Source organism: Chelmon rostratus, chromosome 1, assembly GCF_017976325.1.
Source record: "Chelmon rostratus isolate fCheRos1 chromosome 1, fCheRos1.pri, whole genome shotgun sequence".
Lineage (NCBI taxonomy): Eukaryota > Metazoa > Chordata > Actinopteri > Chaetodontiformes > Chaetodontidae > Chelmon > Chelmon rostratus.
The window spans coordinates 3,535,306-3,607,394 of NC_055658.1; the positions used below are offsets into that span (position 1 = coordinate 3,535,306).

The window sequence follows — 72,089 nt, forward strand, 5'->3', positions numbered from 1 at the left end:
CAGTTTAAAGCAGCATTAATTGAACTGTTCGGCCACTCAATGGGGGAGGGAACAAGCTGCAGCACAACACTATCTGTGGGCGGTGATGGATTACAGCCTTGTGAGTGTAGAGAGTAACAACAACATGTGACCAGTAAGCTGGTGGACGTGAGCGGACTACAAAAATGGAGACATGAGATAGAGTTTAGGCGAAAAAGAAAAGGGAACCACATCTAAAACAATTGTACAGAGCAACAATGATGTTATTCTCTCTGGTCTACATCAACTCTGTGCAGCTTATTGTGCTTGATGATCTGAAATGTGACAGGATGAGAATGATGAAAAAGTTCATCACAATAACCATCAGCAGCATAACAGAGCTCTTTTCACCTTGTAGAAATCCTATATTCACTCATTCTGTTTCAGGGGTGGGTGGTCTATATGTCAAAGACCCTCTCTCCAGTTTTTCCCAGTGCAGGTCCAGGCCTTTCATTCCCCAGCCAGGCTGAGCACCACCCTTCCTCCCTCTGCTTAGTAATAATAATAATAATAAACTCTATTTATAGAGCACTTTTCAAAATCCATGTTACAAAGTGCTTCACAAAGGCAGCAAAATCAAACAGATAAATCATGAAACCATCAGGTTTTAAAAGAAAACAGATAACACAACAATGTGGTGTATAGTCATCAGAGAAACTCCAGGTTTGTAGGTGACGCCGTTCTCCCCCACACGTACTTCCTGAGAAATCCCCTCATTTGCTCTGAGTCCTCTACACCCGCCATCCTGTCCTCCATGCTGTTCACCCATCACTGTCTGTCCTACTGACCTTCCACATTTCAGACATTATTGTGAGGCTTCAGCTTTTAATCAAATCTTGTTTGACAAGATTGATTATATAGGACAGAGTAGGAATATATGATTTTTTTCTTAAATAACACATTATTTTCTCCAAACTTTGATCTTAACCCACTGCACTTACAGTTTATTTTTCAAGGTCACAGTTTTACCGCAATTGTGAGCATAGGATACTTTTTTTGCCAGGCTAACTGCCCTGTTTTAGTTCATTTGTGTTATACTGTATCTGTGCACAGTTTCATGAGGTTACTAACCCCTGAGATCCTTGATTTATTTTGGACTCCATGTTAACCACAGCTCTCCCCTGAGATGCTGTTCAGATGCTAATGGTGACCTCTCATATGGTCTTCTCAGTGTTTCTTCTTTTGTCAAACTGAAAGTGAAATGATTTAATTCCTGTGCATTAATGAATTTCCACTCCCAGGACAGGTACAAGTGAAAATAAGCATATAAACAAATACAATTATTTCAAATGAACATCTGAAAGAAAAACACTGACTTTGTAAGAGAACAGCATATGAAGAGCCACACAAGCAGCTCTTTGAGGCTGTACTTAATGTGGTGCTTTGAGTTAAAAACATGTAAACATGCTCACAATGACAATGCTAACATGCTGATTTTTAGCAGATAAAGTTTACCACATTTATCATCTGAATTTAGCATGTTAGCATACAGCTGAGACTGATGGTGAATGTCATTGGTTTTGCAGGTATTGGAAAAATTAAGGGCCAGACTGGGATTATAATTCAGGCCAGGACTCTAATGTCAGCCTAGGCTAGTCTCTACACACTCACAACAGACCATGTACACTGTAACTGTGAATACCACTAACATATCTTTTACTTTTATTACTACACATGAAACAGCTTCAAAAAACAAACAGTAACAAGTGTCCTTAGTTTCAAGAGTTAGTCAATTGCACTTCCATAATTAAGGCTACAGGCACAGAAGTATTGATATATAGAATTTTTGGGGGTGTTGGGGCACCTGCATTTCTCCACAACTGTCACTGGACTTGCGTCAATCATCATGAAGCACTCATGAAAAGAGTATTCAGCTATTTATTTTCTACATTATTTCCAAGCATACACGTCTGCGGCTTTCCTGCACAGCATGAGTAAGTGTTAATGCAATTTATTCGTTTTTTGTCACGCTGCTTGCACTCCACGCACTGATTGGTGCATGTGCATGTGACCAATCACAGGTGATAACAGATAGAGCTCATACCCTCAGGTTAAAAGCAAGTGGGGGATTGGAGCTGACAGTCCACAGCTCTGAGTGGCTGTAGCTGCCCTGTTTTGTGTTCAGTTTGATATATCCTGTCACTGCACTGATACTTGAGGCCTACTGTCTACTTAACAATCTGATGTGGGCATCATATATCAATTATTAGCACACCAGTCTGAAATAACTGGAATCAGTATCAGTGTCAAAAAATCAGTCAGACCCTAATACACACACAGAGCATATGGTAGGTTTGGGGGTGAAGTCTCTTGTTTGTGGATACCATTAAGTTCCTGTCATCACAGCTTATCTGCTGCAAGCTAAGCCAAATTAAACACACAACCACTTGAAAGAGGACAAACTTTCAGTCCACAGTTCGATTGGCTCCAGTTCATTTTTCCCTTCCTGTAGGTCCATCACATTGAGATAATCTGCACAAACTCCTTCTGTCGTTCCTCTGCTTTTCCTCACAGCGACGTTGGTCTTCACGTCAAAAGCTCAGACCGAATCATTGTACATGCCGCAGCCTAGATGGTGACATCTGTGAAGTCTCGTCTAGCAAATCCTTTCTGAAAAAACATAAAGACACAATATAAATACTGACAAACAATGAAAAAACAGTGAACATGTTCCCAACATGATACAGAGATTGGACTTAACATTTACACTCAGATTATGCTGCCGCTAATCATTTGCTGCATGTTCTGTCTGTCTCTGTACAGTTCAGTATGTAGCAAAGGAGTTACCTGTCTAACTTCCCAGTTAGATCACCTTCAATCACCTCCAGCTTGTTCAAAACTCTGCTGCCACATTACTCTGATCTTCACTTCATTACACAAGCTTCCAGTTTGTTTTAGGATCTGTTATAAACTGATGTGAATCACCTTAAGGAATAACACAGCAACCAGAGTAGACTGCTGACCTTTTAGATGACACCAATAATTTCCAATTGTCCCATGAGCTTATCATGCACTATGAGTGATTCTTGTTTAACGCATTTCCCTTTTTATAGCGTTTCCCAGTTTGTTTCCTATATCGTTGCTTCCTGAGGTTATTTGTTTGTTTGGTTTGTTCTTTTGATAGGGGTGTAATATGTAGGAGTTGGCCACCTGTTGAAGGTCACTGTAAACAAATAGGGGGCAGCATATCATCATAACCGCTGTTAGCTATATTCCTTGCCATAGCTATGGCTGTAGATACTAGCTGCCATTAGCTAGTTAGCTCAGTTAGCTAGTGGCCCAGCTGACTGAGTTTGCCTGACCAGCAGACAGAGCAACATTCATTTGGAGATGATGTTTTTGGACACCTGATGAGCCCCATTCCCATACTGACTCTTCTTTTAGCTCTGGTTTTGTCTCCACCAGCTCCTGAGGGAAATACCAGGCTCTTTTGCAGCTAAATGCTCCATTACCACCACATCAGCTAACAGCTAACTGTGTCTGTGCTGTTTGGTGCTCCACAGGTGGTGTACGGTGGGTTTATCAGAGCCTCCTCACTGCCGCTGCTGGAAACAGGGCTGAGTTTTTCAGATGTTTTTCTTTAGACCAGTTAGTTTGTACTGTGACTCGTGAAGACAGCTCAGAGTTTTGTGTGAACTGCATGAGCTCTGGTCGAGGACAGATACACAACAGGATATCTATCAAATGCTAGAACTTCACCATGGCCACCCAGCAGTCACATAAACACATGGCTTTTGTTTGCTGTGTCAGGTTCAGTTTGGCTGGGGCCTGATGTGTGTGGGTGTGTGAGTGTGTGTGTGTGTGTGTGTGGGGGGGGGTTCAACAGGAGGAACATAACAGTGTTCAGGAGCTGCCAAGTCCACCTAACCAAACTCTTCTTTTATTCATCCCAGAAGGCACAAAAGAGACAAACCCAAAAATGTCTCAGCCAGATTCTCTGCATTCCTGCTGAGAGCGGTCACTCAGAAACTAAAACGCAACAAAACCCAGACCAAACACCGGCCAGGACGGACACAAGCAGACTACTCAGTAGATAACACAGGGATCCTCATGAGAATGAAGAGAGAAGGAGTCTCATCACTATCTTAGACAAAAATAAAGGAATTTAGGATTGTTACATCTCAAAATTGACTCAGTTTTAGTTTTGATATAGTGTAATATGGTGTAATTTCCACTTAGAATTACAAACTCTTACCAGCAGGCGTGAGAGCAATAACATGTTGGCTACAGTAATCAGCTTGGCATTCCACAGCAGACTGGTAAAACATCCCTCTATAAAAGGAGCTGCTTCTTTTTGTTCGTGCCCAGGCTGCTGTAATCCTGTTAGCCCCTCATTTTGGATCTTTATCAACTTCACAAACTGGGGAAAACCAACTCGTTCTTAGTTGTATTTTAACAGATTTTCAGATTTTGGAGTACACAGCCAATTTCAATAATTCCCACTGTGCTGTGGAAAGAAATCATTCAGCATTGCCTGTAGTTTACTTATTTTACTTCATTAAAAGCTGTTATAATAAACTCTGAACTGTTCCATATCCAGCAAAGGTATTGCAAAAGAAACACTTTATATTACCAGTGCATACATAAAGGGGGTCGCTGGTGGTGATGAGCCCACAGAGAAATATCAGCCAACAGTTCCCCTCAGCTCTACCGAGTGTTAAAGCATTGTTTTGGTTTTACAGTTTACTCTCACAGCTCATGTCCGTGTTGTTTCCAGCAGCAGTGAGCAGCTGCTTTCAGCAAACTCTTTAAAGACCCACTGAAATAAAATAAACATTTCTGCCAGGAAATCTCCAGTTCTAATCCTGTGCACTTGTGTTGACTGTTCTCTCTTGGTGTATGCCAACTATTAGTCAAATAAAGATCTTTTCTAAAACCGAAGTCCAACACTTATCCTTCAGATCAATCTGAACAATATGATTAAATCCCTCTTGTAATTATAGCCCACTTACATATTCTGTTTACTCTAAGCATGTTACATTAGAGAAGCTAAAGATGCTCTAACTGCTCTCTAACTGTGAAACCCACTGTACACTACCTACCCACCACCAAACAAGACACACAGTGTAAGCATCTAGTTGGTGAACATCGTGGAGCATTAAGCCTCTAAGGAGCCAGACATGTTTCTCAGAAGCTGGTGGAGACCAAAACAGAGCTAAAAGGAGAATGAATATTTAACTTATATTCATCAGGTGGACACAAACAAATGAAATGTTCTGTATTTGCTGGATGTGTAAATGAGCTATTGATTGCCAGCACATTTGTCATATTTGATAAGATGATAATATGTCAGTGTTGTTTATTATCTTTTGGCGAAAAATCTGGGATGTACTTAACATTGGCAGATACACACCAAACATGAAAAACCTCCTGAGGACAATCTGACCAATTAGACGACATCTTATTTCCTTCAAGTAACCTGAAGCCATTAGTGTGAGCTACAACAACAGATGTTGTGTCAAACTAATTTCATTGGATACTTTAGATCTGCTGTTAATGCAGCGTGGTTATCTCTGGTGACTCTGAATACTGCTGACAGTTCACTAATGTGTATTTTTAGCAGAAATGATAGCCATGAATTAAAGGACTGAACAGAATATTTTCAGTGAACCACTGATTTCCCAACGTGTGACATGACAGATTGAGAGCCACCTCAACACAGTGAAGAACTTTAGTAACTCTGCAATCTAACTGCTATCAGCTACAGAGAAAATATTTGCATTTGCAGAGCCAAGTATCCCCAGATACAGCATGGCCAGAGGCTAACAAGATACAGGCTTTCAGAACAGAGCGAAGGAGGGGGGGGGGGGCGGCCAATAGGAAGGGAGGAGTGAAGGTCAAGTGGGACAAAAAACAGATGTGTGCAGATGTAAACTACAAAACCATCTGGTGGAGACAAAGGTTTAAAGCACAATGCCATTCCACACCCACACATTATGTTCTCCATTTTCACTTCAGACTCATGTATTCATTCACACATGCGGGGGTTTGATTATTACAATTATGTATACTCTACAGTATTTGTACTAAAATCAAAATAATGGATGTATTTACAATTTAATACACTTAAATATGAGATTTAAAGATGGATTAACCTTAGCCTGTTTTGTCTGATGGTTTGTTACACAGAACAATCTGGGAAGTTATTCATGGAAACTGTTTGGAAAAGGGCAGGCACTTTCAAAATACTTGGCAGGTGATTGGATGAACCAACCACCGTCTATCACGGGCTCACTCGAACCAATCAGACCACCGAACCATATGACAAACATCTTTTCCAATGAGATGATGAAATACCCTTCAGTTCTGATATAACACATGAAGCCGCCATTTTTGTTTTTGTTTGTTTTATGTCTGCAAGCATGTAACTGGAAGCCTGGCAAGACGGCTTCTCATGTTGTGTGACCTCAAATGTTTAAGATTAACCACATACACTGTCAATTCCACTCGAGTCAAAAGCTGAGAATATGCTGCTGAGCTTGTTAGCAGGCATTTTTTTACATTATGTGGAATAACACTGAATTACCAAGTTGTCAGATCAGTAAGGAAGGAACCACGATTACAACTTCAGCTTAGGTCTCCACTAACTCCTGTGAAGTATTTCACTTCACAGGAGTTAGTGGAGACTTAAAAGGAGAGCTAGTGTAACTGTCAGGGCAATTTCTGGTTCTGCTGGCTTTATCGGCCGTTTTGATTTTATTGGCCTTATCGACTTCACTGGTTTTTACTGTGGGATGTATGATATCTTGCTTTTTAAATTTTATTTTAATCTATAAATGATTATAAGCATGTTGCTAAATATGTCTGGAGATGTATGTTCTGTGATGCAATGATGCTGAACCCCAGAAAAGTTTCCCCAAAGGGACTTTAAGGTGTATAGTATCTTATCTGATTAATGGAGTTACATTTGTTAGGTAGACACAAATACACTTCCAAATGAAATCCAATGGTGCTGTGTCTGCTGGATGCACCAAAAATTTCTAATACATTTGCCACAGCAACGTCACAAGACAACAGTACTGTCTATCTGTGTCATGTTGTGGCTGAACCCCAGCCCCCTAATGGCCCCCCAAAAAATCAACTAATGCACAATTAAAAAGAACACTTTTTTTGTTTAAAGCAAACCGCCTACTTTCCAGACCACCTTCACGAGGAATAGGAGCTTATACCCGGTGTCTCCAGAAATACATATCTCTGTATGTTGGTGGAGTAAATGAGAGTTTTGGCCAGAGCTATACAGAGGCCTGCAAACTCAGGAGGGATGAGAAAGATGGGATTTTATAATTTTCTCAGTTTTATATCATAATAAAATTCAGTATTGTTTGGTTCTGGACTGAGAAAAAATATAATTTGAAGTTGTCACGCTGGGCTGTCAGAAATTCTAGATGTTAAATTACGTAGCAATATTATTATAATAATACATGAATCAACAGTAAAATATAAGATAACTGCAGCCCTAATCATTTCCCCTGTCTTATGGCCTAATTGCTTGCTATTTCCTCTCTCTTAACAAAGCTGACACGTTTACCTCTATGTACTGTCTACAATATTGGAATAAGTTTGTATAACGTCTCTTGCTATCAGCAGCTGTGGGTCTCACCAGTTTGTAGTCTTTGTGCAGTTTGTTGTACTGGAACATGTTGCAGAGGACAGTTGAGGCCGCTCTGGCAGCTTTTAAACTCCCACAGCTAAAGCAAGACACAGCGACAGACAGTTAGAGACAAGTAGGACTAACAAATAGGAAATACCACAGCATAAACAGAGGAAAGACACCCAATGATAAACTCTCTACAATGACCTGCAAATTAACAAAATGTTAGTGTTTTCTTTTGTATAGTCAATGGGCAAGCAGTAACAGCTCCAAAATATCTAAAGTCATAAACAGGAAACAGAGGACACAGAGAGGTCACGGCTCTCGCATAACTAAAAGATTGTAGAATCTAAAAAAATTCAACCAATTATAAGGAGCATGAAGAAAAGCTTGTTGCTGTAATGAAACAGTTTTGAACCTTGTATCCCCTGTATGAACCTTGATGCCTCAATTTAACATTATTAGTGAGCAGCTCTGTTTTTCACTGTGCTAGACTGATATTTAAGGAATACAGCACATGTCAGCTCTACCTGTTATCATGGGATGTTTTGATGCCCACTAGTTTCGGCAGGCCGTTGAAGTACGAGATGTCACGGGCTGCCAAGGAACTGCAGGCGACCAGGTGATTGAGGGCTCCACAGATGTTGACCACCACCTCGCTGGATGGTGTTTTCTGAAGGCCATCACTGGGCAGCTTTGACACCAAAACTTTCACCATGTTCATGGCTGCAAGGACAAAGAGCAAAGGTGGTTATCTGATGAGACTGTTCTTAGATAAATGCTTTGCGGACATGCCATACTGTTAGAAGGGCAATCCACAACTTTTCCGCATCAAAATCAGTTAACTCATCATGAGGAGTATTATGGCTTTTGTGGTTCTTGCTCAACAGCTCCCACACACTCAGTGCTCTGTTTGTTCCACATTATACAAAGGAGCATTGGCTGTCTCTTTTCCATGGGTCCAGTTGTGAAACCTCACAGAAACGTATGCATCTGTAACTCCATGGCTCTGTGCAATACTTCATATTTCAACATAGGAACATATGGAGTGCTCAAATCACAGTACCAACAGTACCACAGTACCAACTGTCATTCACAACCAAAACCTGACGCCCCTTGGACAACACTAATGTAAGGAGTTCTATCACTATCAGTGCTCCACTTCAGTTTGACTTAAAATATATTAGACACAGACAGCCACTAGTTTGCATCTTACCTGTGTGGTCTTTGTTGGAGGAGTGTCTGGCCAGATTTCTCAGCAGACCGGTCAGAGGTCTCAGCTCCATGTCACTGTTGGTGTCTAACAGATCCATCAGGATGGGCAGCATCCTCTCATGCTCCATTACTACACCACTGAGCACTGATGACCACTGGCAGAGAGAGGCAGAGATCACATGAGTTCAGTTCTGTTCTGGGCGCTATTGTTGGTTTTCTTGCTGAAGAATCCAATTCAAATGCAACCAAAAAAAAAACAAATACAAATCAGACAGTTCATTTTGGATTATACATATACACGCATAGTTCATATTTCTATGGTGTGTGAGATCCTACCCTGGTCTCTCCTGCAGTGATATTTTGCAGGGCTCCTATGGCAGCCTCACGACTGGTGGAGTTGCCGTCACTGTTTTGTAGAACAAGCTTGTATAGTGTCACCACCTTAGGGTGCCACAGCCACTCAGCCCCCTTAGGCTGCCGTGACACCTCAGACAGTGTGGACAGATTCTGGTTACGCTGTCGAAGAGGAGGTAAAAGAGAGAGAACATTTTCATTTATTGTACACTAACATATAGCACATTCTGTTGTGGTTGCACAACTGTGAGTTAAGCTTATTTTCCTCTTATCAGTTTTATATCACATTTGACATTTCAAACAAGGTTTTCTCTTGTATCAGTACAATGTTTTAGGGACTGTGCATCTGTGCGTCCCAAACAGAGGCTTTCAGGTTGTGGGGAGAAAAGGCAAAATATTGAACACACACAGAAACAGGATGGACACAGCTAGCTTGGAGGCATGGACAAGCACGAACAGCTAGGAAATACAACCCACATAGAGTTGTGATGCTGTACAAAACATAAATAAAACAGAATGTGATACATTGTTTTCACATTGTTTTTTATGGTTATGGCCAAATAAGTAAAATAACAAAACTTGTTATTCCATGTGTACCTGCAATGTAATACTACCATTGAGCATGCTCAATAAGGGTCCACATTAAAAGACAGCAAAGAAGTAATGTAAGGGAGTAATAAAAAACAGTCAGAGACTTTTAAATAAATTAAAGCCAGTGTCTATCATAGCTTTCAGTTAGAGTGCCACCCAAGCTTAGTATACAACTCACAATGATGAATAATATAATTATCACCAGCAATAAATCTGAGTGACAAAGTGACAAAGCAGCGTCTAAGAGTTTCAGATTTGAAGCTGAAGCATGCATGTATAAAATGCCATCATCATCCCACACTAACAGGAAAGTTGCCTCAATAAGCGTTTTTCCACAATGCTGAGGAAAACATGTTTTATTACTATAGATAAAACCTATTTTTACCTTAATATGCTCACCTGTTTAGTCACATGATTTTTAAAAGTTACCCTCTCATCAATTCAAACTACAAGATACTGGTACTATGTTTACACGATTCTTAGTGGAGACGGGTTTATCTAAATCTACATTTTTAGCTTTGGTGAAAAACATGAATCTTGTTCAATCTGTGTGTAGTCATGGTTATTGAGTGCAACTTGCAAATTAGCAAAGCAATGCTGAAGGGATTTAACAACAGAATGTACAACATCCACACTACAAAATAGTATCGTCAGCATAAAGATGTATGTTACACCCAGTTACAGAAGAAGCAATATGATCTCTGTAAAAAGAGCAGAACAGGCAAAAGATGTGACACCTTGTATAAAATGCAAAAAATGTCAGATTTAACATTTCCAGTAGTGGCACACTGATTTTGGTCCATGAGGTAACCCTGAAAATGTTATTAAAATCTGATATTATGAGGCCTTTTTAAAAGCAAAGTATCGAATACCTTTGAAATGTCAATAAAAAGAGCTGCACAGAGTTTCCCTCTATCTCTAAAGCTGAAATAATGTCATTTAAAGCAAGTGCTATGCTGTGCTTTTAGCTAAACCTGACTGGTGTATGCTTAGAATAGAATATGCTGAGAGGATTATTTACTAAAATTTTACTATTTTTGCTGGGCACGATAATGTAGAAATAAGCCTAGAATTGTTGAGTTTGGCTGTTCCACTGCCTTTATGTACAGGAGTTAATAAACAGTCAGACCTCAGGAAGTGTGCCAGTTAAAACTGAAAAGCTAAAAATATGTTACTATGTACAGTGGGGATCAAGTTTATTCTCAAATCCTCCCGAGTCAGTCATTTTGCCTTTTCTGTCTGTTGTCAGAGATGACTCAGAGCGGTCTTTTTAAGTTTGGCCTGGGTGTCAGTAATTGTCTGTGAAAGAGTAATATTGCTACAGACTTCCATTGAATAATCAGAGGCTGAGCTCAGTCACTTCAAGTTAAAATCCCCCAGTAAAACAATCTCTGAATCTTTCCATGGAGCTAATAGATGAGCGGTCTCATCAACAGCTGAGGAGGAAGCAGTGGGAGGTCTGTACACTCCAACCACAAAAACAGAATTGTTTTGTGCAACACACACTTTGAGAGCCAAACACTCCAAGCAGTTTCTTACGGTGACTGCATTAAGACCAGCACAAGTAAAACAAGCTCTTGTAGAAATGGCCACATCTCCTCCTCCTGAATAACTGTGCATTCTTAAAAGGTTGTTAGCATTCAAGGCCACATCACAATCACTCTCAGTGCATCTCAACCAAGTTTCAGATAATAGCACAATGCCAGGATCCAGTGGTGTTATTAAGATTTTCAGCTGATCCAAATTTCCATGCTGAATAATGTTCCTGATGTTACAGTTAATGAAACGTAAACCTTTCCTTTTCTAAATATTTAAAGATTAAGGATAAGGTGTAGAGTAGATTTTGAAGAAGCAGTGAGGCTGAAGAAGGCTTAGATGTAGATGATGGAGACAGCATGGAGAATGTTTGCAGTGGGAGCACGGGTAGTGAATACCACCTCTGTTAAAAGTGACTTACACTCCCAGAAAAGACGAGACTGCCCTTGGGAGCATGGTTTGGAGGCCTAAACCAGAGAGCTGGTTCCAAGACAAGGGGTGAACTGTACGTGGGTGGGTCGTTAAGTGTGTTGCTCAGAGCAACAGTCAACAGAGGGACAATAGCTTTGACTCATTCATGATGAGGTGGTGTGGGGACCAGTGAGGGGTGAGAAGTCTTTCTCATTCAGAATGGAGGATCATTCTTAGATCACGCTTTAGATCACTCTTAGTACAGCACCACGAACATTGCTTCAGTATGTGCACAAATACAAAGCTTAGCAGGCGTGCAGTGCCTACTTACCATTGTTAAGCTATGATTGAACAATCAATGTTTGGGGGAGGGATTTAGTGCCCTGCCACTTTGGTCATTGGGTTCAAGATACTTTAATCACCAAAGGTAGGGAAAGGGAAAAATTTCCCTAAAACCAGAACCATTATCATCCTTTGTAGACCCTGAAATGCCATTCCAGGCTCGACAGCGGCTTAGCCAGGAGTTGTCAAGATATCTTTCCGTTCACAGCTTAAAGTCTTTGGTGTGTGACAGACAGAGGGTCAGATCACTATCCTAAGGCCACACTGAAGCAGGAAAAAAGTCTGTTCACTCTCCATGTAGCCTGGCTAATGATCTACTCTGGGAAAGGGTCCATCACATGGAAAACCAGGTCAAACAGTATACAGTTAAACAGGTCCCTTTCTCCCCACTCTAGGGGTGACGATGAGAACATACATGTAACAGTGGGCCTGATGTTGACTCTCTGTTAGCCTCCACGCTATTGATATGAGTAATGCGATCTGCTGGTTGTGTGTGTTGTATTGGAAACTGAGCCTCCCTGTGGACCTGTGGCCACCTCTAAGGTTTCTGTCTGCAAGGCCACTTATTATGAGGCTATTACTGAGACTCCTGAAAGAATCCTGACCTGCTCAGTGTCGATGGCTTGACCTAAAGCTTGACTTTTTGAGGCTTTATGAGTGAAAATTTTTTTTTAAATCACTCATAAAAAATGACTTAAGCACATTACAGTGCAATCTTGAAAAATTCTATATATCTGATCATGATCATGCAGCTAACAAACAGCACTTGAAGTGAGGTAGGATGCATGTGCATGAATAGTGTGGTCTGAGGTTGATCACTGATCTATATAATTTATACATGACAGGTGGTTATATGACCTGGATACAGGCAGCCTGTATTCACTACCTGCCCTGACATGTAAGCTATTGAGCCTGCGACTCAGAACAGGACAATAAAAGGATGGATAGTGTTGATGCTGTCTGTAGAGCAAAATGTAAAGCAAATGTAGCTGCACTCTTTCTTACTTTTTCAAAAACATCTTTTAAAATATATCTACATTTCAAGTCCTCATTAAGATGTATAAGTGGATTTTGATGCCCTAAGAAGGATTCAGATGAAAAGCTCTGGACAATGATGGGGCTAAAAACAGACATGAGCACAAAGAACAGTGACACTGACATACAGCAAAGATAATCACGAGCAGACACCAGCATACAGCCCTTTGCTAAGCAGCAGAAATAGCAACAAGCACACGTCAGTGCACAGAGTGAATGAGGGCATGGCTGCTTTCTATGTCTCTTGGAGGGATGTGATGGGTGTGGCTGTAGCACTCGAGCTAGAAGGCTGACATAATATCCAACGGGTTTCTGATTATATAAACTTCGGATCTAAAAGTAAACAGGCATTTGGAACAAACTTCCAATCACACTGATGGGTAATGTAAATACAAATACAATAAAATGTTATAATTTATTTCTTCTTCCACCAGCCAGTCTTAATTTGTGTTTGTCTGCTCTTGGTGCTGGGCAGGTAGTGTGTGAATATCCTGGAATTCAGCAGTTTGCTTGATGTACAGCATCGGGGCAGATGATTAAATCATTTGTGACAGGTGTGTAATTTTATGTGCAATGAATCTTACCTCAGTGTCCTTTTTGCTATACAGAGTAAAGCAGCCGATGGCCTCGTTGTCCCTGAGGGCAGAGGCTCTCTTTGGGCCCTCCAGACGGAGACGGACTGAGGGAGGAAGCTCAGTGTACAGCTGGTAGGACAGATTCCTCATCACACACAATGAATTCTCCAAACCCTAAACATAAAGAAAGACACAGAGAGGAGCGATAAGAGGAGGGTGAAAGTGGACAATTTGTATTGAAAGCAGTAATAAATAACTGACTAACCAGAGAGGACACTTTAATATTTAACAGGTTTTTGAGGAAACTTCTTTCACAACTCAAAGTCAAACAACTGAGCAGTTTACATTTCAACATTGACAAAAACATGGCAGTAAGCAACACACTTTGGGATTTAATCTCTTTTTACCATGGGTTAGTCACTATTGCTCTGTCATCAGCGGGGAGGGATGTTAACTGTTTGATCAATGGTAATATAGGGATCTGATCACAGGTAATAGCTCATGTAAACAGCTTGAGAAAATAACCCCTGAAAGCAGCACCTGAAGCAAACCTGAAGTATTTGTCACAGAAACATAGCTGATGATGATTATTGTCCTGACTTCAATTCAGCTGAACCACCACTGCACAAAATATCTGAATGCCTGGATGAAGCAAAATAAATAACTGAGTGTAAGGGAAGTACAGATATTTCTAAATGTGTTAAATTTCCACTATGTAGTCAAGCAAAGGCATTTTGAGAACAATGACTGTCTGTTAAAAATTGTGGACCAATCCATGGTTACATGACGACTTTGGCCAGATTCTGGCACCAGATGAAAAGTCAGAGGATTAGGAAGCATTGCCAGGGCACCATGAGTGTCTGTACAAAATGTCATGGCAATTAATCCAATAGTTGTTGAGATATTTCAGTGTGGACCAAAGTAGTGTACTGACTGACACTGACATTCATCCATAGAGCTTCAGAGGTAGCATGCCTAAAAAGCACACAGAGTCTGATGACTTCCAGTCTCAGAGTAAAACACCTTTGGCAGTGACCATGTCCTAAACTAATGTTTGTTGGTGCCTATACAAAAGTGGATCTGATTGGATCCATTTATTGAGAACTTGAGAACAATAAATGATTAATCATCGAGAAGAACATAACATGAATGAGATGATGATGGTAGAGTTTGACCAGTTGTGAGAATTGCTGACAACAATGATCAGCGATACTGTTAAACTGAAGCACAGATTCACCTCACTCAGCTCCTAAACCTTAAATAAAACACAATTCAGTTTGACCCTTTTCCTCTACTAGATGGGTGAGTTTATTTTGTTCATCTATTAGACTAAAAAAGCTAAGAGGGCTTGTGAAATGTAGACCCCCCCTGCTCTTGAGGTTAAAGTGGTATTATGAGACAGAACAGGCCGGGGTTAGCTTGTCAGCATGCTAACTTCAGTGGATAGCTCTACAACATAATACATAGTCTTCTTTGACGTACTGTCAGAACCGTTACTTCTTCACGTTGATCTGATAACGTTAGGTCATTTATTGAACGTTTTGGCTATATCTTACACATTGCACCTTTGAAAGTGAGGACACCCCACATGGCATGCTCATCCAGGTGCAGGAAGGGTTCATGTGGATGTTTAACAAAAGCAGCGCATGAATCAATCATCTTGGTTAAAGGTTTATCCAAGTGTCTGCAAAGTCATTTTGGTCTGTTGCTTGTGTTCTGAACCCAAGTCAGCTCCTGCTGCAGTGTGCCAAACCACAGTGAGCGAAGAAGAATGTAAGGGGAACAGTTTCCTCACATATCTAACATAGAAGAGCAAGTATTCACCTACGTGACAAGTCATGCAGGACCCTGTGCCTCATAACGAAGCAGTGAAAGTAGGGTACACTGAGAGAGAAGCTACTGAACTGGGTAACAAGCTGACATTCCTTAGGGATTAATCCACATGTGCTAATCCTGTGCAGCTGCCATCTGAAGTAACACTACTGAATAATTAATTATTATTGACAACAAATCTCATGAAAATACCTAAACAAACAAAATATTGATCTTACTAAGTGGTCACAGTCTGATATATGTTATTCGTCTGTGCTACAGAGCTCTATTGTTCTCTGAGTTCAGACATACACGGATTCTCTGAGCTCAAATCTTTTATTTCTATCTCATTCTTATTACATAGAGAAATGTCCAGAATATTCCAATAACGCTGTCCAACGTTGCTGCTAATGAACACAAAATAAACCTCGTCAGTTTTCAGGTTTGTGTGCTCTCTGCAGCCGGTGTCTGTAACTCTGTAACACTGCTGTACAAAGTGGACTGAATATTTCTTTTTGAGAGCAGGACTAAGAACACATTGTTGAGTAACCTTGACTTTTCAGTTTGTCAGTACTCATAGCTATGGATGTTGTAAAGGGCCTGCAGTGTGGTGTGTTGTAGCAATAATGACCATTGTGATTTTCAAATCATTGTTATTTACAGTGTATAAAAGGCTATTACAGAGTCCCAACTACCTTGTCATCCACTCTCTCCTCTTGTTGAATGTAGGACACCAGAGAGTCCACCAGGCCTCGCATATCTCTCATCTTCTGTCTCGTCCTCTCATTCACTGAGCTCAGGTTCCTATGGACACATTACACACACACACACACACACACACACACACACACACACACACACACACACACATTTAAAGCCAGGTTAAGCTGTAGCAGAACATCATGGAGTAAAGCTGTCTCACTAAAATTACTGTTTGATCTTTGTGTGACTTGAGCGCAAGATAAATGATGCTCTCTTCAGTCCCTTCAGTAGCAGCCCCACTCTGAAAAAAACTGTATTTTCTGGAGCTTAGGGCACTTACGTGTAATTCTATCTCTGTCAAGAAACTCTGCAGAGACTCAGACATGCTTAAGGTGTAACCTGAATGTTACTTTTTTATGTGATGACAATGAAGAATTTATTCAAGGTTTATTCATGATCAAAACTCTACAATGAGATAGCGAAGCAGCAGTGTCATGCTACAAGTGCATGAAAGATGCATTATTTAAAGTCAGCACAAAGAGATCACATATCTAAATACACCTGGATAAAGAACTGGTTCAGTAAATCAAGCTGGTGTTTTGCTTCCAGTAGAAGCAACCAAGCGCTGCCTCTATTCTTAGGGTCATGGATACTGATGTATTTAGTCTCATTCAACTGAACAAACTGAGAGAAACAATGTGGATCTGCATCTGTGTCTGTCCCCTACTGTATAAAGGACACATCACCTGGCAAAGCACCAGCCAAGAGCATGGCCAGTCCAGTCCCCTGTGTTTACTGGAGTATGGTTGTTACTCTGTAAATTGATTTTTTAGCTATGCTAGCAGCAGGTCTGCAGACGTGGCAATGTCAGCTGGTCAATCAGTCGCCACATTGGTCATTGCATTATGTCAACAGCTAATGGTTGGATGGCCATGAAGTGTTGTACCAACACTGGTGTCCTGAGAGAGTGAGCCTGTTGCACCAACACCAACGCTCAGCACAGGGTGACGGCTAGAGCATGGTTCTCTGTGCAGTCACCTGAGGCAGCCGGTGGTGTTGTAGAAGATGTCTCTCTCAGATGGGCTCAGAGGGATGCTGCTGCACAGAGGGATCAGTACTTTCTCTGTCAGCTCTGGTAAAGCTTCTTTGGACAGCTTCTCCTTCAGGTTGTCTCTGGAGGACAGATTCCACAGGACCCCTGTAGCCACAACAGGATTTTTAGTCTGTCATCTGAATAATCATCTGAATACTTCAAACCACTAAAATGTGATAAATCATCAACATCCCCTGGGTTATGTGACAACCATGACTACCTGTGATGGTCTTTCGAAGCTCCTCATCAGGCTCGCCCAGGATGCTGACGAGCCGCATCACTCCGCCGGCATCTACGAGCGCTGCCTTGTTGTCGGTGTTTTCGTAGATGAGGTTTCGTGTGGCGCCAGTGGCATAACGCTGCACTGCTTGGTTGTCACTGGAGAAAAGCTGAACCAGAGCTGGGATGCCATGCAGAGTACGGACCTGGGAGACAGGATCAGGAAGAACACACACCAGACTGTAAATACAAACACGTAGAGACAAAGTGCTGGTGATGAACAAATGAAACACTAAGTGAAAAAACAAATGGCCAATCAAATACATACAAATATAAATACAGAGAAAGAGGCATATATAACCAAACACAGCCAAGTGCAAGCTGCTGTTACCTGGTTTTTGGCATTGTTGCTATGGTAACACTGGTGTTGTATGTATGCGGCTCCCAGGACTTGCAAGGCAGTATCTGACTCAGACAGATATCTCACAGCTGTAGCCATGTCCAGACCCTGCATCCTACACACACACACACACACACACATACAAGCTTTACATCAACAGTGGCTATGACCAGCAATGTATGCTGAAGCTGTAATCCCATTATGACTGCGACGAATAGTTATTTTCATCATTAATCAATCTGTCGATTATTTCTGTCACAATGACGTCACATTCGTCCTGTTCTTCTGCAGGACACTTCTGTCTGATAACACTACAACACACTGGACAAGCAATTCATCCAGCTGACGAAGCTACAAATAAAGCCGATCCAAGCCAGTGGTGGCCCAGATGTTACAGCCAGGGAAATTAGATGATGATATGTCTCACTCTTCCAGTGGATCATTGCTGTGTATCGACGCTCCATCCAAGATATCCACTCCCTTGCCGACACTCCTCACACTGCGGAGCGAGGCAGCCCGGTGGACGGGGGCTTGGTACTGCCCTGTTCCCACGACATGGTTGGCCCTGGACACATGCTGCTGCCACTGTGTCCTCCAGCCGTCCCCTGCCATGGGGACGCCCCTGCCGGTCCCCACCCAGCCCTCCTGACCAAAGCCAGAGCCCTGCTGCTGGTAGTGCTGCTGTCGGTTGGTAATGCGGCTGATGGTGCGGTGGGAGGGGCCTTTGTAGGTGTATTGAAGAGGCAGCTCCTCCTGCCAGTAGCCTCTTTCCTGAGCCAGTGTCCCGCTGAGGCTGCGCCTTAGGGTTCCGGGAGGAGGAACAGTGGCTGGGAAGGAGGCTTTCTCTGGAGGGACCAACACAGTCAGAGGAAACGCCTCCTGGTCTGCCTGGCACAGTGACTTAGAGCGTCTGCTTCTGCTGTGTGACTGGGAGGTCTGGAAGCTGCTGTGGATCATGCTGGTTCCTTGATTCCTCACCCGAGAAGTGGTTTCCACAGCAGAGCGAGAGGAGAAACCAGAGGGGTGAAGGGGTCTTGTGGGCACCTGCAGGGTGGGTGGTTAATAAAAGGTTAGCAGACACACTGCAGCAGACAAAGATAAATACCCTTTTTTTTCAACAACTTCTGATATAAAAAAGCACATTCTCATGTCTCCCTGCTGGAAAAAGTTGTTATAAAGAAGCTCTTACAGGGCAGGCAAGGACAGAGAAGTACCAAAAAATCTTTTTCATGTGACATTTTTCAAGAAACAGCACTTCATGCTAGTAAAACTGTCCTGGACAGGAAAAAGGTGGTGTAAGAGGTTCCACATACAGTAGCTCTGCAGGAAGCTCACTGCTGCCTTTGCATTGTTACACTGGCCACATAAAAGCAACAGGCAAACGTCCTGTTTATATTTTTCTTCTGTCTTTACATTGTTCTGAGTTTGCTCAGCGGCGTTTTCCCTCTCATAGACACAGAGACCATTAGACCAGAGAGGAAACATTATTCAGAAACAGTACTGCCTCATTGCTTTCAAGTGTGTGTATGTGGGTGTCTGTGGATGTGTATTACATTTTGGGGGAACACGACTGTGTGTGTGTGTGTGTGTGTGTGTGTGTGTGTGTGTGTGTGCGTGTGTGTGTGTGCATGCTTGACACACTGGTTTCCAGCAATGAAGGGCTACCCTACTCTTTCAAATATTATATATATATATGTGTGTGTGCAGTTTAAGTAACTTTGCTGGGTTTAACATGTTGGAACACAATGAAATCTGTACAACAAAGGGACAAGAAACATGAACAGTGAGTCATGACAGTCTACCTAGATTATCTAAACCACTTTTTTAGGAGGTAAAACTGAAATGATTACAGGTCAGAACAGGAGGTCAAACTTTAAGCCAGTCTGTCTGGAGAAACATTGCTTTGTAAAATTCGTTTTATTTTTATTTTTTTGGGTTTGTCTGATTCACCCAACTCTTTAAAGGTCTTAGAATTTCTTCAGCAGAATTTTTCCGTGGCAGTCTGAAGGCTCTGAAACAGACTTTAGACCTTCCTGATTGACAATTACATTTGCAGAATCTATTATTTAACTTTTAACTGAATAAATAAAATGTAAAACTCCAGACAGAACTGCTGGCCAAAACAACAAAACTAACACAGAAGTTCTAATAAATCTGAATAATCTTTTAACAATCAATGACTGATTTACAATACAATGTCCATTGTATTCAAACTCCACCATCAGTCAAACTTACAGTTTTCTGGCTGGAAGTCTGCACTGAATGCTCGCAGAGTTCACACGGGATAAAATAACAAAACAATTTTTGTTGTAATATCAGAGAACTAGATATTCAGGCCACTGTAAATGTCCAAGCTTCAAGCTGTTGTGTTTCCTGTCTTTGACCTAAGCTACACTAAACCACCAAACCTACAGTATCTCTGCACAGGTCTGTCCTGGACTTGTTGTGAATGTTTTGTTGCATGTATTACAGTGCAAAGCAGTAGTGGCAGGTGATACTCACGGCCATGGCGCGGCTGGGTGTGTGTATCATGGACCTGGAACTGAAACCATGGGTGTGGGTAAAGCTCTTTGCCTCAGGAAGGCTGTAGTCTAGACAAAGAGAAGGAGGATAAAAGATTAGTGTTTTTGATGGATAAGAAAGTGAGCAAAAATGATACATTGAGAGATGTTTTGGCTTATCCAGTGCTTTGAGTTGGCGATCCTCTGGGTCCAAATTGAGTCGGGGTGCTTGGGCTCTCTTATACTGGCTTGTAATTATAGTTATTATTATCATCATTATTATGATGTTTGTAAGATATGTGTTACAACATAGGAAAAGGCCTTTGTCATGACTCAAAAACTGACATCAAAAGAAAGGTTTAGTCTCATCTTGAACTGCAGTATCTCCAGATTAATTCCATACCAGATATGCTGCGATCCACTAAAGTTAGGCACAACACGAGATGAATAAATCCCTGTTTTGCTATCTTCACTGCAATCTTGACTCCAAAGGCGCTGGGAGGATGAGTGAGATTCAACTGTAGGTGCTCTACCAAGTAAAACAAATTCTGCTTCAAAAATAACACCTTTTTATGTTGGGCAAAACCACTAAATATGACCAGTTTTCACGACATCCACTCCGATATGTTTGATGTCACTGATAAATTATATCTAGGTTGTTGAATCACTGTGATAAAAAAGCACTAGATCCCATTTCCATTCCTATCTTTTAAAGCAGATGGTACTATGTTAGCTAAAGTTAAGCCTTCATACTTCTACAAGTTTATGTTATATCCTGAGACACATCTATGTACATGTATGTATGACTCCCATAAAAGCTTGTCATAATGTGGATAATTTCTGTATATCACTATGTGATATGTGATATATGTGTCACTGGTGAAAATGAACGTCATTTTAATGCATTGTCCTGCTTTTTTAAAAATTCCTGTTTTCTCTGTTTGATTTCTTATAGTGAGAAAGAGAGCATGAATACACAGAGCAAAAAGAAGAGGTGACATAACCATGTCAAATCCCTCCTTGCTTCTCCAATCTATCGTATAGGGTGCAGTTCACTTTAACCTGGGATGTTGGTCAGTGGTTAATGATGGCGGCGTTTGCAGAAGCAGCTCCCGTGTTTACTGCATTTTAGTACACACATTTTAGTATATTCAGCTGCATCCCAGTATATTGTTGTTGCATTTATGCATATTTTTATTGCATGTTCGTTTATTTTATTCTATTATCTTTATTTTATTTTATTATTTTTCTTATCTTTTTTTCTAACCTGAAATGCAAATTTCATTGACGTCCATGCCAATGACAATAAAGGCAATCTTGATACCTTACACATACAGTAGCTTTCACCCACTTAATAAATCTATCTATTGTATATTTGTATACATATATTTTTATTGTATATAAATCTATTGTTTAAACCAAACCCTCTTTTTCAAGATAAATTACCTGGATACTCTATCAAAGGTTTTTTTCTGTGTGTAATCTGGCAGTAAAACTTGTGTGGTCTGTATTAATATTATAAGGAACAGTTTTTTGCAAGTGGATCCACTTAAAAGCCAGATGCTTTCTTGATCATTGTTTAATAAAGATGCTAAAATACTTCTGTTTAGAGAGGTAATATATTGCCATCTTAGTTTTGAGTTAGCATGCTAACATTTGGTAATTAGCACTAAACAGAAAGTACAGCTGAGGATGAGTGAAGAGTCAGGGGATCACTTCAGTCATTATGACTCATTCTGAGGGCCACATGAATGTCTGTACCCAATTTTATGGCAATCCTTAATTGTCAAAGCATTCAGGGGATAATTAGGATACACTGTCTGGCAGCCACAGACGTCTGTACAAGATTTCGTGCCAATCGTTGAGTAGATGTCAAGATGTTTGAGTCTGGACCAAAGTGGTCGACCGTTTGTCATAGAGCCCACTGAGGGTCTTTGTATGAACAGTGATTGGGCAGAACGAAAGTATAACACAGGTGGATTCACTTCACCTCACTAATGTACACAGACATGAGCGACCTCACACAGATCACACACCGCCACCACATGAATGAGCACACTCAGGCACAGGAGCATGTTGTACTGTAACTCATTGTATAAGTGAGCTGCTATGAGTTGAACAGAGAGAGGAAGGGGGAGCGGTGCCTGTAGTAAATGGCTTGGTGAAAACAACACACACCATCCAGTTCAGCAGGACGGAAGGAAGAAGGGAGGCGATGGAGCTGGGAGGGGAGCTGGGCTGCATGCCTGAGGATAAGCATCACCAGTTCAAGGGTCAGGGAAGGTACACTCATACAAGACCAGCACGGTAAGGAGAACACACACAGCATACGACCTATAATATATTAAACATTTGCCATTTTATCAGATTTCATTCTTCAATATCTAAACCGATGCTTCACTGTTTGTAAACCTTATCTGATGATCACAAATAGAACTACTGGGTTAAACTCAGATTTGAAGGGAGCCCTCTGGTAGGCGGATGGTTACAGCACATCCTGCAGGACCGCACAGTCACAACCGTCACCTGGATGATTCCAGTCCTTGTTGCATGACAGACCCCTCTCTCCCTTGTTTCCCGTCTGCCACTCCACTTTCCCTATCAAATAACTGCAAAGAATTATCCAAAAAAAATCAATTTAAAGCTAGTTATCTTTGTGATATTCATGTGTACAGGCATGAGCATTTAACAAACAATTTAACGGGTTCTTAACATCACACCAGTCATGACTTTAAGTTCAAGAACCCCGGATATCATCCAGGGTTGTCTGAGTGAAAGTCTAATCATTTCTGCAAGCATGTGATGGTGCATGGCTTGCTGCTGGAACACTGCTATGGTCCTGATTAGCATTAGCAACTTTCCTTGTTGAATAATCAGTTTGGAAAAAAAAAAAGATAAACTATGTTTAAAAACATGGTTCCTTGGTACAAATGGAACAGCACTGTGTGAAGAGCAGCTGCGGTACAGAAGTCAACGACCCCTCCCAAGAAACTCTGCAAGAAATGTTTATCATTAAGTTTAAAACTGTGCGGCCTGCCTAGAGATTACACTTCAGTTCTGGAGAAATTCTGCAGTTTTGGTGCACAGATTTGTTCCTGACTGGAAGTGTAAGTATTAACTTGCTCCAGCTCTGATTTGCACTTCTGGTTGTGTCATCTACAGCAACAGCAATGACTGATGGGTCCTAAAGGCTCATGATCTTATACTATTCAGAACGAAGAAAGATAAAAGAATTTCTAACCAGTCATCATAAATTCACCTGTTGTGTAACTGTTCCAGGTGAACATACCGTGCCTCTATGTCACCTTATTCCTGCCTTCAAATGTGTCTATTCAGAATAAACTAGAACCGCTTCTGATTTCCACCGAGGCTGGACAGCACGTCATACAAACTACTTCATACTGTACATGTTTCAGATCTTGGTGATGGTCCAGGGGAGTGGGAGTCTCTACAGCAGTGGATCTGTTGCAACTCCCCTTTTCTTGATCCCAAGGCCCTGCAGATATCCAGACCTTTGTATCAGGGTGCCTGGTATAGCGTTAGATATGTCTTGTAGCTATTCACTGATTAAATACAGAATCTGCTGTATGTCTCAACCTTTGAACAGTGACAACAAAGACATGGTCAGATGGTTGGAAGCAGGATAGTACTGACTGTATGTGAACAAAAACACACTCGCATGAGGAATCCAGAATATGGGAGTGTTGCTATCTGAAGTTTGAACATGTTTTTTTGATAAACTCCTCTCTCACAGTTTTATGGCTGTGATTAAGTCCATCACCCGAGATGAGGCTGTTTTCTCTTTGGCTTCTGCAAAACAAGAAGCCTCTCAGTGATTTATGTGTGCAGCTCCTCTGCTTCACCGCGAGCCATTACTGGCTCATGACACCCAGCCAAGCCTTTCTCAACACCGTCTCAATACTTTCACTCTTTGTCACAAACTCATCTTCTCCTAAAGCTCCAATGCTTGTCCCATGATGTCCAAAAACAACCTTATTCTCCAGCACCGTGGTATCCAACACAAGTCTTAACTCCATACCCAACAGCCAGAGCCCTATGCAATGCTAATTACACCCCACACCACATATTTTAATCATTTTCAGAACACCAGTTAAGTGAGCAGCAGAAATACGAGGGTGTGCTCCCATCTCCTCTCATCAAAACTCATACATACCATGAGGAAAACAACAGGGGCGGGATGGTGTACAGAACGGACTCCTTCTATTACATGGACTGAAAGTCTGACCCTAAACTTGGTGGCAGGATGATCACACTGCTTGTTCATGCTCTTATGACCTTTGCTCCTTAGCTCCCTCATGTTTTTTTTTTTCCACAAGAGTTGTAGATAAAATGGATCAGATGTTTTCACAACCTTTCACCCATGGTAGGTGTTATTTGTCCAGCATGATGTATTTTAGGTGTCTGTCTATCACTGAAGAAAAACTGTCTATACTCAACTGTCAAATTCAGTCAGATCGAGTGAATCTAATTGTCTCTGATGTTGAGCCCTCAAGATTTATGGTCCAGTGAATATCAGACACTCAGTATGACAGCAGGTTGTGCAGCCCAGTCTAAAATAGACTCTGATAGCATGCTGTGAAGAGGCGATTGGAAAGGAATGTTCAACACACAAGGTGGTCAGTGAGTTTAGGAGGGGTGTGGAGCCAGACAGACGTCAGCTAACTTCCACTTCCCTGTCAATTTCTATCTGAATACGTTCCAGTTTAAAGGCTGGAGTCGACACCGCTGTTCATCTGCACACCCACACCAGCATCTCTTGAGAGTGCGTGACTTTCTGTTTGAGTCTGCATTATTTTGCTCCGCTCGCCCTCCCCATCTGTTTCCTGTGCTTTAATTTTCAGTGTGGCTGCGCTGCATCCAGATTATATTGAATTCAGACCACAGTATGTGAAATATGTGAACTTCATCTAAATTTTGCCAAACCCCTTTTGGCAATGTCACACAAAACAAACTCCAAACTTCAGCCACGACAGGTAACTTCAAATACTCTAAAATATTCTCGCCTAACTTCAAACACCATATCAGTGGTTTTGCGTGTGTTAGCCTCTTTACCCCAAGTCACATATACTTCACATCACTATTCACTCATTCAGGTCGACCAATCAGATTTTCCCACTGCCTCTGTGAGCCAGTCATCTTGCTGCTGCGGTTTAAAGCTTCCTGCCGCTGTCAGCTGTCATGATCGATGCACCGTCCTTCACAAACAATCTACATCACAACCACTTTCCCCAGTTGGTCCTCCCACTGAGCTCATCGGACGTCCAGCGCCACATCTCTTCATCAGATCTTCAGCCGAAAGTCACCAGCACCACCTCCTGTGTCTACACCACATCAGGGGGATATTCCTGTACAGCTCATGGCATCACTACCCCCTTAATATATGTTTTTTTTTCTTCAACTTTCCTATTGTGCTTCATGTAAACAAACTAATTCTATTACTCTTTAAGCAACTCTTTCAAAACATGTATTGTGTTATTTCACAAAAAGCGGAGATTCAGTTAAATGAAAAGCAATCTGTGTTGGCTTGGAGATATGCAGTTAGTCGTTTCACTAATGACAGGAGATCCCACATGAGATTACATGCAGCTCTCAAACAACATCCTGACTCCTTCATGGGTCAAAATGGGCTCCAGTTGTCTTATCAGACAGGAGGAGGAGTAGCCGTGAGGAGGAGACGTATCTCCTTCCTCTCCCACTCTTTCCTTTTAAAAAGACTAACGCAGGATCTTGATCCTATCCGCCAGGAGACAGATGTGGATCAAATCATCTGAACTTCTCAAGCTGACTGGCCACTATTATAAAGCTGTACATGTCAAGACAGAGACCATGAGGAACTGTGCGCTCAATAATCACTTTTGGATCATACTTTCAATTTCACATTCTTCATTAATGGGAAAGAAGTTCCTGCTTAACATGTGAACATTTACAACTCAAACCTATGCTGACTGGAATCTGTGATTCTGTCACAAATTAACGTTTCCATAGAGAGGAAAAAAACAGGAAATGACCAGGAAATAACACACTTGGTTCTCAAGGCACGCAAATACACATCTGCGTATCCGATGAACAGTACACAAGGATAACCTCAACAACATATGCTTTCCGGTAAAGTTTTATGTGATTCACACTTTGTCCGATTTTATCCATTTATATAAAATGTGTCATCTCCTAACAGAAAACAGTGAAATGGTCAGGATTACTGGCTTTGTAAAGCCAACTGACAGCAGTCACTGAGGAATAAACACATTCATGAGAAATGACTTAATGGTCTGGCTCCTAAAGTCCTGTGATATCAATCCTCTGAACAGTCTCGGGATCAAGTGGACTACAATAACAAAACATCAGTGATTCTTCCGTAACTCATTTTTCCGCAGCTAACATCAAAGACAGGAATTGCTCAAGAGGCTTCAGGTGGATGTTTTCAGCCAGGTTTGACTTCTTCCTGTGGAGCAAAACCCAGAAGCCTCCTCTGTGCTGAAAGGGTCTGCAGTGACAGTCGAGTGGAGCAAGACCAGCGCTTAACTGAACCTGAGTTTACTGTTTTAAGAGGTGCTTGGTGAATGAAAACCCAACTTACAAGCAGACCGCCTAGAAAGGATGTTTAGCCATGTTTCGAAATGCAAAAAATCTAACCCCCCCCCCCCAATTAAAAAACCCACTATGTTGTACAGTAGACCCTCAGTTCACTCTGTACGAATGCAGCAGTTTTGTGCCGTGAGTTTATTTGTTGAACACTTTAAATGACTTGTCCACACTGTGGCTGATGAGAAACAGTTTGGTTTCTCATTGGGGAAAAAAAGTAACTTTTTAAAACTTTTACTTCTCAATATTTCTTTATTAACAGCATTCTTCTCTTCTCTTGTCATCTCCCTCTGGATTTAACCTGGAGTTTGTTTTTCTTATTTCACAGCCTGAACACAGATTAGTGTGAAGCTGTTGTGGTTAAACATGGACCTACTTTCTGAACACTTCATGTCTTATTTATTTAAAGGACTCCAGAGGATCCTTACTTGAAGAGTTTTTGCTTCATGGGTTATGTTAATTACAGTTTCATGACCACCACCTGTTCGCCGCACCAGGGGCCAACCTGAAGCCAAATGTGTAAGGCAAGTGTCTCACCTGTTGATCCGACCAGCGAGTCGTCCAGTCTGGGCAGGGAGGAGGACTTCTTCTCAGCCAACCGCATCCGGACCTGCTCCCGGACCCTCCTGGCTTTAGCCACCGGGTCCGGAGACGGGCCATCCGAGGGAACCACATATGCGGTGCAGGAGGAGTTGGGCTGCAGGGCGGACAGAAAGCAGCCCTCCGCCACCGCGACGCTCATCCTCACAGCGGCGAACAGTTCACTTCAGCCGGGCAAAGAAAGGAGAGCAGCGGGCGCGGCTCGTCCGGTGTCCCCGCTCAGCGTCCGCTCTGAAATGGAGATCAGTCCTCAGCCAGACTGTGGAGGCGGGACCAGAGCCCACCTAGTGACGGCCAGGACGCGCTCACACGCAGCGCATTAACAGCCAACACTGGTGGAAGGATGTAATACCCGAAGTCCTCTGTGAGCATCCAGAGGAAAAGCTGTTCATCACCTCATCAAATTACAAGCATTAACACATCAGTAACATGATCAAAAACAATGAATTTTCCAACCCCCCCCCAAATAGCCCCTTTGTTACACTTTTTATGGTTATGTTTAGGCACCACTAGTTTAAGTTAAGGGGGATCATGGTCTGGTTTCTGACTGAGACCACCATCACCTCAACCTGAATGCCTTTGTCATCGTCCTGCGCTGTATCCCCCCCTTGAACCTGTACAATAGCCTAATGGCTATAACGTTGTTGTACCAACACAAAGATGTGGTTATGACCATGTCTGAATGAAACACTTATTGCATGGAGAATTTTCACCATGCAACTTGTGTGACTGCACAGGCCATGGACAGAAAGTCAAGGGGTGTACTGTCAGTATAACAAACACCTCAAGCTACATGTAAAGTGACTGGTCAGGTCACTTCCTTTCCTTTCCTTTCCCACAGTGACGAAGGCTGCCGCAGAGCTGCGTGGTGGGCAGCCAACAGGCAGGGCTGATGACTTTCAGATGACTGGGTAGTGATGCTGGTTGTCTTCACCTGTGTGGGGGCTCTTTATCAGCTGTGATCGCTGACGTGTCCGTGAGGCCATGATGTTGGCCCGAGTGTGCATCTTGAACCACTGTACTGAGTCCTTATATGTTGGATGTGTGACTTTAACAACAAGCAGTGGTGTGATCAGCAAACACGCTGTGATGCATCCTGAAGATGTTTGTCATGAGCCGACGCCTGTGTTGATTTTGTCAGACAGCTCTGAAGCCATACAATAATGATCATGATGATGATCGTTCGCTATTTTCTGGGAGCAGGAGGGGGCAGAGGTTTAGCAGGTGACACCTGGCAGAGTAACCAGTCAACTCCCGTCCAGACAGGCTCTGATGCAGCTGTTTGTTTGCCAACTGAAGAAGCTTCAGTGGTTTGTTGTTCAGGTGTTTCAGTGTGTTCAGAGATATTTTTGGAAACAGCCTAGAACACTAATGCTGATACACAAAATGTCCAAGTGTACACAGAGCTTTAGGCCTTTGACCTGATGACGGAGGCAGATGAAGGATCAGTAAACTCCATGTCCGTCTGTTTGAATCTTCACTGATGTCAGGTGAACATGACTAAAAGCCACATGAGTAAACCTTCATGTCATGTCACTGTCGAAAGATCTTTAAACAGTCATTCTTATCCAAACCTGAACAATGACTGGAGCCAACAGCGGGGACGGGGGGGGGGGGCGGAGGGTGGAGGCAGGGTCAGATGGTTAACAAGTTTAGCTAACATGCTCAGCTGAAGCCAGAGTTCAGAAAAACAGCTTCAACGTCTCCAAACCCTCCCAAAGTTCATGAGGTGACGCACATGGTGGAGCAGATAATGATGCCTCGGCCGTCACAGCCACCAGATCTCAAGCCAACCGAACACTATGCAGCAACATGTTAGACAGCGCCCTCCTCCACCACCACCACCACCACCACCAAGTAAATTAGTGAAGTATAGTTATTCCACCAATCCAATTTACTCTTCTTTTTCCAACATTCAGATAAGAAAAAGTGAGAGTAATGATAGTATTGCTAAATAAGCACACTTCTCCTGTTCATGGGGTGGTTGTTTAAGGGTTCAGGAATGTGGAAATAATCTCATCACCTAAAGCTAACAAGAGAAATACTCGGGGGAGTACTGGGAAACTCAGTCTGAGGAGCAGCAATATGTCAGGAGCCGAGAGGCTCAGGGGAGGATTTCTGCAGCCTGTCTCAGAGACAGTCCTGCCAGTGCTGAGACCACGAGGGCTGCACACAAACCTGCAGAGAAACCACTGACTGTCAGTGTGGGTGTGGACTGTAATGAGGAATGTGTCTAAATGGCGTTTTTAGTAACAACACACACACACACACACACACACGCAGACAGAGGTCATGACCCCCTACGTTTACCTCATGAGGGCAGGAATGATACTGAAGTGCTTGAATCTGTGGTGTAAAACTGAAGTCATTTTCATCTCGTTTAGTTAGGCCGCTGAAGGTTCACCTCTGGGATTATTTCACAGTCAATTCTTCTTGAGCTTTGAAAGTCTGTGGCTTCCAGAAATAAAAGAAATAAAATAAAACTCCAACTCAGTTTTCAGTGAACCATCACCACAGTGATAATAATAATGGCACTTAACGTGAAATGGACTTGAAAATGAAATTGCAAACTGCTCTTTTGCACCCGAATTGTCCTGACTGGAGCTCATTGTGATGAGCTGTAATCGTCATTTTCCTCACGGTCAGTTTCATAATGGTTGACTTTGCAGGAAAGGAGGCCTGGGAGAATCCTGCTACTCTGAAAACTGTTATTGTCAACCCAGTTAAAAACGAACTAAAAAGTCTAATTTACATTCTGTTTTGTTATCATTAGGACAGTGTTAAGCTTAGTGGCAGTGAAAAGTCTTTTCTATATTAATTTTGCAAGTAATTAACACAGGAATTGAAAATATAATGTCAAATTGATTATATGGTGTCATTATAAATTTGGTGGTCACAGACCTCCAGATGACTGTTCTACAACACGTTCTCTACTTAAAGGGCCAGTGTGTAGGATTTAAGGCATCTATTGGCAGAAGTGGAATATAATATTGAGAATTATGTTTTCATTAGTGTATAATTGTGTGAAAACAAGAAGAGCTGTGTTTTTGTTACCTTAGAACGAGCTCTTTATATCCACAGAGGGGGCAGATCCTCGTCCGCCATGTTGCACAGCCATGCTTCTACAGTAGCCAGGAATGGACAAACCAGACGCTGGCTCTAGACAGCACCAACTGTGAATCTTTTTTTTTTTTTTATTTTTACTGACTGTCATAGGGGAGGGATGAGAGTCCTGTAAATCAGATCCCCTGTCAGCCACTAATGAACAGCAATACATGATAATATTATTGAGGTTGCTTAACCAGCCTTGGCGTGACATTTTTTTGCGGCTGGTTTATGATTTAAAGCTTGCTGACTTGTTTTCACTGCTGATGACGCAGAGATGGTTTTCATTAAGCTAGAGAGTGGCTGTTCAGAGCACCCAGGACTAACACTGACAGCTATAAATTACACAAACTGGCAGCGAGAAATGATGTGTAGAGATAAACTAGACACACACAGAGGGTGGGGGAGGTGAAACCTGGCTTACACAGGCCTGTCGAAAGACAACCAGCCACACCGACCAGTGAGAGTGAACAAAACTAAACTTAAACCAAAACTATGAGCTGAAAGATGCTGAAATTCTTCTTGAGTAGTAAGTTTTGTCACTACAAGCAAATCCTTTCACATCTCATGAAGCCATCTGATCGATCATTAATGTAAACATGTTGATTAGTGCAGCTTTAATGAGATGCCAAAGGTAAAAAGAAGTTTACTTACGTATAATTCAAAAGTATGACGTGCAACGCATGTATAAGCTGAGCGTGCTTAGATTTTTAGTTTCAGCCTTCACATGTGGTGGTTCTGATACCCATCACATGCCTCGTGTCTATAAATGTGAAAAAGACCCCCTTCTGATTTACTTGTGTAAGTCGCTCGGCATGTATTTGCATTGTCAGTACATCCACCAAAGGATGGCTTCTAGGGTGTGTAACTTCAAAAGCATTCCTACAGCAACGCCAGATGCATCGTACCAGCTCATCTGGATCCAATTGTCCATGGTTAGAAAAGCCAGAGACAGACAGACAGACAGACAGACAGACAGTCTTAGGTGTTAAGTTGCTGTACATGAAAACCTGGATGGTCAACCCTTTTTTTTTGTTTGCTGGGACTTCTCTAGTCTCTCCTGTTACATAAAGCTTGTTTAGGTCATTATTTCTAAAAAATGGATGTGTGAATGTGGGGAAGGGGTGTTGGGCAGGGTGGGAAAAGACAAGATGGCGGGTAGTGTATATAGATATGTTATTACGTTGCCCTGATGCAATGAAATCAATAAAAATATTGTTTAAAAAACTCATCTTAGAGGGTCCTACTCTGCAACGCCCCACTGTTCCTGTGGACTTAATCTTCATTATAACTTCACAACCTGCCATCTCCAAATACTAGCTGCAAAGAGCAACACTTTCAAAACATCTGCCTGGTGAAGGCAATGGAAAAGTCCGTAAAAGTCTTTAGAAGTAATAATCATTGACAGCTGACTTTTTGGGCTCTTCCTGGAGTTCCTGACATTCCTGACATAGAGAGGACATTCAATTCTATTTTTATCACTGAACACATCTGTGGAGATCAACAGGAACAAGTGATGATTTCAAATGCCTGAATCCATGTTTCTCATCCCTGATGGGATGGAAACTTCACTTGAAATGCATTTTCTGTAACTTTTCTATTTGTTTGATGTTTTTCACAGTTCTGAGTACACTGATGTGATGATGTAAAATACAGTTTATATATCTGAATCTGTAGAATCATTATTCACACAAACAACTGTTTACCCAACACTGATTAACATGACAAGTTTACTGCTCCTCCAAGAGCATAGAAAATGACAAATGAAAGGGAAACCTGAATAAATCAGAGGAGAACCATTGCAAAATGCTTCCATACAGGGCATGAGAGGTCAATGGTTTGATGAAAACGATGTGAGCCGTGTGCTTTGGCCTTCACAGTCAGAGACATCACTGAGATTTTGGAGCACTCTCCTCCGCCGCCATCAAAACACCAGGAGTGTTGTGGGAAAATGGTTGTGTTGGTTGGATTTATCATGTTCTGTGTGAAGATTATCACCTGTGACAACTCAAACTTTTATTTAAGTGCACAGGATGAATCTATAGCACCTTTATTATTGTTCAGATTTAGTCCAAATCTGAACTGGTGCTGCTTTAAATCATAAGTCACTGGAGGCAATGTAACCAAACCTAAGATAGGGACAAGGCATAGCCGGGCGGTCCATTGGTCTGTATACTATCACATGATGATGTGGTTTCAGCCATTAAAAGACAAAGATTGTGTTGTACTAGGTGTTCAACAGGTGTTTCCTTCTTCATGTTTCTTCTTTGTGCTATTTGTAGACATACTAAAAGATGCACTGTCATCTGCTAAACTCCTTTCAGACATGCAACCCACTACAGTTTAACATGTGGCCCCATGTCTGAATAATACGCCGGTCTCTTTTACATAAAAGTCATAAAAGCAGGCTCACTAGATCAGACCTAATGGCATTTCTTTCTAAGAAGCGGTGTTCCCCTCACAGTGCGACTGCAGCCACACAGGTTAAAACCCTTGTACGATAACAGTCTGAGCAGCAGTAACTCCATGTTCTCTCTCTCTCTCTGCTCCCTCTTGTGCACCAGGTGCCAAATATGGCACCAGCGTGCAGCTCATAGGTCAACCCTCAGTGTATGCTGACAACTAAAGATCTGAGAGACAAAGCGAGAGACAGCTTCACTGGATGCTTTTCCAAACTGTAGCCAATGACCTTTTTAGAACTTTAAGTTCTATTTGTGACACCCAGAGCCCCCCACCCCCAGTGCAGGTCATCCTCAGCTTCATCAGTATTGTGTAACCATGCATTCTTTCATGTGACCCCAATACTGAGAAAACGCCAATTTCCGCCCCCCAGTATACAGTAGAAAATGTTGAATATGTTCTCCTTTTATTAATATGGTGTGTGTGTGTGTGTGTGTGTATGTACATTCCAACTTTTCACCACAAAAAAGACAGCAGAGACAAAAGAGACACACAGAAAGCGAACTGATTAGATGTGAGTTAGAGGTGAGCACTGAGACACTGTAGAACTCAAACAACACTTGTAATAACACTGCTGTTGGCAGCATGTGGCGCGTTGTATTGAAGTTCATTGTTTTAGAGTTTGTCCAGGGTGAGGAAAAAAGTTTCTCGAACTTGGCCAGCAGCCACTGTCCTTGCTGCTAACATACTGTCCTGAGGTCTCTGTCTCTCTTTGGCTTACTTGCTGGGATGCTTCCTGGACAGCTGGTATCATGAAGCTGGTTATCAACTGTCTGTTAACATCCGGGTTTCCGGCTATGACAGGAGAAGCAGGTTGTTAACGGTTACTTTACAAACCCATGGACTGTAGAAATAAAGGATGGAGCTTCAGTGGCTGAAAATACAACGTGGAAGTGCCATAAACCTGCATTCTTTCTAATGGCCAGCAGGGGGCGACTCCACTGGTTGCAAATAAAAAAGTCTGATAGCTTACAAGCTTATGAGAAAATGATCCTACTTCCTGATGAGTTTCCTGATGAGTTCATGGTCTCAATCGCTAGGTCAGTACAGCACAATGTTCATTTAGTACATTCTGGTCCCATTTAGAGTAAATTGACCATGAAACAGGCTGTGCTTTGGGGTGGGGCTACCTTGTGACTGACAAGTTGCTATCATGGTGTGTCTTCAGGTTCTCAGTCTGATCCATAATGATGAGCTAAAGATAATTTCTAACTTTTAAAAGTTAGGCTGAAGCTCAAAGTAAGTGTGGATAGCCGAGGCTACAGTATGCCCCCCAGTGTCTCACTGAAGACGCCTTCTGGGGAAAAGCAATTATTACAAGTTAGTCAATACAAAACCAAATGTCACTACTTTCTACACACCACACACACAAGAACAACATATAGGTAAAAAATCTCCTGTGTGAAGTGTGCGGTTTGACCATGGAAGCTGAGGTGATCTCATTATCATCACAGTTAGTGACCTCCTGTAGCCTCAGGATGCTTCTGGTTGTCGTGGTTATTACGTGGCTCCAGGCCGTCTGTCAACACCGATGAACCAAAGCGGAAAGATGAAAATCTGTCAGAAACATTACGTCTCTGCAGATATCATTACAATTAAAAGAAGTTTTTGTGTTTTTTTTCTTTTTCTTTTGATGACACACTTCACTTCTGCTTACAAGTGACAATGAGCCTCGGTCCCAAATGTTTCTCTTCTCGCGGTTCTAATGATTGCCTCTGTTAAAAGAAGTCATAAAAATGTAAAAAGAGGAAATAAGAGCACCTGCTAACACAAAGCTAACATGGCCTCGATGGTATACAGCTGGTAACAACCTTTAAATTCATTTCACTTGCACCTTCACTCCAAATAGCTCAGAAACTAGCAGCTGAGGATAATACAAACACCAAACCCTGGTGTTTGTCTCCACCTGGTGGCTACCAGCGGCACTGACCCAGCTGTCTGGAGGCAGGGCTTGTATTTTGAAAGCAGGAGGAAGGGTCCAGCAGGATGACCCTTCACTTCCAGGTCAGACTGAAGCGCTGACGCTGCAGAGCTCAGGAGAGGCTCACTGCAGAGAGTGATCACCAGCAGGCGACTGTTCCCGTCCACAGGATCCCTGACGCTGATCACATGTACACACTTCCTCTTGCTGCCCCGGTCATCTGTCCACCAGTCTGACCAGATCTAATTCTGCTCTGAGAATCTCTGCCTGGGGTTGATTTGCAGACTGAGGAGTGCTGTGTGCTTTGCTTTGTGCTCTCAGACCTTTTGTCCTGATAAATGTCTTCTCATGTCACGTTGACAGGTGGTTGAAGCCTGTAGTGAAACATACCTCATGTCTGAAAAGGGCTTTACTTTGTACGGATGCTTTCCTTTAGTGTCTCTTACTCATTGAAACCCTCTACATGGCTGCTGTGAAAGCCCTGCTCACAGTGAAGACTGTGCACCTGAACTTTGCTTATAGCTCATTATTGTGTCCTCACTCACACCATTGAGCATAACTCACAGTCAACAGCTATACTGTTCATTAACACATTAACTCTTTATTGGCACAGAGTGCATAGCTGCCTTAAAGCACTGCTGAGCTGTCTTTTTACTCATGTCTGTATATGGAATATTGTTTGGACCCAGTGTTTCCATTTGATCATGTAAAGTCCTTTTAAATGACTGGAAAGTGATATTAAAGTCAGTCACTAACAATATGTATGTTGAATTATTTATTAAAATGCTCTAGCTATTGTTTCACTTAAATGATATGAATAATGCCAAACTTTCATTATCACAAGTTGGTCTGATAAGATCTAGACAAACAAATCAAATGGGAACCTATCAAAGTATAGGAATATGACCCAAATATCCATCAGGGCAAACAGAGAGATTAAAACAGAGTAGATGATAAAAATGAAAGTCAAATCTAAGACAAAAAAAAGGGAGGAAGGAATTTACAGATGCAGCGTGGTGGATGTTTATGCACCTCCTGCTCCAGTTTCAGTTCATATTAACAAGAGGCTGCCTCACTATACTTGTGTTGTATCTGTTGGTACATGTGCTGGTGTTCAGTTAACACAGCCAGTGACAGAGACAGGAAGTCAACGCAGAAGGGCGAAAAGGGGGGATGTGCTTCCTTTCACTTGTTTTGGTTTTAACTCTGGCAGCTGCATTTGTTGGAAGATGATACTCAGATTGAAAGAGTCATTAGAATAATAAAGAAATAGTGAATCAGTTTATTTGAAGTAAGAGCAGAATATAGTCGTGACTCTTCAGTATTTGCCTGGTGGAAAATTACAGTCTTACAGCACGTAAGCAGAAGAAGCTTACTCAAGACTCAGTCTGTGTCTCTGACGACAGCCACTGTCGGCCTCACACTCAGCTTGTTTTGATAGAGCAGTCTGAATTTAGTTTCATGTATGAATCAGCACCAGTTCATAGAACGCCGGTTTTGTCACTTTACTGGTGTAATGTCAAAGAACTGTTGACATCCAAACTGTAATATTGAAAGCAGCCTATCAGACTCACAGATCTGCCACATATCAGTCCTGTTCGTCTGTCTGTAGTTTTAATGGGGTCATGGTTGCACGTAAGCGGATTATCTAAACCTTAATAATCACTTTTTTGACTCAGACTCTTCTATTCTTATAATCACCCTGAGGTATAAGTTGTAGTGAGTTGACCGGATGGTAAAATGAAGAGGTTAAAGGCCATCCTGTTCGTCATCATCCTTTGATGTGAACTGGATTCCCACTTTTCACATTAGGATTCTCAAAGAAAAAGACACCTGCCTGTCTTATTTGTAAAATACATTTAATCCCTTTATATTTGGGCAAACCAAAGTCTACAAGAGTAGAGAGGGGTTGAGATTTAAGTGGCAGTGGCTCCTGAGCGTCAGTTACCAAATTCAAAAGGCAGCGACTTGGACAGAACCGTGAGGAACACAGCTCGCGCCCTCATCATTGGGGAACACTGGACTGATGGGTGTTGTCATATTATCTGAATGATCCGGGGGAATAAACTAGCGTATGTGTTGGAGGTCTGACTTCCTCTCAGTCAGCACTGCCACAAAATCCTCCACCCTCTCTGTCCAGACTCCTTTGACGACGTACCAGACAAAGATATCACAATACAAGGAGAGAAAAGGCATACATTTTCCTTCTACAGCCTTCACGATTTTCATTAGTACGTCAGAGCTGTAAATATTACAAGACACTTTTACTGTTTCTCAGTTTGAGTATGAGATGTTAACAAGACAAGGTTTTAGTTTGATGACAAAAGCTGTGATAAAATGTAAGGTTACACAAAATGATATGATTTAATGTGTTTGTTTATGACGCGTGAAACTTCGAGCGCTGCAGTGGTGTGCAGTTAGAGTCAGCGGCAGCTGGATCTAGTAGGAACAGACCTCCGGACTAAATACATGTCAAGACGACGCAGCGGAGTGAAAACCCCACAGGACTAAATCAACATGTTCAGTTGTCAGGTGGGAGCGTTCTGATTGGCTGAACTTCAGCAGGCGGTTAATACTGATCTATGGTCAACACTGTACATCACCGTAGAGACTGCACTGCCCGATGCTAAGACAAACATTACTGAGTGCAATCTGCCAGAGGCTTTTAAAAATGGTCTTCATGGGAGCAGACACAAAACCATGAACCCAAACCCATCAGTCCTTCAAAACATCAGAAATGTGTGAAACTGACAAATGTAATAATGTGGGAGCTGCATACGACACAGTTGGATGTTAATTACGAGATTCGACTTGTTGTGGTTTTAAGGGAGCTACATGCTGGAACTATCCCTTGGCCAGGTGCAGTGACTTCAACTAGTCTCCAGACTCCAGATGTCACTGCAAAATAGTTCCAGCTCACACTCAGTTTGACTGCACTGGTGTCCATGATGTTGTGTCTGCCTCTGCTCTGCATGTGCACACTGATACACGAGCTCAAACGGTTTCTGGAGTGCATACAGGGCCAAACCAACAGATAAGCAACATACGCAGGAGGGCAAAGAGCTTAGTGCAAACCACTGGGGGAGCTGCTGTTGTCCCGTTCCTGCCCTGCAGTGCAAACACTTATTACGTGGATGGTGACAATGAGGAAGGTTAGTAGGCTGTGAGGCTGGAGGGACAGTACAATGACACAACCGGGTCAGACGAGACAGGACTAGACTCAACCAGATAAGGCACCCCAGATTCACGACACCAAACCAAGGCTCTTTCTGCTGCTGCGCTGGCTGCAAGCTGGAGTTTCACCATGTCTTTACTCTGTGATCGAGAAAAGGTTAATCATTTCCTACAGAGCTGAGCAGCCAGGGACAGTTGGCTGATGTGTGGACGGTCAACAAGTTTGTTGGAAAGCGCCATCGACTGATACACAGATGCAACAGGAGCGTCGGTCACAGCTGGTGTCGGCCAACTTGCTTCAAGCGGAAATGTTACAGGTCATATTCAATTCAATTAAGCAAGTGGCCCCCACAATTGAGTGCACAGTGGTATGAAACATTTTAAAATCTCTTTTAGATTAATCTTCATCTTTTACTTACACATAATTGCACCACAGGGGCTTTCCAGAAGCATTTCAAACGGACTGAGGTGAATAATGACTTCAGTGCGGCAAAAGCACGAACTGTCTGGAGTAAATCATACAAAAAGATATACAGACTTGTCCTATATGAGAATGAAGGGCTTTTTTCCCCCACACTATACAAATGTTTTGAAAAAAATGTAGATGTAGGTGTTGATACAGAAGGCCGCAACTTGGCTAGACCAAACTAGCCAAAAACAAGAACTGTTATGTTGATTTTAGATAAATAAGCCAAAGTATGGTTTATAAGCACAACACTTAATATGACTTTGAGCAACTTAAATCTATTGAAGAAAATCGAGTGGAACCTGCTGTGAAAAACACTGATCTAAAATGTTTTATGCTACTGAGCACTCAGACAGTTTTGGACATGGATCATGAACAACAAGCAGCCACAGACAAATCAACAAATAACCTCGTAGAGCCTAAATGACAGACATCAGGTCACTCTGACTTTGGTTCCAGCTTCCAGCAAAAACTGTGATTCCTTCTTTAGTCAGTCCCTGCGGGCGTCACACAGCGACGAGGGTGTGAGGACAGGGAAGTGTGTTTGCGCGTGTCCACCGTGATGTGGCGTAGTGAGGCACGAGTGAAGCACTGGCGCCGGTCATACGCACCATCATCTGGTTCAGTCTAGGGCAAGACAAACAGGCAGAGAGTGCAGGAAGAATACAGGAGAAGGATCTACTGTAGTACAATATCCATGCTCAGGCAGTCATAAGACACTGTTAATATATATATTTATATACAGTTTATACATAAAACAGTGGAAAAACATCCATAAAACCAAGAATATCATAGCATGTTCATAGGCAAGAAAGCAGTAAACAACGAATGAATCACTAGAGGATTAGAGCACCAGGACTGGCAAGAGTGACTCATGTGTGACAGTGTGCTATAATATCTACATATCAGGTTAGGATAGCACGGGTTAAATATGCAGAACAGCATCTGTGACTAACAAAAATTCTTTGACAGTGTAATTAAAATGCTCAATGGAGGATGTTTTACGTTGAGCTGACTAAATCCAGCAAGCAATATATGTGACGTTTCCTGCTTATAAAAGGAAAGAGAAAGAGTGAGACAGAGACTGTAAGGTCGCCCTCCTTCGTGACGAGGAGGCTGGACGCCCGTCGCTTTAGTACACCGGGCTGTTGCGGATCCCGCAGCACAGCACCATGCTGAAGATCATCTCGAAGATCTGGGAGGATGGACACAGACAGGAGTGTTGATGTGATATACTAACACCACTACTGGAAACACTCACTAAGGCACAAACGTGTGTTCATCTGCAGCTGAAAATAGTCCCGCCCGTACACAACCTGCTCCTGTCTGAGCCACGTTGCAGAAAACCACAGAGACCAGCTGTTTGAGGATATGGCTGAGCCTTCTTAAAAGGGGAACCATATATTTTTGACCCCTTGCAGGAGCCATAGAGCTCAGTGCCACTGACAACATAGAGAGGTCAGCAAGTATTGAAGACAGACTAACACACTGCTAGTTCAATCTTCTTGTGGGGTTTGTGGACAACAATAAAGATTTAGAATAACATAACTTTAATCTAGACCAATAACTCCAAATGTCCTGTGGACAAACAGTACAAAAGCGTTTTTTTGATACCTTACACTGAGGAATATTAACATGGGAATTATTGTCCAAACACAATGAAACCGTCAACATGATGATTAAAATCAAACCCGTTGGGATCAGAAGAACAGACGAGGTGTGAATATGAGCGAGCCTTCACTGCCGTGTGCTCTGGACACATTCCAGGCGTGAAGGCTGCGGCTCAGACAGCCGCAATCATTTAATAAATATAGTTGTATATGAGCTGTCTGTTCTGCTGCAGAAACCAAGCGTGTGCCAGGCACAGTTCAAATATCTGCTGCTCACTTTCTGTTTCTGCCGTGTCTCTTCATGTAAAATGTAATGGTGGATTACACACTGATGACTGCTGCTGAGTAAGAGTCATTAACTGTACTTTAACACAGTATCCCCATGTTATGGTATGGAATAAAAGCCTTCTGTGGGCTTTTATTCAAGGAAGACATATTTAAATGATTTTCAATTATGGTATTAAAAGGTTTGATATTTGTGATGTGTAGTCTCATGTTCTCACCATAATAACTGCAACCACCAGAGCGGCGATACCGATCAGGTAAATCTTATCTGAAAACAATTCCTGGATCCTCTGATGGCAACTCTGCAAAGGCAAACAACCAAAACACAGAGTTAATACATGATCCACAACAGCAATAACATCCCGATTGCCTACTGGCAGTGGCAGCGCTGCAGCAGTGATGCCACATGCGTGCGAGTGGCAGGAGGTCAGCGAGGTATTCGTCACGCTCACACAGGCAGTGTGTGCCAGGCCTGAGAGAGAGGCCGCCGGACTGCATGCACCGGCACCGGTGACGACGGCCCGTGAGCTGTGATATATAAAACCACCCCGCACATGTCCAGGTCAAATCTGATTTTATGCATTTCTTGATTCAATCATTGCAGCGTTACACATGTCAATGGCTTTTCAGATTTTTGAGATCCCCTGCCATCAAATTCAGAATAAGAAGACATTTACAAAGATCAATGAAGCTGATGAGGTGAACATTAAATATATTGTCTTTTTACTGTTTTCAATTCAATTATCGTCAAAAAGGATTAACAAATGGTCACATTCTGTTCTACTGTTTTACACGGTATCGTTTGGAATTGGGCTTGTACATTGATCAAATGCAGCGATGCATGCAGAAGGCAGAAGCACCCTCCATGTATTCACTCGTGTCTCCACCTGCTCCGACCAGCTCCTTGGCACAGCCACACACTCAGACCACTCCATAAATGAGCGGATTAAGTACAGCTGGCACAGGGTGGATACCCTCATTCATCATTTAAATCTTCCAACGTGGCTCATGAGTGACTTTGGTGCTTTTCTAACCAGCTAATGTCCAAACCTCATTTGTTCAGTGACACACTGACTTTTAGAGGACTTTCATTTTTTTGTTTAGGTTGATAAATAAGGACTAATAATTTTGGACTTGTTTATGTTTGTTGGTCTTTTCAATCATGCAGAGTAGTAGACCCACAGGGGTTGAATATATGAATCAATCAGTTCTGTTTCAGTTAAGATTCTGCGGTAGACACATGAAGACCCTTTTTGTTAAATTTAAAAAAAAACTCAGTATACCGTGTGATTGGCTGTACAACCACACGAAATAAGGACAGCAGATGTTTGTTTGAATCAAAATCAGAGATAACAGTTCACAGTTTTGAAATGGCAAATATGGTAAATGTCAAATTTGACAGTGAACAGCTGATTTCTTTGATTTGTTGGGAGGGGAAAACTGTCTGTTTTTTGCCCTCCCAGCGTGTGGTTATACCTCCTCTTTCCAGTCAAAATGTCTCAGCTGTGACTGCCATTGTACAGTAAGTGGAGATCTCAACATTAACTTCATGAGTCTGTTGAAAATGCAACCTCTGGCTGAATGTTTAATGTCTCAAGCTGACTCATTTTAAATGTGCACTTGATGACTACATCCATGGTACTGAGTCACCAGAAGATGATGCAGGCATAGGACATGGAAATAAATAAACTGCATTGCTGCTGTATTGCAGTGTGGAGCTTGTTAACCCTCGTATCATTAGTATGATCAGGAAAAACTGAACAACAGATGAAAGTAACGGAACCTTGTTCAGCTTGTGGTTAGGTTGTATCTATTCCATCCTTCCTCTTGTATTTTTGCTGTTACAGTTTCCACTATGCTAGGACTCAATGCTATCTAATGCTTATAGTTTAGTCAGTCTTGTGACAGTAAAGGTTATCAAATAAATGAATCTCATCGAGTTGTTTCAGAACTTAAAGGGATAGTTCGGCATTTTACACATTAATCTGTATGGCATCAACATCTACAGTCTCGTGCTCTCACACTGACTTCGCCCCCAAAGTGTCCTCTGAGCCGAGATCTGGCCAGTTGTGGTCAGTGCGAAAGTAGTTCCGGTAGGTTTCCTGGGGCCAGATAAGGCACACGTTTTTCCTCTCAAAACAGCACTCATTCGAATCAGTGATTTATTTGCATAACAAAAGACGTCAACCACAAAACGTCACACCTCGTAATCGTTTGGGTCTAACTTTATCCCAATTGCGATCAATGCGCGCAGGAGCCACTATACGTGACAGGTAGCTAAGCCAGGTGTTTCATTCACAGTTTAGCGTTTGGAAAGCTAGTTACACCATGTCTGACTACAGCAGCGACGAAGAATATGATTTCAGCACACAACCAGAAGGATATCTGTATGAACCCGAATATACGGATGCAGAACTCTATCAGATGGAGGTAGAACGGGCAGAGAGAGAGAGAGAGATGGCGAGCAGAGATGTGGAACGTGAAATCGGGGCCGCAGCTGCGAGACCTCGAGTGACTGATACAAGGTGGTGTACGTGCAACAAGTGCGAAGTTATGCAGACCGAGGTTGAGTGCTACTGTTGCCATGAATGGGACCTCGTAATGCCTCGCATGCAGGACCTTTCCATTGACGAGGAGGCTGGCGCATCAGCAGCTGTCTGCATCACCAATAACAACGACTTGCCTGCAATCCTGAATGCTGGTGTCCTCGAGACTTTTTTCCACATCCCGAAAATAAACTGGAAAAAGCGCCCCAAACCTGCTGGACCCGATGGCCAGTTGTCTGCAGAGTGAGTTTTTGTCTACATGCTGTTATTTTGATGCTATTGCCTTATACCCTACAGTAGGCCTACAAGTGCTCAATTGTAGCCTACACCGAGTTGTATGTATGTAAGTAGAAGTACTCTTACAAATGTTATTACAACACCAGCAGCTTGGTATTGTAGTTGTAACAACGTGATAGTATGGGTGTTGTCAATAAAATAGTAAGATAACTTCTACTTTTTACAAAGCTGCTTGCTTCTATGGCGTTATATTGTATTAGTCTGAGCCATGCAGTAGGCCAGTGCGACCTACAGTCATCACATCCAACATTGAATGAATCTAATTATAGTTTTATACATACCATGTCATGGGTGGCACTTATAAATATAAATACATAATGTAGTGCATCCCTAAAGTAATTTATGTTCATTTCATCATCATACTTGAAGCAAAATTTACTTCTGAGCATCACTGTGTCTCAATATCAGCCTACTCATGAATGCCCTTCAATCATAAAGCAAGGCCTACCTTATGCATATTATGTCAAGAGAGCTCTAAGGGTTATGTCGCCGTGGCCCAAAGTGTACTCATAAAGGACATTTTCTCTGAGATGTATAAAAACACATAAGGATACCTATTTCACAGTAGCCTGAAATGCTGGTGCATAAATGAAGATACCTTCCTGACAAACTGCTGTGTTGTCAATTAAACAAAATGTGTTTATATACAACCATAATAACTATGCAGTTTACTCAATGTTGACACACTTCATATATCTAATGTGCATAAACTTATTTTCTGTTTGCATTTCAGACAGTACAGGCTGGTCGCCTATCGCATCATAATGGAATGGGCTCTGAAAGGACAGACGCTTGGTCCTGGCAACAGAAGAGTTCTTCCCTCCTGCGTGGTGGCGCTAATAAGAAGAACATATCCATCACCAAGTGGACAATATGCTGGTTTCAAAGAGTCAAATGATGCACTGCAATTGTTTTAGAATTTTAAAAATCAAAAGCTTTACTGTGAATTTCTTTTTGACGTGCAATTTTCTAAAAATACAAAACAAATGTAAAGACACAAATGTAAATAAACAATGTAAATAAACACACTTCTATGACAATATATGTATATACAGTCTCAGTCATCTTTCTCAGTGGCAGGTGTCTCATGAAAGCGTGATTTGTGTGCTGAAACCAATTCAGCCTTGTTTGGCTTTGGTGTTGGGGCAATGTTGGCTGGTATGATGACTGGAGGATGTATGTGGAAAGCTGGGTCTCCGAGCTTCACATTGGTGTCAAGCCGTCGTTGGATGACCTTCTCCACCAAATCTTTCGGGAACTCCTGTGTTGTTGGCTCATACAGTCTTCTTGCAACCCACTGATTTGACTGCCGTGAATGGAAGACATTATATCTCTCTTGTCCTAGGAAAAAGGAAATGGGGGGGGGGGGGGGGGGGGACACACAAGATAGGATGGTGTATGATCATTATATATGAAACTCAATATGGTAATGTGTGTCCTGTGATGCTGTGCGAATGCTATTTATGAGCTTACAAATAGGTATCTCTAAAATAGAAAGGCAAACTAAGATGTAATTCATTTGTATAACAGACAGTTATACTAAAACAGTTATATAGAGTTTTCAAAATGGTCTTGGTCTACTTTTTACTCAGATAAGTAATCAAGAAACATTATCTGTTAGCAGGCAATGTCTAGCAGCTAGACTACAGTCTGATTTCAGAAAGTGCCTGCTTCGAGTTCTCATGTCATTTTTTTGGACGGATTTCCAAATTACACGGGCAGGGTGCATCATTTGTCCCAATGTCAGAAATTCTTCTAGTAGCCTACCAAATTTTAAAATGTGACAATCTGAAAATAAAATCTGTGGAATTTTTAGCTCAAACATATGCTGGGTGCTGCCGTTATTTCTCCAGTCTAGAATCTGACAAGGGTAGCTTTATCTTCATTATGCTAGCCAACGCCGTCATGGACTTCTCGTACACGCATAGAAACCATGCACATTCCACGTAGTAATTAGTTTCTGACCATTGTAATAACAGTGTAGCCAACATATTATGTATGTGAAACATCATTGGTGACATGACACCGATAGATGAATATGTTTCACTCACTGAGATAGAATATATCTCAGTGCTTGCACTCGCATAGCCCGCGGTGCATCACCAGAAGACTATACACGGATGCTATAGAAAATATGTGGTACAATTTTGTTTACCTGGGGTGCAGGTACAGCAGTGCTCTTCAAAATACGTCTCTTTGTCTGTCCTTCTGGAAGTCGTCCTCGCTGAAGTGGTCACTGCACACGCGAAGCTTTCTCATCTTCGGTAGTTGGGTGAGCTCCACGTTCAAGCCCAGAGAAAAGTAGCCAAAGTCTCCTCAAAGCTACATTCGTCAAAGGGAATCGGTGGAATGTTTGAGGAGACCCACTCTCATCTTTGTTGGTACAGCCTGGATAGGCACAAGTGCGCACCATGTCTCTATCTCGTTTTTCCAAATAAAGAATAGCCGGTGGACTTCTTCTCTCTCTCCTTCTCCTAGCTCTAAAACTAGCTCGTTTGCGTTGCGTCGTCTGCACTCTGTAAACACCATCGAACACTGACGAGAGATCAGTTGGCTCGCACACAACGGTTAGCACTGACAGCGCGCATTGATCGCAATTGGGATAAAGTTAGACCCAAACGATAACGAGGTGTGACGTTTTGTGGTTGACGTCTTTTGTTATGCAAATAAATCACTGATTCGAATGAGTGCTGTTTTGAGAGGAAAAACGTGTGCCTTATCTGGCCCCAGGAAACCTACCGGAACTACTTTCGCACTGACCACAACTGGCCAGATCTCGGCTCAGAGGACACTTTGGGGGCGAAGTCAGTGTGAGAGCACGAGACTGTAGATGTTGATGCCATACAGATTAATGTGTAAAATGCCGAACTATCCCTTTAACTGCCATTAATACAAGAATGGTGGTAAAATCAGTACAGACAGCAGCAATGCTATAACTGTGTAATAGTATTCAGCAGAATAACCTGTTTTGAGATATGAGCTATTCATAGCCCTCAATCTAAATATGTTCCAGGCTACTTTCGTGTTGGTGAAGCATCTTGTCTTCTCATTTTTAACCTTGCTAGCAGTTTCACTCTGGGGATGATTTCTTGCCAAACAAATTCTTTTAAAATGACATTATCCTGAGTCTCAGCTGCACTTTGAATTCAGTGTTCATTACATATGAATATGCTAAGTCAGCGTGTTGATTATGAAGCAGCACCTGCTAACCACTGTCACTGTGACCATGCTCGTGTTTTTACTTCAAAGAATGGCTGTGCCTTTGTACCAGCCTATGTACAGTATCAACATTATTATTTTGTCAACCTTAGTTTATGACTCACTATAAATCAACCCACATTTTCACCTGATTTCTTTGGAGTAAAGAGCAGTGCTTCTTTTAAAGGCATTGGCGGGATACACTGGAAAACATCAGTTCTAGAAAACTGAACACAGACAATCCTGGCAATGCTGCAGGCTCAGACTGGGCTGAGGTCATTTCAGTAATGTGAATGTGCTGCCAAGAAATCAAGTTAAGGCCCCTGTGCAGCACAAGTCTGAATACAGATAACTTGCCCTGCATATCTTTGGACTGAGATTTTGCACTTAAGCAGCTGACTTATGTATCAAACCCTGAATACAGCCCAGCAATTCTCCATAAGCCAAATTTTGCTGGAAGTATATACTCCATTCATTTTCCGATCACATCAGTGTTTCTGAACCTTCTCCAGCACCTGATCCCACAGACCTCTTTCACAGCAGACTACTTGACTTTGATCAAACAGTCTGACATTATGGGGAACATTTAAATATCAGCTTTCTTGCTGATAGTCACATGAGAAGGCTGATATCACTCTCACGCCAGGGGTACACTCATGATTGAACACCCTGCTACGCTGTTCACCACAAAGTTGGAAGTGGTCGACAGCGCATGAGGCGTACGTGGAGCTGCTCGGCCATGAAAACCCAATCTACGAAACTCCCAACACACAGTGGTGCCCATGTTGCTTCCAGAGGCGGCCGAGAACTGACTAGTGAGTGATGCAACGTATGATTGTTACGTGCTCAGTTCAGCACTGGTTGGTCCCACTCTGAGTCTGCCTGGTCTTCCACTTTCTGGCTGAGCTGTCGTTGCTCACGCTTGACACTTCTACTTCACAATGACAGCACTTACAGATGAAGTATATAAGATGTGGCAAAGATGGAAGCCAATAATAGTGCCATGTGTCAAGTCACTGAACTCATTATGACCCATTCTGAATTCTAAATGTTTGCCTACAGCGATTTCATTGCTATGTGCTGAATTTTATGCAAAATTTTATTTATGTTAGCAAAAGGTGTGGCTGAAACACCTGAATGAGCAGACTTGGTAGACATATGTTTACACTTCGAACAGAGCAAGGCTAGCTGTTTCTCCCTGCTTCAATAACCTACTTTACGCTAAGCTAGGCTAATCGCCTGTAGCTCCAACTCTGTACCTATCTGACACAAATAAGAGTGGCATCAAATCTCCTCATCTCGCAAATGATCATTAAATAATGAGAAAGTTTAACACGGTCTGTTTTACCTTGAATATTTGCTGTTTATGCATGAAGCTGTTGAGATGAATGATTGCACTTACAACTGTAGTCCCAGAGGTGGGGCAGAGGTCGGTCAGGCCGAGTGTGTCTGTAAAGTGTGTCAGAAAACTGGTCCCCTGGCCTTTACCACAGCAGCTCAGCTGAAACACACACACAAAAAAACACAGTGATTGTCTGTGTCCTCTACACAGCACTTCAGTAACTTTCAAATGTTCACCGCTACACATAAATACGTTCACTGAGAGGTTTGAAAGGATTCAGATTGAATAAGTGGAAAATGGATTTAGATCGGATAGAATGCAAAAAACCAAAGAATGAGTAGACTCTGATGTTAAGTGGTGCATTCATGAAGCACAATGCATCCCCGTTCTTTGAATGCTACCGACCAAGACACAGCACAAGTTTACGCCGCTGTGATCGTGCATGGGGACCATCGTCAAAGACAAAAAAAATTTAGTCTGATCCTGGCACCACGGTAATGTTTGATCAATGAACCATTGTCTTTTGTGGTGGGGGGTGTATTTTAACCTCATATATACATTTAATAACTTTTCTGAATATAGATGATATATTCCATAATGTGTGTTCATACCGTCTCATGGAAGACCTTGAGCACGGAGGCAGCAGCCTTTTTCTTGTTCTGGTCAGTGAGGCTTTGTGCTATGGCCTTGTCGTACACAGAGTCATAGTAGTTAATCATCTCCCTCGACACCTAGAACAGGAACAAAGAGGTTTCGATGGGTTCAGCATCAAACTTAAAGCTGACTCTGGTTACCTGTGTTCAAGTGTATGAGTCAGTTTGAAGCGTTAGTAAGAGAGCAAAGGGTAAAATCACAAATCATTCAAACTTATATTAGCAACAAACTTCATTTCACCTATATATCAAAAGCACCAAATAATAAAACAAGACATTGGACATCTAGTGAGGGAACCTGTAAGTGTTAAGAGGCAATTCAGGCATAATATATCAGAAAGTCTGAAAACAGCATTAACAAACGTGAGTCCTGACATTTCTGGCTGGAGACTTGTTTCAGATCTTTCTTTAAGGACCTGTAGAGGTGTTTACTGTACTTTTGGACTCAGTGTTGCATGACTATTTTAACCTGTAGTGTATGTTTGCAGTCTTACAGTGTCTCTGTGCATGAAGCCCCAGATTCCAGCGGCAACTTCGCAGGCAAACAAGATGACCAGGCAGGCGAAGAACTGCAGGACAGAAGAGAAGCATCAGATAAGTGGTCCATTTAGGATTTAGCTCTCGGAGGTTTTAACTTAACTGTGACAAAAAATGACACAAAATAAAGTTAAAGGTGCCTGGTGGAGTTTTCTTGTAAACAACAAAAGTTATGTTGTGGCACTGTATATATCCTGAAGTGTTGAGAGTTTATTTCCTTCCTCATAAAACATTTGCAAAGACGATTTTCAAAGTATTGTAAATCTCTTGTTTATATCCATGTTTACGTCCACGTGTCTTCTTCTTCCCTGCCTTTGCTGGCACACACTGCAGCATACCTTGGCGTGTTACCGCCATCTGTTGATCAGTGCAATGTGTGACACCAGTGTGTGGACTATATCGGAGGACACGCTCATTGAAAAACAGCTGCGTAGTGCTCCTAGAGGTCGAAAACTCCACAGGGAACTGTTAGATGGAACTGTGACTCACAGTTCCCAGTAGACACTGGGACTCCTGGATGGCGCCATAGCATCCAAGGAAACCAACCACCATCATCACCGCGCCGACTGCAATCAGGATGTGGACACCTGGACAGACAGACAGACAGACAGTATGGCCTCATTTAATATCCATGGCAACACGTACATTGACAGGTAGAAATAAGAGGGCTGACAGGAGTGCTGCAGGGACATCTAGCATACTTGATCATCATGCTTTCATCTGCTTCAGAGAGACAAACAAGTTAATGTAAACACTTCCAAGAATTACTACAAGAATGGAAACCACTAAAAGACTTTAAAACCATTGTGGTTTTGAAGCTTTGCAAGTGTCCTCCACCCCACTCTAATCCCTCCATGCATGCAGTAACATCTGATGGACAGCAGAAGGCACAATCTTGCTTTTATGCCAGTAGAATAAAGTGAGTCATGTTCCAGTTATGTTCTCAGGAAGTTGTTTGGTGTTTTCTTATACAAAGTGGCCGCCTCATAGTTCAACACATCATTTTTCATCCACGACATTAAACAGGCTGTTTTCGCTCTCCTCGGACACACTTTCAGTAGGAGCTTCCACGTGTTTCCTGTGTTATGCTGTCGGATGCTTGCAGGTTAATGTTTGACTTTATGGAGGACGGCGGGGGTGCAGCATGGAAAGAAAGACGTGTGTGTGTGTATGTGCTCGACTGTCTTTTCAGAAACGGCCATTTCTCAGCTTTGCCTCTTGCTCTTAGTTCTGTTAATCTCAGGAGGTGAGTGGTTGTAAACCCCAGCTGTGCATTAGCATTTTTAGTCTAACAACTGAGAAAGGGAAGGAAAAATAAAAGTTCAGGTCAAAGGTCTGATACAGGCTAAAAGCTGAGTGGAAACAGAAACTCAGCAAAGCAGAAGTAAAGAATTTCACACAAAGCATTATTATTTCTGCAACTGTTCAGCATTGATTGTATGGGAAGCCTGTGAGAAAAGCGGCACTTTAATCAACAAAATATGACTTCTTGTTATTCCTGTAGAATAATCTGCTGTTCCTGCACATTTTAGTCCAATACATAGAAAATTACTGTGCAATACTGTGTTTAGACTGTTAAATGTCTTTCCTTACACTAGTTTAGTTTCCATTAAGTGCAGTAAACATGAAAATGAGGTTAAGATGAAAGAGATGAAAGGTTTGGAAATATGAGATAGAAGTGATCCTTGAACAATATCCCAGCAACAGACAAAAACTATGAAGCCCCGAAGCGTTCAATATTACAGAAACAAGTAGTTATAAAATAGTCACATGAATAAATAGTTTAAAATACACAAATTAAATAACAATGACGTAAACATCTGCATCTGTTATCGCACCATTCTTTTATTATTGCAATGGTTATTTTATTTCATTTCACTTTATGACCCTTTTCAAAAGTCAAATTTCACATTTCATTTCATGTCAGAGTTTCTCTTAAAACATGTAAATATGTCAGTATGTAAAGCAAGCTGAGGCCCCACCTTTTCAAATGTTGGCAACACTTGAACAAGTCCACCTTTTTTCTGTTTTTGTAAAACAACTGATCAAAGACATGAGGCTACAGTGAGTAAAAGGTGACAGGAGAAACTGTTTGTGTTTCAAAAATGCTATTTGGTTTCACATGATCATTGATTTCATTTAGTGTTTTTTATTTAATTAATAGTGAACACTTTAGGGATCCATAAATAAAAAAAAATGTCTAACATATAACAAAATCATTTTTGGGCATACGTCATGGGTAGAAATATTTAAAAATTGAAGTATAAATATTGATGGCAGTGGGCACCAGTGGGCTAGGAGTGCAGCTCTCTGTGTTCAGCCCCAGCATCATTACTCCTGCTTGTCTGCTCAGACATAATTCGATTCTGGACCACTAACGATTCTGGTCCCATACCTCGTATATCCCATCCCCCACGTCTTTCTGCCCACAGAGCCTCAGCCACTCTCACACACCAACGCTAATTTATAAATCGATATCCTGGAGACTGCCCAAGTGCTCCTTCCATCTCTTATATTGTGGTCCTCCCCTCTGACACGTCTTTTCCTGTCTGTCTTGATTTAATCTACTCATGGATCTTCTGTCATTATGCTCCATGTCTGCTTCATCTCATCAGGCCTTCTGCATCTCCCTTGTATAGTCTGAAGAGGAGCTCATGGATTACGTGACTCTCAACATTGCAGCATTGGCATGACATGTGCCTAGATCATCTCATTTCAAGGCTACAAATGAATAGGCCACCCAAATAAAGAGATAATAAGCAGTAAGAAATGGTTCCCAACAGAATTAAATTTTTTAAAAATCTAGTATTAAATTTGGTCCTTAAGGTGACAGTCAGGTTGTATGCTTTAACCAAAATGGTTATCTTGGATGGTTGATCAGTGTCTCAATTTCCTGCTCGCTCTCAGAAATCAACAACTACAAGCACTTTGTGCAGAGACAAAGGCAAGTGAATGCAACATCATAGCCTTAGAGGAGAGATAAGTGCAAAGGTGAACACCTTGCTGTTCGAACAGCTATGCAGATAACACTCTTGCTATCATACAACCTAATCTGTCTGGAGTTTACCCCGACCTGCATGGGCATTTTGTGAGGGGAGTCTACAGCCATGTTAGCGGCTCTGTGAGGCTTTACTTCGGCAGAGTGCATTCAGCTAACCTGCTGTTGTTTAGTAACATTTAAAATGTTCACCATCTTAGTTTAGCGTGTTTAGCCAACATCTGCTAAATAGCACTAAACACAAAGCACTGCTAAGGCTGACAGGAATGTCATCTGTGTTGCAGGTATTTGGTCAGGGCATCAACTATCTTATTAAAATGTACAACTATGTATGCAATATATAATATACAATGTCTAACACACCAAAACTGAATTGGAATGTCTTGTGAAAAATGCTTTTTGTAGAGCTTTTAAACACAGACCTCATTTGAAGGTGGAGTTGTCAAGATATAATTCAAATCTAAAACCTATTGTCTTTAATAAGGTTGATCAAAATTTAGGAAAACCTATTTATCTTTTATAATGAACACAAACAGAAAGTAACTGCTTCCACCTATGTTGTTGAAATTCAGCCTATTGTGTTGGTCCATCCGCTCACTGCTGCAAATAACATATAGTACAGGTGATATTTCCCTGAGATAATCATGCTAATCCAACAGCGTACCTCCAAACATTTTATCCAGATGCATTTCTGGTGAAGTCATCCAACTATTGTTTATTATACAATGCAAGCCTTCCTTTCTGCTGCTTCCTGTTCCCTGTTATATTTTGGTAGTTTATTATTCATACTCCAGTCCAGCCATGGAAGGACATCAACCTTTAACATGGAATTTCATGAAAATCTTCTCAACCCGCAGACAGCGTGTCAACACGGTAGACAAAACTATAAACGCTACAAAAATCGTTGCGCAGCTGTTTGCAGAGCTGTGATACTCTCACTGTACGCTACCTGCCTGCCAACAAATGGCTGACAGCATAGCCAGTAACTCGTGGCTGTCTAGTAGCTAAAGCCAGTTTCTACAGATCAACCTTTAAGACAGCAGCTAGCATAAAAGGAGAGTGAATTCTGGACTAACATGGTGACAAGGTTTTCTGCTGCCCTAGTGGCCAAAGAGAAAACCAAAAACAGAACAGTGAGACATGAGTTTTGTAGCAGCCGTATTTAACGTTCTGCTATGTAATGCTCCCTCAGGAAACTACCGATGTCTGACTCTCTCAAATGCAACACAATGACTGTACACTAAGGCTTTAGAGATCAGTATCGTCTCCAGGCACATGAGTGTATTCCTCTTCCATCAAAATGTTTGGTTTTTGCTCATCAATAATTCCAGCCGTGGTTTGTTTTGTTCTCAATCAATACCTTACACCATAACAAGGGTGCTTCCTTTTTTCCACAGACAGTTATGACAGGCCTAGCTGTAGTCCACGACGTGAATCTGTGATTTAATGTTGGAAGTTAGAGTCCGGTTTGAAGAGCAGCATGTGGATCATGGGCAGAACTGAACATGGACATGTAAGGTTTCAATCTCTTCCTGGACGAGCCCATTTCATTCCAAACTATTTGAGAGCTCTGAGAGGGAACATGTCTGTCTGACTCTAATTCTGTTTTTGCGAGCTGCTACTGTAACCCATAGGATATGTATAAAACCCCTGTCGGTCTGGTACAGCTATGGGACTGACAAAAAAACCCAGTGTGTCACATTGGGTTCACTCTTCTGGGAATCACCTTCATTGTCCCAGTACCGTGGCAACAGCCTTCTGAATAAGTGAATGATTATGTGAGTGGGTCAAGTAGTTCAAGTAATAACTTCCTGAAGCTCCAGTAGCCTTAGTCATTTACTGGATGTGAAAGGTAACTATGAAAAAGGCCATCAGATGTGTTTTAATTTCGTTGTGCTTGGATTAGCCACTCTCTGCCTATTAACGTTATGTTCTCTATGGTCACATGTTAGGCCGGAGTAACTGTCGAAGCATTAGGTCTCATCTGCAACATGAAGAACCATAACCATTGAGTAGCTTTAATCCAGCCTGCTGTACTGTACAACCCAAAATCAAATCAAATGATACTCATTGATCTTCCATCATTAACTCCAGAAGTATTTATCAGCTTTAATTCTAATTTGTAGTTATCACAGTTATAGAACTTATGATCACAAGCTCCAGTCTTGTGACTTATTTAAAATTAGAAAATTAGATGACTGGATTTCATGAATCAATGTCCTAATGTGAGGACAGCACACTGGGCCTACTACGGCAAGCATCGTAGGCCAAAGCTGAAGCAAGGAGTCGTCTGTCTACCGTAAGACTCCCGCTGAAATACAAAGAGCAAAAAATAAATTCAATCTAACAATTTGTTGGAAAAATGCAGCCCACGTGCCTAATCTAAAATGTGCTGTGTAATGTGCCAGTTTGGGGAACATTTCTTTTTTCAGTTTACAGTTCATTAAGTTAACGAAGAAGTTTACATTAAAACATGAGCACACTTTGAACTGAATTATTAGCCGCACTTCAGTTAATTGCTGTTTGAAGGTTTGAAGTTGGGATAGTTTAGAGAACAGACTTCAGATATATGAAGTGATCCATTAACTGAATAACTCGCTGTCTGATTCTACAGATGCTAATTCTGTAGAGAGGCGAGAGGCAGGTCGCCATTGGGTAATTGTGTCTGTGAGCGAGTAGGGTGAGAGAAAGGAGAGAAGCAGATGTAGGGCTCCATACTGAAAAGTTCCTGGCAGCAGGGGATGAAGACAGAAGGGGAGGGGAGGAAAAAAAAGGGCAGACAGAGATAGAGGGAGGGAGGGCAGGACTAGGGGAAAAATAAGGGTAAGTGAGACAGTGAACACTAACCACAACCAGATGGGGAAGTAAAGGGGAGCGACAGTGGAAAGAAACCGAGGGGAGTGAAGGAGAGGAAAACTTTCACAGAGGAGGGAGGAAGAGGGGTGGGGCTGGTGAGGAGGAGGGGACGGGAGGGCCAGTGAGGAATTTTTTCCTATACCGACTGGGCTTTTTCTCCCCTCCTCGGAATGAGAGGGAGGCTTTATGTAATGGGGAGGATGCAATCATCGAGCCTGTTCAAGAGAAAGTCCCTGAGTAGTTCCTCTCTGGCCAATGAGGCTTTTTCATTGAACAACCGCAGCTATGCTGCCTCAGAGGACGACAAAAGCAATCTTCCAAACACCCCCATTTTTTTCTGAAGCTGTAGTGTAGATGTAGACGGGAGAATTTCGCACATTTACTTTGTACCAACCCTGTCATCTTCCCTTTCATCTCCTTTCACCCTCTTCTTTCTCATGAGGCAGATGACGCAGGTTGTTCACTCAGACAAGAGGAACTGACGGGGATAATGTGAACATTGATGCTTGTTGCAGAGTTGGAGTGGTGACAGTGACTAACTTCATGTGGGAGTGCAAGCTTTTCACCGAGTCATATGATGAGCTGTGCGTCCTCTTTTAGACCCGGTCACAAGTTGCTGTTGATCTAGGAGATGCGGGGCTGTCCCACTTCATCGTAGCATATTTCACACCAGTTGGATATTCTCACGTCCAGGTTGCTGAGGGTCAGCTCTGTACGACCCGTCCTGTCCCGTATGTGTGAGCGCATGAAACGATGCTGGATACTGTCAATTAGAGCTCGAGTGAAGCAAAGAGGCCAAACACTCCGACACCTCAAATGTGAGGATTTGCTTTTTAGCGGCTTTCCTCTCTTTTCTATTATGGAAGGTTTTCTTTTGTTTTGAACCACTGGTTGCACAAAAGAAACAATCTTGACACTGGGATCTAAGGATGGGGGAAATCGTTCCACTTAAGTATCATGAATCTTAATTTTTACTATTCCCAATCAATTCTTTGAACTCTCACCCTCTTTCCTAAAGCTTGGGACCTGTACCAGAGGTCTGGGGGTTTGAGGGTTCACACAGTATCTTAGCTGTTTGTAGGACTGCACTCTTCTGAACAGAGACCTCAGATGTGGTAACTGGAATCTGCTGGAACGACTCTTCTGGTTTGGGGGTCACAGCCCCTCACACTCCTGTTTCCACTTACTTCTCGATCTTCTCATGCTCTCTCTTTTCTGATGTTACTGTCAGCTGCCAACTCTATCATAACTGCCGTCTTCCGCTCCTTCTCAGCCACCACTGAGCCTGGTTGGTCGGCCAGCAGCTGCTTGTTGGTCTGGAACTTGAAGCCCCACAGGATCTTAGCTCTGTTGTTCTCAACCACCTTTGGTGGTGTTTCCCATTTGGACTTGGGGGCGTCTAATCCATACTTGGCACAGATGTCCCTGTAACTATCTCAGCTACTTGGATATCTGCCGATGATACCTTCCATGGAGGGGCTTGGTCTTCCACAATATTTTCTCTTCCTCCTCATCACCCTCTGTCTTCTGCTGCCTGAGGCCTCTCTTACCAGTTCATTTTTTTTTTTTTGGGGGGGGGCATCTTCTGGATGTATTCATGGATGCTCCTTGTTTCATCCTGGATTGTGACTCTGACAATCACCAATCCTGGTCCTCCCTCTTTTTATTGCTCATAGAGTCTCAGGGTGCTGGACTTTGTGTGGATCTATCTCCCCCTGTGGCCATCTCACTATTCCAGCTGTGTATCTGATGACTGGTAGGGTTTACATGTTGATGGCTTGGGTCTTACTCCTACCATTGAGCTGGCTTCTCAGCAATTGTCTTACCCTCTGGAGGTATTAGGCTGTGGCTGACAGCTGGCTTTAGCGGAAGTTGGGATCCTACTACCATTTTGCATTTGAACAATAAAATACAACAGATGTTTGCTTTTGGCCCATGGCTCTCCATTAAGTTTCAGTTTTCACCCAGACAGATGATGATGCAGTCAGAACTGGACAAAAGGCCACGGCGAAGCCCATGAGGCCGCAAGTCACATTCATTCTTTTCATTTGTTTTTCAGTTGCATTATATTTCAGTTCAAGGAAACCCACAGGAAAAAGACAAGCTTTTCTTAAATGTTCAATAAATGCACAAATAACTGGGATCTCATTACTGACTAAAATAATCGTGACTATGATTTTGCCCTAGGTTGCACTGGTTTTTGCCCAAATCACTCTAATAATCTACCTCAAGAGTCTGTAAGAGTTTGAAAACAGAACCACATCACATGCTTTCAGCTGAGCAGACACGGTAACATTAGCAGCTACAATTCTACGTTGCTATCATGTAGCCTGTATGCATGTACTGTAAGTAGTGTATTTAATTTAATCCCTAAATGATTTGTACCAAAAAACATTTAAACCAAAAAAAAAAAAAAATCCAACAACCCCTTAAAACTTTCTAGGCACAGGAGGTTTATAACTATTAATTAGGTCCGCTATTAATTAGGTCTTACAAAAGTCACCTTTTATCCTTAACTTATTAATAATGAATACCACATTCATCTTAATCGATAGGGCCTTTGACCAAAGGACATCCACTTACTCTGGCCCTTAATAGTTAATGTAGATCTATCATTATATCACTTCACAGTCACTGTAGCATCAAGGAAACATCACTGTGATGCTGCATATGATAACAGTAAAGGAAAGGTATGTCAATACTGTTTAAGATATGACCATAGCGTTCTAATAACACATTTGATTCTTGTATTCTGTACTTCTTTAAGGTAGCTTTCATCAATGAAGTCTCTCCATTGAGGAATATAGTGTAGCAGGTAAACCTGCTTGAACTCAGTTTATTTCATGGGGTGTTTCGTTATGGTCATCCAATAACACGGCAAGATATATTAAATGTAAACTTGTATTTTGAAATTCAGGCCAATGCCAGATCTTGAGCAAAATGAGAGAGAATCATCAAAATAAGACGTAACGATAAGGGGAGCAGTTCCATTTGACCAAATCATCTTGTAACAGTTAAATCCAGTTAGCTCAACAGATGAGATACATACTGATGTAGAAGGTGCTGGGGGCGTGGTCTCCATCAAATTCGAGGTCCAGCAGGTTGCTGGTCTTGGGGTCATGCCTCAACCACAGGGCCACACCCAGGATTACACCTCCTGCAAGCTGCAACATACAACACATGTAGTTCCTTCAGTGCAGTTCATTTTATTCTGTATATTGCACTACATTGTGCTGGTTACATTACATACAGGATCACATTTTGAGATATATGCTCATTTACTTTCTTTCTGAAAGTTACATAAGCTACCGCCAGCAGCTGGCTCTTCACTACATAAAACCTGAGTGACATTTAGGGCATACAGCAGAGGTGGTATTTGGTACAGCAAATGCCACACATTTAATGAGTGAGCCTAAAACCATAGCTTGCCATTGAATATTAGAAGACCCAGCATAACGGATGCCATTAATTACTTGTTAGGCCTTTATGGTAATTCATGCAGCATCAAAGGGAAAGCAGTCAGAAGTTAAAAGCAAACGGGCTATTCAACTGCGATTAGTTTAGGATGTGCAATCAAACATATCACTGTACTGCTAAATTAAATTAGTTTGAGGTTCAATATTCACCAGCTCAAATAACATCAGTTATTCTCATAACAGTGCTCCAGCTCTGCCTCTCTGCACTGTAGTTTTGCAGAATGAGTAGAACGCACAGGAAATGATGCAATGTGAACATTTCGCATTGACACACTTCTTCCTGATAGGTATATGGGGTTAGAGGGGAGTTGGAGGAGGTGGTTAGCTTAGCATGAAGAATGGAGGGGGGCTCTCAACAATGTTAAAACACCCACCCACCAACACCTCTAAAGCAGACATAATGAACACTGCACGTTTTTTCTGCAATCTGTATGGCTCCCGGCTGTAGCGCCGTACTTCACGCACAAACATTAAAGTGGGGGGCAGCCGTGGCCTAGAGGTTGGAGAAGCGGCTTGTGACCAGAGGGTCGCCAGTTCGATTCCCCCCACCGGACTGACAGAGAAACTTGGGTATGGTGGAGTATTCACCCCCCCCCCCTCCATCAGCCGGCTGATGTGCCCTTGAGCAAGGCACTTAACCCCCCAATATGATCCCTGGCCGCCTGATGCAGCAGCCCACTGATCATATTATTATAGTGTTAAAAAGCTGTTTCCCTCTGTCCCAGTGTTTATGCTAAGCTAAGTTAGCTGGCTGCTGCTGGTAGCTTCATATTTACCATACAGACATGAGAGTTGTACCAGCCCTCTCACCTAACTCTCTACAAGACAGAGACTGAAAGTATTTCCCAACATATCGAACTATTCCTTCAAGTAACAGACGTGTTATATAGTACGGACATTTTAAAGCATTAAAGCATCCCAAGACTCAACGTCTGAAAGAACCTTTGTTCAGTTTCTCTTCCTACTTCCTCCTCTAACCAACTTCCTGGGGGAAACTCCAAACATACTGCAATGACCACCTTTGTTGAAACTGAAATGTATTGTTCTTTGAGGTGGTTTACGTTGGCTTAAGCCTTCCTGAGCCCGTTTGTTTGACCCAGGACAAAGAAATTCTAAATATAACAAGAGTTAGCATATACCTCAGCAGGCACACGGGAACAAGCACCACCACACATGGCAGCAGGAAAATAAACCACTGATGGACACAACAGACACCCTTCCGCTCCCCATGGGTTTGGATGTTTTAGAAATCCATACTTGCATTCAAAATAATAATAATAAAAAAAGAAAAATAAACGAGCTAACTTAGTAGCTAACAGCTAAATTAGTTCATGTGAATAGATTTTAAGCAACAGGCTCGGCCACCCCTACTCCCTCCTTATCCTCCTTTTCCTTTAGTGAGGTCCATTCCAGAGCTGAGGCCAGCTGCTGCCTAGCAACCAGATCAACACCATAACTGGCAAGACGGACGAAATTCAACACACACACACACACACACACACACACACACACACACACACAGTGACAACAACACCACAGACTGACTTGTTGGCTGTAAGTGAACTCCCCACCTCCTTACCACGTGAATTACGATTGAGACTAGTCAAATGCATGGTGCTTCAACCTGACGAATCCTAGCTGAAATCATTATGATGAATCATGATCATGAAAGCATGATTTTTCTACTTTGCCTGAGAGGTGACCGAGGCTGGAGCAGCACAGCTACAACCACCAGAAACTGAGCCTTGGTTAGCTCCAGCTTCAGGGACACGGGTGTGACTCACAGATACACCAGACAGTGGTTTCTATGAGAAAGTAATAAGCTTGTTCATCACAAATCCATAAAACATCCTTTGAGCCATAATTATGGTATCTGGGATGTTTGAGTCAGAGGGACTGGCAGCTTTTGGAAAGGATCAACCACAGATCTTGAACTACTTCTGAATAGCCAAAAAAAATCTAAATTTTGACTGAACGGTTAAGTAGAGTAGCAGCTGATGATTTCCACAATGCAAAAAACACAGACTCATGAAATTGACTGGAAAACACAGAATATCCCACAATTTTTCCAAAATGTCGATACACTTAAATATCACAGTTTAATCAGGGTTATGCCTAAAATTGGAAATGAAGAATGTGTTTTGGTGTCACACACACACACACACACACCCAGTCGAAGAGGTCCTCTGAGCGTGCTGGCAAGAGCTCATCACTTCAACAAACTCTGAGAAGCACAACCACATCGGTAGACGGGAGTTTGTTGAAGCCTCCGTGGCTGTGTTCTGTTGGAAGAAATGAAAAGGCTACGTTCGCTTCTGGTCAAAAACTCAACTGTTCATCAAGCACGTTCAATACTGATTGAGTTAGAGAAAATTCAGACGTATGCTGCTAGAATGAAAGGACACGGTGAAGCCCTGGTATGTTTGTGACGACCCCTGCTGGGTCATCTTGTGTTTGCTGTGTTTCTCTGCTCATTCTGCAGGTGGCTGTTAGTGTAACCTGGAAGATCCGAGGACCCTGGTGTGCTCCAAGGGTATTTAAGTCTGGCTGCAGTGCAGCTCTGTGTGACTGTCTGCCTCTGCTGCCTTCTCCCTCCCAGCACATGTGTTTTCTTAGGTGACCTTTACTGTGTGTTTTGTTTCTTTGGCAACATACACACACTTTCATCACTCACACACACTTTAGGTACAGACACAAAGAATCCGGCAAGGACGCATCCGAACGCACCAGACCACTGAACGTTCCTGCTGGAGGGTGACGTAGTGCGAGTTGGGAGGCGCCTGGTTTAGGCTCGTCCGTTTTGACACGGACACAAACTGTGTCATATTATAGCGAAATAGTTCACTAAAATTTGTTTCTGAAAACATTTTAGGCGAGAATTATGCAAAGCAGTAACAGCACTGCCTAGTTTGACAGTTTGATCTGAATTTCGGGAGCCGCGTGCGTCATGCTGGACGGACTCGTATGCATAAAGTTGAGGACGAGTCGTCATCATGCAAATTCAGATACGGTGAGTCAACTTGCCGTCCCGTATCCATAATGCACTGTGCAGCCAGATCTCTTGCTTTCCATAGAATATGAATAGGATCCATTGACTTGATGTCCAGCCTGCTATCTTTACACTGACTGTGCTACCATCCACACTCAACATCTTAACAATCCTTAGTTGGCATTTTGATATACTTAAGTTAGTTTAATAAAATACCTTTTTGTTAAAACTTTACATATTGTGACGGTACATGGAATTGTGCCTGTACTGAAGGTATATTTTATATATTTATATGTATTTCAAGCAACACTAGATGCAACGGGGAGAGGTATCCATAAACACCTGTTCAATTCCCAAACTGACTGCTTTGCTGTATTATTTGGTGGAAGTATTAAGACAAAAGATTTATCTTAATCAATAGAATTAATATAATCTAAACTAACATGCAGCTTGAACTTCGCTACAGCTGCGCTACAACTACAAGGAATATGAAAGTTCATAGCCTGTGATCTGTCTGTTGTGAAGAGCCTCATAGATTGACAATTCACCATTGTATATATGTGTGGTTATATATATATATATATATATATATATATTCACTTAAGCAAGTAATATGGCGTTTTCAAAGTTAATCTATTAAACTGAGATGGATTCCATGCAGTTTCTGTTGGGAAGAAATCGGAGCCAGTTTATGTGTCTAAAATGATTAATCGCAACAGCAATTTTTGAAATTGGTCCAGTATTGAGTGAGAGTGCAGCAACTGGCAGATGATTCTTCAGTGAGGTTTTAACTGTCAGTTTTAATACATGTCAACAGTAGTATGCTAACATTAGCCTCAAGGGCACCATTCATGTTCACCGTTGCTTGGCAAAACCATCAGCCGATGATGTGCCTTGGAAGACACGTTATATAGGCAGAGGTGTTGGCGAGCCTTTCCTCCATGTCAGCTGTCCAACGCACCCGTATAGTGGCTTCCTGTAGTTTAGCACGACATTTTAACAGTCCCCTCATCCTCTCCTTGTAGACCTGCCTCTCTCATTGGCTACTGTGGCCCTGCTCGGAAAGCATTGACGCAATCATCCAGATTTTAACTAATAAATATCAAACATGTTTGATACTACCAAGCTTAAAACAGCCATATATATATACACAGTATGGCATTATTAACACATTAGCCTGAAGATAACCGCTGCTCTGCCAGATGCATGCAGTCACTGTTTTGCTGCATAGCAAGCATGGTCATTACAGTTTGGCTAAACCTTTGGGGTCCTGGGGAACAGCTGATTTTACAGCGTGGTGGGGGTGATCATGTTGTTGGTACTCTAAACTATCATTATTATATTAGCCTTTCAACGTCCACTGTCAATCAACCTATTAATAAAAGAACAAGAGCAGACCGAAGTGTGACCTGTTCATAATAATGTAAAAAAGGAAAAAAAAAAAGAGGAACAAACCAAAATAATGACAACAAGGGGATGTGCCACAATTACAAAATATACCAGAACTCATTTTTGGCCTCAGATGCCTGAGACATTATGTAAGCATTTGTTCCTCATTCAGCCACTGCATTTATTTTTACACATTCCACACCAAGAAAAAAAAGACTGGTGTAGGCGTGTCAAGCTCTGTTTGAGCAAAACCAACGACTTCATAAAAATATTAAGAAAGTTTAAATGTGTTGTTAGACACAGTACAACTTTGACTGAGTCCTCACACTAAGTGACTCACAAGATGGGAGTGCAACACAGACATGAGGGCGAAATTGTAAAACTGCTTCAAATATCATCTGGTGTGAGATCAGCACAGCCCAAGTTTGTCTGTCAGCTCTCGCTCCGGTGTCTATTTCTGCCTGTTGCCCAGAGTACAGGGGGTTGTAGAATGCTGGGCATGCTGGGGGAGGGGTAGTGGGGGGTGGGGTGTTGTCTGCAGTTCCCATAAGACTCTTATACCACCACAGAGGGCCCCCCCCCTCAAACCATGTAGCCTCTTAACCCTCTCAGTGTCCAGTGTGATTTATGGAAACAGGAGGTCTCCTTTTTAAAGAACCAGCCTTCTCAGCCTGCTGCTCTACGGTCGACCATTGCAGTCAAAGCGAGACCAACTGAACTCGTCGATTTGACCGATCCTTTCTCAGAGCTCTTCAGAGCAGCCAATAAAACTAAAACCACTAAAGTGGAATGTGTGTAATAAAGAAAGAAGGGGCTAGAGGATGTAACAATCACATTAAAGTCACTTTCAGGAATATTACCAACACTTACCTTCCAAAATATATGCACATATTGTACGTATGTAAAAAGAGCCAAAAAGGACAACAATGGAGTCTTTAGCTGTATGGCCCTGATCCAGGTCCAAGTCCTTCAACATTGGGGAGCTACTGATACAGAGTTTTGAACCGATACTTACATTAGAGCTGTAACGATTAGTTAATTTATTGATTAGTCAATAGAAAGAAAATGAGTCTGCAACTGAACTAACTGATTAATTGTTTCAGTCATATTTCAAGCAAAACTGTAAAATATTTGCTGGTTCCACCGTCTTTAAAGTAAAGATTTGCTCCTTTTCTTTGTCATTTATGACAGTAAATGAAGAGTCCTTGGGTTTTGGACCATTGGTTGGACAAAAGAAGCTATTTGAAGACGTCGCTTTGGACTCTGGGAAACTAATGAGCATTTTCCACAGTTTTTTGACATTTTATGGACCGAACGATGAATCGATTAACCATGAAAACATTCATCAGATTAATCAAGAGTGAAAGCTGAAGCCCTAACTTATATTTACCTAAATGCTGATTCAGCATGAATCTGGCACATTGTAACCTTCTTAATATGACATCTTATTTTTCATAGTTACTTGATCCAAATACTGAAAAATTCGGACACCAGCTTGCAGAGAACACTGTGACCAGACAAGTTGAATTTTGGCCAGACATCATGTTACTCACACAATCAGCATTAATTAGTAATGGCTGATGTGACCCGCCACGGGCAAAGTTTTTTTTTTTTTTTTTCACTGACAGAAGTGACAGTTGGCAACGGCTAAAGATGAGAAGCTGCCAGCCTACATTAATGTTTTGTGTGCTGATGTTTTCTAATGATAATCAAAGCCTGAGATTAGCGAATCCTTGTGTTTTGCATTAGTGTGTCTGGACTCAATCACTCAAGGCTGTAACCAAATTATTTTTCACCTCCACACAGATTTACTTTCACTTGGACACACAGTAAAATGCTGCTCTGTCGTTCCTGCTGTGGTGAAGGAGAGCCATGCTGGAGCAAAAAGCCGGCTGAGGTGGACGAAACACAGAGTAAAGAAAGGCTCGGATTGTGATTAGCTTTATTTTAACCAATAATAATCTGTTAAAATATGCCCAGATCAGCCCCTATACTGATACTGAGGACCAGCTTGGCACATCTCTAATATTTTCCACATATTATAAATCCCACCAGTGTCTCAAGGCTGATTAACAAGAACACCATCCAACGAAAACAGCAATTTGAAAACACGTTTTTTCTGCTTCTTACAGCTTCACGAACACACTATTTTCACAATTTTGGCTATTTCAGTATGTGTTTTTTCCTGTGCTTTTCTAACTGGTTTGAAACGGGCATGGCTCAGTAGACAAAACCATGATGGCAACTGATGGCAAGAAAATGACCAAATCAACAAAATTTGAACAAGTCCACAAAATCAGGCAGGCAAAATGATCCTTCCTGCGGAGTATGAGGCCATGCGGAGGATGGAACAAAACCATGTTGCAACCTGAAAGCAGTGCAGCCGTGCTTGGTAGAATCAAGTTTTTTTGCGCATCGCCAATGTACGTCACTGACAGGCTCAGATTGCTATTCTAAGTGTCTGACACCGTTATGGAAAGGATCCCCACAGTGATTCACCTGTCTGTTAAAGAGTAACATGATTTTTGTTTAAGCAAGAAACTGCTGCTATGTCACTGCAGACACTATTTACACAAACATTTTAGCATCGTAAAACACACTTCATTCAAACTCAACAGAAACAAAATAAAATTCACCAAAATTTTCCTGGTTCATCCTTGCACTGTTCCAACAATCATAACAAACTCTGCTTTAGTCAAAATAAACCCGCTGTTGCTCGGTGTAATGATCATACGTCTAACACTACAACAATGGAGGACCAGTGGTTAGTTCACGTTTGGTTAGCACTGCTAGGCCGTGTGCCAAAAAGGTGTCAAATAACTAGGAAAAAATAAATAATAAGATACTGTGATTTGTGTTTTTACATGACCAATGCGAATGCTCAGAATGTTCCTTTGTCGTAGCTGACGTAGACCTTATTGTTCCGTGTGTGCAGAGATATTTTCTAAATCAAATGTTGTGTGAACAGACTTTTTTGTATCAGAGGTGGAAAATATCAATTTAAAAACATTAGTTTATGTGCAGTCAGGACTAAAACTGGATCAGCAGCGTTTCCAATGGCCTTCATTTTCGCAGTTTGAAAATGCGTAGATGGGCGTGAACGTCGCAGAAGTCACGTGTTTTCAAAAGGAAACTTATTAGTGTGGATGCGGCCTGAATCCGTTTGGAAACAAGTCTCCTAACAGCAGTTCCTTCCTCAGCTCCACGCAAAATACAGCGTCCTGAGAGTTTTTAATTCAGGCCATAAATGCTGCATTTTAAAGAACCAAGCAAGAAAAATGCCAAAGTCAGTGGGAGAACAGCGCAAGAGCTCTTAAAGAACAAACTATGCAGCAGCTCTTGCACAAGGAGAGTAAAAACTAAACACCCACAAATGTTTCCATGATCCATCACCCAACACAGGGCCTTGACTCACCAAATGGAAACCACCATGGGTCCCCCCTCCACACACACACACACACACGCACGCACGCACAAGCTGGGTGGAGGATGTAATCCAAACAAAGCCATTATCCAAGCCCAAGCAAGTCAGTCTCCAGCGCCGTCCGACAGCCAGGACCCAGCAGACCCACACACTTTACATTTTAGCCGCTTCTCGTTAGCCTATGTCGACGCTTCTGTCAGCGACCGACAACTTTATTCAACACTGTTGAACCGTGTGCTTTAAGCCCCAATAAACTCAAACTGTCGAGTGGGCTTGTCACTGTGGCGCTAAAGGCGCCCTTTTCTCTCTTTCATTTAATGCTGACTAAACACCTGAGGCGACTCCACTCCGGCATGATGTTTTACTGTACAAAACTACAATTATTCACAAGCTCGTGAGTGTGTGTTGTAGTTACGTAAATGAACGTTAACCGCACGTGCCTTTCAATCAACTGATTTGGTTAACGGCGCCCGAAATTCGCCATAGCCTAATCACCCCGAGTGGCGGAAGAGCTGTCACGCGGCTATTAAGAAAGTAGGACGTTAACGTTAGAAGCAGTAAATGTGTGAGATGTGAGGTGGATGTCGTTGATTTACCCAGCAGCGCTCATTCATAACGGGCTGCCAGCCCAAACGCACCACAGCCTAGCGACAGACAGGAGGCGGCACTACGCACCGAAGTGAACACACAGCGCGGAATAAACAAGGTTGCTTACCCAGAAGATGAAGTTGAAGAAGAAGAGCATGTACTTGATGCATTTGGTGCAGCCTTCGACTCCCATGGTGAGCGGTTAGACAGACGTATCGGGCAGAGGAGAACGGCAGCGGCAGGCAAGATATCGCGGCGTGTAACGGACTGAGCCTCGACTCAACTGGGAATCCTGACTTCAGCTCGGAGACCGAGGCAACACCCAACTCCTCCTCCCTCCCTCCCTCGTGATGGGCACTCCATCAATAATCCAGTCCCAGCAACACAGCGGACTTCCGGTGTGCGCCTTCAGCATAAAACACTGCTTTACTCACACGCCTCGACTTTTGGGGAGAGGTCTGCATCACAGCCACTGCGTCGCATGTTGAAATTATTCTTCTCGGGACATTTGAATCTCCAGCTATTTTAAAACGTCTCTCTTACCGGATACAATAAAAATGAAAACAGCAGTAACTGATTTTTCGGCACTTGAAGGCATCACCATTGTAAACACAACATTGACATGTTATGCATTCGTTTTCCCAGGACAACACACTGATGGACTGTGTATGACATGGTCATTTTAATTCATTCCGATACGCATTTGTATAAGGATTATTACTATATTGAAATTGATTAATTTGCATGAAAAAGTCCTGAGTGTTCTGAACAGATGTGTTCAGGGATTCTTGAATATCGAGTGGTGGATTTTAGCAGGTGGACAGTTGTGCTGATCCTGTTGCCAAACTAACTGCAAGCCATATAAACGTTAGCATATACAACCTTAAATAGTGGTACAAGCTCACTAGCTGCGTTTACATGGACACTAATATTCCAGTAATAATTGGAACAATAGCCCAGTCAGAATAAAGATGCCTCATGTAACCACCTCAGTTGGAAGAAGCTGGCTGGAGGGAATTTTCAGTGGGTGGAGGGGATGGTGCAAGCTTATAAGAATTTGTTCAATAGGAAAGTATTAGTGCGTAACAACCATGTAATCCCATTGTTTCTGTCTTGTTCAAATGAATATATTCCTTCTGCGCATGTCTGCTGTTAAATGACACGCAAATTTAATTGTATATATTGCTTATTGCCTAGCCATTCGATGTAAATATTGTGTATTTTATATTTTTGCACTGCTTATTGTTAAATCTTTTGTTTGTTTGTTTGTTTTGTCTTTCTGTCCTGGTTGAGCTGTATGTTTTGTTTCTTACATTGAGTGCAATGCTTGAACCGGAGTCAGATTCCTTGTATGTGCACATATACTTGGCCAGTAGAGCTGATTCTGATTCTGGTTCTGATGAATGAGTTTCTGGGAGGATCAGGAATGTTAATCCCACAAAACCATAGCAATTAAAACAATAAAATATCAACTTTTATTATCGGCCTCCCTGTTGTAGCCGGGACCACTTTTCACCAAACTGATGTTCCAGACTGTAGCTAGCAACATAAATATAAAAACTGAAATTTTGCTTATGTGGCGAGGTGAGGTGAGAGAGGTCACCAAGTAGTATGAGGTGGAAAACCGACAACATCACCTGGGGAATTGCACCCCAGGAAATACCTCAAGAATATTAACGGTTGGAAGATTAGTAAAGCACACACATTCGTTCTGAAACAGGACAGACGTATTGTTTTAAATAAATGATTTATTGAAAATCAATATAAACAGGCAGGGCTGGAACTGCAGAGGAAGAGGGAAAAAATAACTAGTCAAAATAAAACTAAATAAACAAACACTGGAAGGGATTATAAACATTTCTTTATTACAATATTGTCTAAAAAAAGGCCTTAACAAATACAATCTAAAAACCAGAGATGTGATGAAATACCTTAAAAAAAACTCAGCCAAACATAGCCTAAAGAAAAGAGTGAGCAGAGGCCATTAGCGGGGAGGCAGACTACTATGCAGGGGTGCCTAAAGGTGCCACCACTATTGACCTCAGTGAAACACAGCAAACCTCAGCAATCTTAAGAACAATTGTGTCCCGGTGCCTTTACTTACATGCAATGTGTAGGAACCTTACCTGGGGTGCCTAGCCTCCCCAACAAAATGGCGCTCCACCTCACTAAAAGAAAAATACTAATAACAAAATTAACAAATACAGCAATATTCAAAGAAATAACTCAATAGAATGTTAAAGCAAATCAGAATGAGAACAAAACTAAGCACAAAATACAAAAAAGCAAAACAGGAAACCAAACAACAAAACAGAAGCAAAACAAGGGCAAAACACAAAGGCTCTAAAGTGCAAAACAGCAGTAACGTGAACCTATAGTAAACTGTTTCACAAACTCAGATGTGTATGTTTACTGATAAGCAAAGAAATAAAAAAAATCACAGTATTTTTAAAGGCGTTTTGGCAAAACGGCCTCCCCATAGCACAGTCTCAGACGTTCACCTGTGAGAGGCTGGAACCTCAAAAAAGATCTGAATGCTTTTAGGCATGTCTAGCGTGTTCCTGAATTCACATATGATCTATTTATTCTACTTATTTAATTTATTTAGCGTCCACGTGATCACAGTAACTGGGTATTTTGTGGCAGTTATTATTATATTCCTTTCAGTCTCCCCTCTTATCTGTGACTGTCCTCTTCTTACTAGCCCTCCCCACACCACTGTGCTCTCCATGTTCAACACCGATCACTCTCTGTCATTAAGAATTCTCGCCTCTGGCAAATTCACTGCTAAGCCCAAACCATATAATAGACATTAGATAATACACACAGAATACACAGCATCATTTGTAGCCAGACCAGCAGGCTCAGGAGTAGCTTCTCCCCCTCACTTGTCACCTTGCTGGACTCTGCACCACGCGGTGATGGCCCCCACCACCACCACCATCACCATGGGTTAAATGATGTGTGGCTGTCTTTAAACCCATTTACCACAGGTTGTTCAGATTTTTCTCCTAGACTAGACTCATAGACTTTTATTGACTATTTTAAGCAAGATTGATCCCTTGAATTTAAGGACAGCCCCAAAACACCACTTTGTGTTTTATGTGACAGCTAAAGCTGTTATGAGAGGAAAGATAATCCCTTATTCCTGTTACAAAAAGAAACAACAGCTACAAGAATAAGAGACAGTGGAAGAGGAGGGTCAGAGAATGGATCAGTCAGGATCCATCAGAAACCAAAACCAAAGACGGTGTAACATTAGAACCAACCAGCTTCCTGTATGTCATATGAAAAGAATGTGTGCGTGCTTTGATGAACAGATATACATGCTTGTTATCTCAAACCTTGAACTAGATAGATTGGATGTAGCACCAAATAGAACTAGTCATTTTGAGAAACTTGTTTTTAGAATTGTGAGCGAGCCAAGCTTTTCCCCCACGTGTGGATTATGTTAGAAAATGTTAGTTCTTCTTTGGCAGTCACTATAAAAGAGAGGTGGAATTCCTGTGTCAGGCAGGAACAACCAAAGACTGCTCATTTTCTAGTGTGATTGTCCTGTAAGAGACTCTCTCTGTTCTAAATTGATTTGATTTTGGAATTTACTGTACCCAAATTTACCAACTGTATTCGTAATTAGGGACACGGGGCACGCTCCGAGTCACTGGCTCCTACAGCTATGAAATAGCTGCAGGAGCCAGTGACTCAGGGCGGAGCGGAGCCCCGAGTCACTTATTACTATCCCGCGCGTTTCTTCTTCTTCTTCTTCTTCTTCTTCTTATTAGGGACACGGGGCAACGTCCCGCGCGTTTCTTCTTCTTCTTCTTCTTCTTCTTCTTCATCCTCCTCCAAGTTTTCGTCCCTTAACTCGCCCCGCAGCTTTGAGAAAACCCTCACAAATTATATATCAAAACGTGCGGTTTGATCGGGATCGGTGTGCTATTACTTTTCTCAAATTTATTTGATAAATTTCCCGATAAGAATGAATGGGACGGGCGAAAAAAAAAAGATTGAAATTGGAGTTTTTCAAACGTCTGTAGCTCAGGCATACATTCACCGAGAGACTTCATTTAAACTTTAAAATGTAGACCCAAGTCTGGTCTATTGGTGTGTTCATCCACATTTTGATTGGTCGTATAGTTTTTGATCAGTCACTGTTCAATGACAGTGATCGTTTTGAGGGAAATTTTGAGATCATAATGGGTGTGTATTGCGCGGAATGTTCGTGCTAGAGTGCGTGCTAGAGTGGCACAGAGTCTAAAAATGATCGGAAAATCTTCTCTTTTTCTCGTCGCTACGGCCACAAATTACACTCTACACGCATAATTTTGGGATCATTTTGTAGACAAACTTGTCCTCTTTCGTGTGATGTCCTCGAAAAAGCCGAGAGACTTACTGAATTTAAATAGTGAGACTTTTTGTGCAGCCAGCTCCCTCCTGCTCTCCCATTAAGTCCCATGTTTTAACATTCAGAGCTGTTTTGTGAGAAAAGCAGAAATGCCTCCTGTCTTTAGATCGCCATAAAAACAAAAGTTGTTCAGGAATAAAACGAGATGATATTCGGACTCAGGAAGGTCTCGGGAGTCCAGTGATCTATAGTACACTCTGATAGGAGGTACGGTTCTCTCACCAGAGGATTTAGTTCAGGAGGTTCGCCGAACCCAAATCTCACTGCATACAATACAAACTCCTGTTCTCTGAGTCGCAGAGTCTTTTTAAGTCGACCATTTTGTCATTTTTCTAAAGAATATCTGGACATAAACTTGTCCGCATCTCACAGTGTAATCGGTTTTTTGATAGCAGCTACGGTTTTGTCACAATCGCAAGTTGTTCGGAAGAAACCGACAGCGAAAAAGCCGCTTTTCAAGTGAAGAGTTTAACAGGCGCAACTGTCATTTACACACACACCGGTCAATAACCCACGCACACACATCTGCAGGACAACCAGCCTGAGAGTGATTATCTTAACGAGCTCAGTCAAAACAAGGGCATTGTTTGAAAACAATCTCCGTCCAACAAGCAGTTAAACTCAGCTTCAGAAAGCTCTTTGCCAAAGAGGTTGAGACAGTAGTCACACAAATGCACACACAAAAAGGGCTAACCAACAGCTAAAAGTGATTAAAAACAAGCACGTCAAAACTGAACAGGAACAGGTAAACAGTGGGAGAGGTGCAGAGGTA

General features: G+C 42.1%; 3 protein-coding genes across 3 annotated transcripts; 1 reads left to right on the forward strand and 2 right to left on the reverse strand.

Moving 5' to 3' along the window:
* Positions 1–1,657: 1,657 nt before the first annotated feature.
* Positions 1,658–27,817, reverse strand: LOC121604749 (plakophilin-3-like). The gene is made up of 13 exons (XM_041934352.1): positions 27,536–27,817; positions 20,397–20,485; positions 18,322–18,938; positions 17,886–18,009; positions 17,496–17,700; positions 17,221–17,380; positions 16,176–16,284; positions 13,678–13,842; positions 9,161–9,340; positions 8,826–8,979; positions 8,140–8,335; positions 7,619–7,706; positions 1,658–2,628 (listed from the first exon to the last, which is right to left on the reverse strand). The coding sequence occupies exons 1-13, from the start codon at positions 27,738–27,740 to the stop codon at positions 2,587–2,589; spliced, it is 2,334 nt and encodes a 777-aa protein (XP_041790286.1). The 5' UTR covers positions 27,741–27,817; the 3' UTR covers positions 1,658–2,586.
* A 9,107-nt stretch (positions 27,818–36,924) lies between these two features.
* On the reverse strand, positions 36,925–67,228 carry LOC121605313 (CD81 protein-like). The gene is made up of 8 exons (XM_041935186.1): positions 67,040–67,228; positions 58,096–58,210; positions 49,682–49,779; positions 49,150–49,224; positions 48,614–48,733; positions 48,063–48,161; positions 40,838–40,921; positions 36,925–39,919 (listed from the first exon to the last, which is right to left on the reverse strand). The coding sequence occupies exons 1-8, from the start codon at positions 67,103–67,105 to the stop codon at positions 39,857–39,859; spliced, it is 720 nt and encodes a 239-aa protein (XP_041791120.1). The 5' UTR covers positions 67,106–67,228; the 3' UTR covers positions 36,925–39,856.
* LOC121605322 lies at positions 42,901–44,418 on the forward strand. Its single transcript, XM_041935196.1, has 2 exons — positions 42,901–43,408; positions 44,196–44,418. Exons 1-2 carry the CDS (start codon positions 42,948–42,950, stop codon positions 44,377–44,379), a joined length of 645 nt encoding a protein of 214 aa, XP_041791130.1. The 5' UTR covers positions 42,901–42,947; the 3' UTR covers positions 44,380–44,418.
* Positions 67,229–72,089: the final 4,861 nt, after the last annotated feature.

What these genes read in the sequence shown, in the direction of transcription:
- LOC121604749 (XM_041934352.1), bottom strand. Translation starts at nt 27,740, where the DNA reads ATGAGCGTCGCGGTGGCGGAGGGCTGCTTTCTGTCCGCCCTGCAGCCC. An exon ending in AGCAATGATCCACTGGAAGA is followed by an intron (nt 18,010 to 18,321) that starts GTGAGACATATC and finishes GTGTGTGTGTAG; the next exon opens with GATGCAGGGTCTGGACATGG. An exon ending in TGCACAAAGACTACAAACTG is followed by an intron (nt 2,629 to 7,618) that starts GTGAGACCCACA and finishes ATGTTTTTTCAG; the next exon opens with AAAGGATTTGCTAGACGAGA.
- LOC121605322 (XM_041935196.1), top strand. Translation starts at nt 42,948, where the DNA reads ATGTCTGACTACAGCAGCGACGAAGAATATGATTTCAGCACACAACCA. An exon ending in GATGGCCAGTTGTCTGCAGA is followed by an intron (nt 43,409 to 44,195) that starts GTGAGTTTTTGT and finishes TTTGCATTTCAG; the next exon opens with ACAGTACAGGCTGGTCGCCT.
- LOC121605313 (XM_041935186.1), bottom strand. Translation starts at nt 67,105, where the DNA reads ATGGGAGTCGAAGGCTGCACCAAATGCATCAAGTACATGCTCTTCTTC. An exon ending in TCTTCAACTTCATCTTCTGG is followed by an intron (nt 58,211 to 67,039) that starts GTAAGCAACCTT and finishes TGTATGTTGCAG; the next exon opens with CTTGCAGGAGGTGTAATCCT. An exon ending in CCCAGTGTCTACTGGGAACT is followed by an intron (nt 49,225 to 49,681) that starts GTGAGTCACAGT and finishes TCTGTCCTGCAG; the next exon opens with TTCTTCGCCTGCCTGGTCAT.